This window comes from Elephantulus edwardii, unplaced genomic scaffold (assembly GCF_000299155.1).
Source record: "Elephantulus edwardii isolate Elephantulus edwardi_28Jun2011 unplaced genomic scaffold, EleEdw1.0 scaffold00054, whole genome shotgun sequence".
Lineage (NCBI taxonomy): Eukaryota > Metazoa > Chordata > Mammalia > Macroscelidea > Macroscelididae > Elephantulus > Elephantulus edwardii.
In genome coordinates, this window is record NW_006399804.1 from 3979290 (window position 1) to 4043155 (window position 63866).

The following is a 63866-nucleotide window of genomic DNA, read 5'->3' on the forward strand; positions in this document are numbered from 1 at the left end:
GATTCAGTGACTGGGGTAATCGGGATGGGTGTATCAGAGGCGGTGCGGTTGGCGCAGGATAGAGCAGGGTTTAGGGCTGTTGTGCATAGGGTCACTATGAGTCGGAAACGACTCGATGGCACATAACAACAACAACACAACAACATGTGGAGCTAATTTTCTACTTAAGAAAGATACAACACACTGACAGCTCCAGGATATCCTTTCTCAAACCAAATATTGATTTCAATACATTTTGTCGTTTTCCTGAAGCCAAGTCCTCTTAAAATGGAGGTGATACTCACTCTGCCTGCTTCACTAAGTAGATGATATGACTTCATCAAATCTCATCTATCTCAAAGATAAAAGCCAAGGCTTACAGTAGTGAAATAGATAGCTCAGAATTTTGAAAGACTAGTCTTGAGAAACTGTTTAATTTGGTCAAAATCCAGACACTTTATAAATAATAAATTCTTTTTCTTACTTTAACATTCGTGACTAAAAAAAGAGTAAATGGCTGCTATTCCAGTTACCTATTATTGTGTAACAAACCCTCAAAACTTCAGTGACTGAGCAATTTTCTGGTTTAACTGTCCTGCTGGCTGTCCAATTTTCCCACTCTATCTTACTTTTCCTTTTCTTTACCACCATGATGAACAAGGACAATGATTAAGGATAACAGAAGAAGCCTTTGAACTGTGGCTTTGAAGAAGAGTGCTGAATATCCCATGGACAGCCAAGAGAACAAATAAATATGTCTTGAAGAAAGTACGGCCAGCGCACTTTTTGGAGGCAAATATGATAAAGCTTCGCCTCACATACTTTGGACATGTTAGGAGAGGCTATTACATAGAAAAGGATGTGATGCTTGGGAAAGTAGAGAGGGTCTGTAAAGGAGAGGAAGACCCTAGACCAGGTGGATTGACACAGTGACTGCTTCAATGGGCTCTAGTGCATCAGAAGTGTGAGGATGGCACAGGATAGGGCAGGGTACATAGGGTCTCTATGGATGGCATGCAACTCCAAAGCACCTAACAGCTACAACCAATAACCAATGGCTGTAAATGGACTTTCAAAAACTTGTTTAAATTCTTTCTAAAAGTGTAACCTTCAAGAGTTTTTAGTTCAGCTGCCTTGCAAGCTGTCTGATTCTTCTACTCTTGTATCACCTTTTTCCTTTTCTATGTTGTTATTGATTGCCTTCAAGTCGAGCATGACTCATAGCGACCCTATGAACAAAAAAAAGGCCTGAAGCCCCCCTACAACTAAAGTTCATATTGTTTCTGGAGGCATGTTATTTAGGAAGTGAATGCCTCTCCTGCTTCCAAACCTGTCATAATAGATTATTGTTTTATGTGCCATTAAATTGTGATGTATAGTGACCCCTATGTACAGCAGCTCTGAACCCTTCCCTGTCCTGAGCCAGTCTCACTAATTCTGACACACCAACCTTCCATTGTCCCAGTCATTGTACCAATCCATCTCATCAGGATCTTTCTCTCCTGCACTATCCATCCATCCTTCTGACCATTATGTCCTTCTCCAAGGACTGATCTCTCCTGGCCACATGCCCAAAGTAAGTGAGGGAGAGCTTCAAAATCCTAGCCTCCAGGGAGAGATTTGGTCTAACCTTCTCCAAGATAGATCTAATTGTTTTCTTGGCAGTCCATGGTATGTTCAAGACTCTTCTCCAGCACCACAACTCGAAGGATCTATTCTTCTTTTTCTGTCATCCTTAGACATTGTCTAGCTCTCTGAAGCATAACAAGTAATTAAGAATACCATGGCCTGAATTAGGTGCATGCACCTTTGTATTTAAACTGACATCATTGCTCTTCAGCACTCTGGAGCTGTCCATGACAGCAGATTTTCCCATTGCAATTCATCTTTTATTTCCTGACTGCTGGTGTTAAGAGTGTTGAGGATCCCAACAAGCTGTAACTGTTAACAACTTCAGTCTCTTCTCCATCTAACGTGATGCTGACAATTGGCCCAGTGGTGAGAATCTTTGTCTTCTTGACATTGAGCTTTAATCCTTTTCTATAGTATGCAGAAATAAACTACCTTTTTCTCAGCAAGACAAAAAAAACCTTCAGTGACTGAAAACAACGTGTTGTATTTATTCATGACTTAAAACAATGGTTTGTTAGGGGAGCTCTGGCGGCCTAGTGGCAAGAAGCTGCACTGCAGTCCCAGAGGCGCACGGTTCAAATCCACCAGATGCTCTGCCAAGGAAGGAGGGGCAATCTCCTCCTGTACCAGTCAAATCTGATTTGACGGTACACACGCACACACACAAATAATAAAAAAAAATAAAAATAAAAAAGAAGGAATAATTAAAACAAACAAACAAACAAAAACAATAGTTTGTTGTATTCTCTTTGTGTTCTGCTAATTTTAGCTAGGATCATTCATTTAGCTCTGTTCAGCTAGAGGGGTCTGCTGCTGGCTGGGCTCTGTGGGAAGAGATGGGGTGGCTGGGCTTTTCCCTTCTCATGATCTTTCATCTCAGACTTCTTTCTGGCACAATATTTCAAGAGGGCAAAGGTGAAAGCAGTAAAACTTCTTGAGGGCTGAACTCCAGAATGTATACAAGTATTGCTTCCACTGTTGTTATGTCCCATCAAGTCAGACTCAACTGATAATTGTCCTTCCAGAGGCTGAACGGGTTTCGGAGGCTTTAAAATTACACAGAAGAAGACTGCTCATCTTTCTCCTGAGGGTTTGAAGTGCATGCCTTTGGGTTTGCAGCAGACTTCTCACCACGAGGCTACCAGAGCTCTGTCTACACTAAAATGAGTCAAAGTCAGTCACAAACCCAGCCCACTTTCAAGGGTACATTTGAGGGAGGAACAGTGAAGTCACTTGCAAAACAGTGTGCATTCCGGAGTGGAAGGAATCTATGATGATTTAAACAAGTTGTGATTGTACATTTTATTATTTTTATAGTTCTGACAAATGTTAAGTGCTACTAATAAGACCATTCTGATTCCTAAAGCATGAAAGAAACGACATTCAAAGATTTTTAAAAATCTACAAATGTTTATTGTCTGTGTCTCTCTCACATGCACATGTGAGAGAAGAGTAGTTCATACATAGATGAGTAGTTCTCCCTCAGCACTGGCCATTGGATTTCTAGTTGTTTCTATTATAGTTCTCTTTCTGCTTTCAAGTTCGCTATAGCAATACTTCCACAAGTGGTGTAGCTTGGCAGTTTTTCTTCTCTTCCCTATTCATGTTGGCCATTTGCCACCTAGAATATTAAGTCCCCTGAGACATGCTGTCAAAGTCAACACTTCTGGAACTGCCCATTGCATTTTTTTCCACGCTTGTTGGGGAGAGCAAGACTCCCACAGGGCAAAGCAATCTCCTTTGCATCTGGGAGGAGGGAAATGAGATGAGTTGAACACTGACATGTAGCTTCTAATAAAGTCTAGAGAACTACTTTTAAAGATTTAAGTAGACAGTAGCTCTTAAAAGGGCCTTTTGTGTTGTTACTTAATGACTTTTAGAGTTAACAGGTATCTTATAACAACTAAAAAACTACCTAAATTTATTCTGAAAAATATTCCTAAAAAGAGGGAAAAAACCCTTTACTTTCTGCACATACATTTTACCTGTTTCTAAAAGAAACCTGGATACTGGATAAATTGCGTTTAAGTTTCAAATTACAAAAGTTGCTAAAGATAGCATTTATTTTTATGCATTTTGAAAATACCAAAAATCCAATGACAAGATACATTTAGAATAATAGTTAACTAAAATAAGTAAGCTGAGTTGTCCATAAACACTTTTAAATTTTAATTACTACCCATGCCAAAACGTTGTTTCTGAGACTTTATGAATACTAGATTTGACACTTTTGACTTAGCTAATGATAACATTCGTTCACAAAGTAAATTAAACAAATCCTACATGGAGAAATCGGTGTAAAAATAATGTTGATAAATTTTCTGCCTTAAAGGAAATGTAACAGAAAACAGATTTTTATGTTAAATTCAGAAGATATCAAACATCTTTAAAAATTTCTTTGGTATATAGTATTCTATTTCTCATTAGTAATTTTTTCATTCTTATAATGTCTAATGGACTATTTCATGAAAGCCATCAGATATTTTCAAATGAGGAATATGCTTGTATTTACAATCAATTTATTTTATTTAATATATAAAAGTTTATTATCTTCATGTACATAAATCCACAAGTGTATTATTAATTATGTTTCTTTTAAACCCTTTTCTATTTAATAAATTATGAACTTTCAGATGGCATGCATATGTCTCTCACTCTTCTTACTTTGAGGATAATTATTTGAGGAAAAATATCTTTTCTTTTTTGTTGATGTTGTTTTTATTTATTTAGCCACTGTATAATATATCACTTCTCCCAGGGTTGCCCTCACAGAACTATAAATCTACAATTAAAAGGATGTATGGTGTATGAACAAGTGAGTAAAATAGGGAGGGGAAGCCTATTACACAACCCTTGCTAAAGATTGCACACAATTGAATATTTCACACTTTAAGTATTCCTGATGACCTTAATTAGAGTTGTTCCAGATTTACGAAGTCTGTAAAATCAGGTAACTTTGATGTAAAAAAAAAAATTAAATCTCCTTCCCCGATGATTTTCCAAAGCACATCCAGCATTACCTTAGATTTTATTATTTCAGCTAGTTGGATATATCATATCTACAGCTCTAGCCAGGTCAGTAAGAGTTCTGTGACTGACGCCTAATAGAACCAATTTTCACTCTGGCAGAACAAATTCAAGTTCTAATACTAACCTGAATTCCAGTTTCCATTGGATGCCAGGAATCAGATATTTTAAGAGAAAATTGTATCAGAGCATCTGCCTATTAAGCTATATTCTATTCATTTCCTCTAAACAGCTAGCAGGAACAATTCTTAACTAAAATACAATCTAAAATAGAAAACAAGTTGTTGTTATTTTTAATTACTAAATTTGCTTTACTTATTCATGTCAGCCTTCTTCCTCTCTTCTCCTTTATGGCTACAATTTTTTATAAACTTCAAAGGAACAAGTGCTTCAGAGCAGACGCTAACCATCATATTACAGTCACAGTCCATTGATTGCCATTCACATTTTTATTACCCTGCATCTGATGAACATGAATGCATTTGGGTAGTTTCCTCTATATTAAAAAGAAAAAGAACAATAATTTAGATAGAATTCTCAGAGTTAGCTTGTTTTGTCAATAGCTTCATTTTTTTCCTCCTGTCCATTTATCAAATCTAGTCTGCTAGTGAAACCTTTCCTTACTTTCTGACATTATCAAAATCACTCATTATTAAAGTCATCTCAACTTTAAGATATTGTCAACTTGGAATCATATTTTCAACAGCTCAAATTCTATTGTATTTTCAAGCTTCTGAAACAAATATAATATTCTTGCACATTTTCTCATATGAGCTTTGTAAAAAAAATGATATAATATGATGTAAAGATGATGCTTATCTAATGATTTTGGAATTGCCCCTCAATAACTGTGAAAGTCTGAGAAAAGGAGTGGTAGCTTTCCTATTATCAAAGAGAATTAAAGTGTATGTGCACATCTTATATTTCAGAAATAAAAATTGCTGGGCCTGGGAAAGAGGAAACTCTAGAAATAAAGATATTTGAATTAATGTCATTTCATCAAGATCTCTTTGGGGTATACATTTTTAAAAACAACAGTTACATATTTTTAAAGACAACTTAAAGCTAGGTATGTTTGTTTTATTTTATTTTGCTTTCACACGCACAATCAGATTTAATTGACACTTCATGAAAAAACCAAAACCACATTATTTCATAGTTCCTAATTTTCCAATCCCCTTAGTCAGTAGGCATGACTTAAGTAATTTGAACCAGATAGTTTAAGATGTTGGTGGTAAAGTTCATTAAGTCCCTCTACATGGAATGCATGCACTGTTTTAGTAATTTCCAATTAATTATGAAGTCGTTTCCCCAAATTTGACTGTAAAATGAAAAGCCATCATTCTAAACATTTAGAACAACTATATTTCATTTTTCATTACTTGTTGATATGGTGTCATAAAACACTATCTAAACAGTTCATTAATGTTATTTACCATTTAATCACAAAGAAATATATTCAGAGAAAAGATCAACATTTATTGGTTTACCAAAGATCCCTAACAAAATACGCACACTGAGGAACAAAAGTAGGTCCTCAACAAATGTTGTCAAGTGCATTGGAAACATAAAACATGTCATGAATTTACAAACTATATATTACAGGCAGATTAAGGGAAAGGGTTTGCATGATATCTTTGTTTTGTATATGTTCACATATGGGAAACTTCACCAGAAGCAGAGAGAACCTACAATCTAAAAATCAGAGTTCTTTTTCTAGATTTATATATAGGAATCGATGAGGTTAGGGAGGATTCGTCTCCCTTAGTATAGTACAATAATAAGAGGAGAAAACAATCACTATATATCATTAACTCTAGATTATTTTGGCAGTACACTCCAAGGATTATAAACTCTTGTATGTGCTTATATGTACAGTTATACAAATTTTCTCTTCTGAAATTTTCATTTCAAATTTACTTTAACTCAAAGTGAGTTTAGCTTTGCAAAGAAACTGAGTGAAAAAAGAACCTTCCATAAAATTATTGTTCAACCCAATAAAACTTGAAAAGTGAAGTAATGAACAGAAGCTCTCAACTGCATAAATATGCTTGAAGAATGACTGCTCCTATTTATTTCTAAAGAAAGTACTTGGGCTTTTAAGGACAAAGAAGGAAAGGTCTTATCTGTCCTTTCAGTTTGGTCCAGCAACGTTTCATTTTTATATTTAATAAAGATTGATTTCCTCTGTTATTCCGCTTTTCTTTATCTCAACCACCTCAAGTTTGACCAACATATTTCCCACGCATAAATGTTACTACATTACCGTGGGAACCTGGGATTCGGCCCACCAGACTGAGGTAGTACCCCCAACCAGCTCTTCTCCTCACTCTTTTAGGGGGTTTCTCCAGAAACTGAGCAATCAGGGGCAGAGGAGGACAGAATTGAGAGTTTGCTTCAGAGTCGCACAAGGCTTATAACAACTTCTGCATGCTTTTCCATAGAGAAAACTGTGAGACTAAAAATGCAATTGCCAGGGCTTTGTGACAGTCTGGAAAGACTCGTTGGAACGTCTCTTTTCTTTCCATTCGGGATACAGGGAAACCTGATCTACCGCTCACTCGGCGTGCTCAAAACCCCAGAACCCAAACATTCAAATCGGAAGCGGGCGAGCGCGGATGGGCTTGAAACGAGCGTGCAGGAGGTGAAAACGGACCCGGTGGAGACCCACTCAGGGAGCGGGTAGGGGGAGAGCGCAGGGGAGGGGCACAGTCCAGACTGTCCCAAGCTCCCGGACGCCACGCCGTGTGTTCTTGCACGTCCAGTCCCAGCTTTTGTAAGTCTTTTAACGAGCAAAGGAGAAATGTGGATCCGTTAGTCTCGTAATAAGAGAGGAGCCCCTTTTTTTTGTAGAGAAGGAGAAAATTAAAGTCAGCTCGTACGTTTGTTTTGGTTTTTGGTCTTTTCCCCTCCCAATTAAAAAGTGGCGGCCTGGGCGACAGTCCTGCGGTTTTCACAGTGTAAAACGGATTAGAGGAAAAGCGTCAGTCACTCTTGACTTCGTTTGTGGTTTGCAACCCGCGGGGCGGGTCTAGCCCCACGGCACCTGCCCGGCAGAGCGCACCCTGCGGCAGTCCGCCGGGCGGATTGGGATTGTCAAGGGCGGGGCGCTCCTTGCGGGGAAGCCTCAGCGCAGCGCCCGCGGGGCGGAGCCGGCCGCGCAGGGCGGGAAGGGCGGTTCCCACGATGCGGGCAGCCGAACCCCGCCATCTCGGAGTCGCCTGCACCCTCACCCCGCCGCGCGGGTGCTAGGTGTGCAGCGCCTCGGCCCCGCTCTGCCGGACCCCCTGTGCAGGACGCGGAGGAGCAAAGAGCCAAAGAAATGGAAGTTACTGAGAATGGCGCCGGAACCCAGGTCGCCTTTTTCGTTTCCTGTTCAGACAGTAAATGAGAACTTGTAGATTTTTCCCAAGATTCTTCCCTTCGTTGAAAAGGACACTTATTTACAAAAGACGATGAGTTCGCGCGGAAACACTACTAAATTAAAGAAATAATGAGGAAGGAAAAACTGCTTTTTGATTTTCCGGTTGTTTCGTGGTGACCACCAAAATAAAGTATCCCAGCGTGAGTGAGCAGAAGAGAGTGCCTCCAGGGCGCAGGAGGTGAGCAAAGTGCTACGGAACCCATCGCTCCTCCCTGGCTTCCCGCACTGGCATCTGCACTCGACCTTTTGGAATGTGTGCGACTAAGGAGATTCCCGCAACAGGCTGGTCCCATCCTGGATCACCGTAACGAAAGAGCCTTTTAAGATGTGAGCCCATGACGACCGTTTTAATGCAGGCATTCTACTTTTTTTTTTTAGGTGTCTACTTTCAATAAACTTTTTTTAAAGTTTACTTTCAGGTTAGAGAAAAGTCGTTTCAGTCAGTCAGCCCAGATATTTCCTTTATGAAACCTCGGATATCAGCCCGCAGAGAAGAATCCAACTGGATTGTCGCAATGATACCGAGGTATCCAAAGTTCCTGCAGGTAGTGAGGTCAAAGGATCTAGGAAATAGCAACAGGGACTTACAGACTCCGGCAGTCTTAGACATCAGGCAAGCTTAGCAAAGGAGACAGACCGGCAGCGAGTGGAATGAAGGCAGCTGCCTGAGAGCAGAGCAGGATGCACGCGCCTGTGGGGAACCAAGCCAGTTCCACCTTAAGAGTCAGGTTCGAGCGGCGGCTGCGGAGGCGCCTGGCACCTGCAGGGGGCGCTGCTGACCTGCGGTTCCGCCCTCGCAGTCGGTGGCCTGGCAGTTCGCGGGCCTAGGTCCACGGAGGGGGTGGGTACAATAGGGAAGGAAGAGAGTAAGTGCCACCGTTAGGTAAGGAACTCGAGCCCTACGAGATTTAGAAGCGGCCTCTAGTGAGGCTTTTGCCGGAGGGAGTTTACTCGCATTTGGCTGCGAGAGGGAACGTGCACTCCCTCACTCTTGCCTCATGCTTTCCCGCACCTCCGCTCTCCTACCCGGACCACGCTTCCCAGACCCTTTGTTCTGGTGGTTGGGAGCAGCTGGGTAGGAGCTCCTGAGAAAAGAGGTCTCCCCACACCTCTCGCGGGGGAAAGCACTCTCGACTCGCCGTCATTTCCCTACGCTTTCCAACAGGGTCTTGTGTCTCACTCTTTGACCCCTGCCTCTGCTTCATCCAGCTCCTTTTCTGACCCTGATTTCCCGAGCTCCCATTCTCAAGCTTTTAAGGTCAGGATGCCCGCCCCCTGCCCCACTCCATCACCTTCGAGGTCTCACAGAAGGTGGGGAGGCGGCGAGAGGAAGAGAAACCACGTCGCCTCCCCGGCGCCAAAGATCCCTGGGGATCGTTTTAGGCCCGACCCTTGGGAGCTGCCGCACAAGACTGGGTTTCGCTGCGCCGCCGTAGCCATGAGGCCGGCGCGCAGCCCAGGGCCCCACAAGCACAGCCTGGCTGCTGGGGCAGCGAAACGAGGCGGCTTCTCACGGTCAGAACCCAAGACCCCCAGTTGGAAAGAAGGGGACACCATAGTTCGCGTCCTACGTGCGTGCCGTCCTCTCCCCACCCCCTCACTCGCGCGCCACCCGCATCGCCGCTCACACGCGCGCGACCGGGCGGGTTCCCGCAATTGTGTCTTGAGTACAGTTACAGTTGTGTTCAGCTTAATTTCTTACTCCCGTAAAGGCGTCGCAGGGTGGGAAGGGCGAGCATCCTGGCGTTGGGGGATGGGCAGGAACGTGAGCCGGGTGGTAGGAAGGACGTGGTCGAACGTCGTGGTCTCGGAGACCCCGAGTCGAGAACTGACCGAGCAGTCTCTGCGCGGCGAAGGGACCCTCCACATCCTCAGCGCTGTGGCCAAGCATACATACGACTTCCAGGCTTGTTTGCCTTGGTGAATGGGGTCTCAGCGCACCCGGATCGCAAAGCTGGATCTTCCCTCGAGAGGCGGACTCTACCCTGGGCTGTGCGCCCGGGGCTGCCCCTCCCCCCGTGCCTCTGTGAGTGACTCAGGTCCTCACTGGCTGGTCGGGAGCTGTGCCCGAGCTTCTCTCGGCTGCGGATTCCCCGGGACACACCCCGTCCCCACCCCCAAGAGCTGGCGGCCAGCTCGGGATGCCAGGCGGCCGAGCGGGCGCCCTGCCAAATTCCGCGTTCCTCTCTTGGAAACGGAGAGTTGCGTCTCAGGCTCGGGAAAGCCCGCAGTTAGGGCTAGGGACAACCTTGCAAAGCTCCCTAAGGCGCCAGGGACGCCTCTGCAGGTTGAATTCCTACTCAGTATCACTTCAATTTTAATTAATCTTTAAAACACCGCTGTCACGTCGCTTGCAGAAAATTAATCAAACCTGAATCCTTGTTGCATAGCAAGAATTTCGATCCGAGTCTTTTAAAAAGGACTTAACTTTGCAAAGTCACGTCTTTTACAGTTCCTCATTCCTCCTTTAGCAAGGGAAATATTGCAAAAGTCAAGTCGTGTTTATTTGGCTCTTTATATCTTCAAATTGAAACTTTGCTTGTTTCTGATTCATCCTGACTTTGAACGAAAAATAACAAGATAAATTACCTACCTCTGTTAATTCAAAATATAATTGCTTCGAATGATTTTTATTTAAAAGCCCAGATAAACTAAGATAATCTTAATTTTAATATGACACGACCCCTATTTTTCCTTGTGAATAATGAGAATAAAACAGTCATTAATTAATACCTAGATAGCTCCATAGAAGATGGTATCTGGTTGAGCAGAGACACTGAAACATCAGTTGTATTAGTAATTGATACTGTATAATTGAACATGAAGATAGTCGTCTATTTTTAACCTCAAAGCTCAGAGTTTATTTGGTGATTACTGAGCTCCTAATAATTAATTTTTGTTCCTTCTTGCTGCATAAATAATTCCTGTGGCTCTCAGTTCCCATGCAACACCGAAGGTTCTCATTAAAATTTACCTTTCAAAATAGAAGACAGTAAAGCTTTTATATTGTGCAGGAACTTATTCTATTCCATTATTTGTAACGTGTTTTTGTTTGTTCCTGTTACATTCCCTTTGCTCTAAATTGCATACTTTCCAAGAAGTAGTAGACTATAATAAATACCACAGCTTTGTCTTTTCTGTGGGGTTTTTTTTGTTGTTGTTAAGTTAAAGATAATACTTAAGATTTCCAGTTGTACCTGTTTCTAAGATTAGGCTATAAATTTCTTTTTAAAAAAATTAATTTTTTATGTAATGTAGTCACCATAAATTATATTCCCACTTAATATACCATCCACATTATCTCAGTTTGGTTTTGTTAAAAATAGTTTTCTCAAACACATTCCATTTTTTCAATATGAATTGAACATCAGGTCTTGGAATTTCCAGTGTTAAGTTTACATTTTAACACTTTTGACATTCAAAAAAAGGGAAAAAATTACCCCCTGGGGGGAAAAAATAAATGTTCTAGTTAGTAATCAAAATGTAGGCCCTACATTTAAGGTATATGATTATTTTTCAACATCAATGTCCTGATGATCCTTGATTTGCATCCAGTGCAAGGGTGTTAGGATATTTTTATTGCACATGCCAAAAAAAAAAAAATAAAGCTTCCTACTTATTTCTTCAGTACAGTGTCTCTCCAAATAACTTATGAACTGTTTTATACCATGCTAATATTCTTGGTACATACCCCACGAAACCCATACATTTTATTTAATTGTCAGTGCTCCTCCTAAAGTGATAAAAGGTATATAGGTTTTCTACTTTTATTTTTCCCCTTAGAACAATTAAAACTTTAGGTCAGTATATGAAAGAATATTTTCTTCTCCTAAATTTTATATTTTCCCACTATAATTTAGACTGAAATAAGATTAAAACAGGATCTAGAGTTCTAATCTTGGTTGATGTTTTGGTGTATTCACCATAATGAGACCTATTCCCTGGGGTCATGAAGCTCCCAAATGTCAATCAAGCAAACTGATTCAGAAATGCCATTGTTCCACTCCCACGTCACTCGCCTTCCTCTCATTTTATTTAACAATACCAGAGTTCTCTGATCAGTCATTCGGAATATGAGGCATTATCTGGGGAAAATTCACAAAGTGTCCTGATCTTTCTTAGGGAGATACTATTAAGGGGTTTCCGCCAAGGAGAAAGTGCTTGTTTATATTTCTGTCTTTAGGCTGAACTTTGGATCGAAAGAACCTATGAATACTCCTTGAAAGACAATCATACCGTAAATCTGTCAAAAATTAATTCATCCAGTCGAATGTTAACATTTCTATTTTCATGTTGGAAGCACCCTGGTTTGTCATTGGGGAAATGGGCCAAAATCTAGGTACAACTTATATGTCCCCGCTCAGCCCCATCCATTTTCAAGCACATTTAATACGAATGTGTTTAGTCTGCACTTGTTAACTAAACATTTTTTTGGGGGGGGAGGGTTGGGGGGAGGGTTGAGAAAGAGCCAACCTTTGCCCTGAGAGTCTGCCCAGAGTACTCCAACGTGCCCGGGAGTCTGTGCAACGTGAGTTTCCCATTTGCAGCCCTGGGTCATCTAAGCTTGTGTCTCAACTCCCAGACAATTCCCAAAGCCAAAGGCGTTGAATGTGTAACTCGCTCCAAACAGGCCAAATTAATAATCAGCTTAACTCATGAGGCCTTTAAGCCTTTATCTTGAGTTCCCTGAAGACACCCAGCGTGGAGCCCAGCTCCTACGAGAGCTTCCCTGGAGGTGAGCAGGCTGCTGTCACGGCTTCCTGGGACGATTTGTGCCCTTCTCCTGCAAAAACAACCGTGTAGAAGAAGGCGCAAACCAATCCTTAACATAGGATTTCACATCAGGATCCACGAAGAATCTCAACAACCACTCAAGCGCTAAGTCAGTGGGTTTGACATTCATACACAAATGCCAGTGTATGCAGCACACATATCCGAAGTTGGAACCCTTGCGCCTCACGCGTTCTCCGTGCACACTTGGAGCGGAGGTGACAGGGAAAGCCACTGGGCTGTGGACAGGGGGTGGAGTTGCTCTCTGATTGGGAAAAGATCGATCACTTTAAAGAGTTCAAAAGTTCTAACCCCTTTGGAGGGAAGAGGAAAAGCTGGAGGGCCTGATTTTTCTCTGCTGGCTTTGGGTTCACAGCAAACACGTATTCACTGCAGAGGACACCTCCCGAGAACAGCCCTGTCCCGCTGACCTCATCTGGACCAGGTTTGCCTGACTACTCCGGAAGGAAGGAATCTTGCCTCTCTATGCATAAACACACCTCCAACTCGCAGGACCCGAGGCAGGCTGGGAGAGCGTACGCTTTTCCCTTTCACAGCAAGCGGGAAAGGCTGGAGATTAGAGGCCTGCCAAGCACCGTGGCCCAGAGGCCTAGGGTCTTCCACAGACTGTGCAGCTCTGCAAGAGGGGCCACCAGCAAACTAGCTTGTCAGAAGACGAGCAGTGCGAATTCCTGGGGGGGGGGGAAAAAAAAAAAAACAACACACTCTCTAGGAAACATAAACTCTTCCACAAGGCGAAGGGAACACATACAGTGTCCTTCCTGCAGCCTGTTAGTTCAGCCTGGGTGAAGCCCACTGTACCGCTGCAGCCTAACCCTCACCTGCGACTTTGCAAAGGGCCTGTCTCTTCTCACTTTCCACCCCCGTTCCTGCTCTTAAGCTCGATCCAGTTCTTGACCTTTTTGAGGCCTGGGCTAGAGTAGCCAGAGTATTTGCTGAGGAAATAAAATTGTTCTGGAGATTACAGTGATGATTTTGACTAGAAGAGAGGGATTTTTTTTTCTTCTTTTTCTCATGCTTCTGTGTAAGTGTGGACTTGTATGTCTCCTTGGCAAGAATAGACAAATTTTTTCGCTTATTTGCTGTTTTGCAAAGTTCTACACACAAATCAGTGAACCTTAAATGCCCTTATCCAGACACATGTTGTAGAAGTTTGTCAGGGTCCCTGGGCAGTAAGCATAGTGACAGGTGAATCCAGCAACCCAGGGAGGGCCCAACCTAACAGGAAAGACAAAGGCCTGAAGGTCATCTGAGCAGTTGCAAGCAACAGGTTCTCTTACACCAGGGCAGCTTTCAGAATCCCAGGAACCAAGTTCTGGACTCAGAACCTGTTCCCCATGGCCTGGGGAACAAAGAGACCCCATAAGCATCTCTCCCTGTTTCCCTCAGGAAGTTTCTTTTTCTCCAAATTACCCTTCAGACACATGTGAACTGGAATCTCTGCACTGTACCACCTGCTTAGATACAACCATCAGGCCTTCTGTCACCTTCAGCCGACTCTCTTACGAAAAGACTATCAGTGTGGGTGTTTTCAGCTTGCTTATTCTTCCTGGCATTTTAAATAATAATAAAAATGAAGGCAGGGAGATGCAGAGAGTTTTGAAGTATCAAAAGGACCAAAGCAAAACAGTGTAATTCCTTTCTTTGACAAATTTTTCCTAATCCAGCCTTCTCTACACTCGAGAGAGATAACTTGTTTCAATACTGTTAGTATCTCAAAAAGCTTTTTTAAAGTAATATTTTGCTCTTATACCTAAATGAACTTAACCCACCTCTCCTTCCAACCTAAAAAGAGGAGTTATCTAGTTTTAGGAAGATAAACGGCTTTATTTTTATGGGCAGAATACTCTCCCCATAGACAGTTAATTCATGGAAAGTCTAGGAGTTTCAGGTTGCTGGAAGTAATTATTCAACCAATCTCAGCCTCCAACCCTGGTTAGTTCAAATTAGATTCCAAAGAAATGGGGGAAGTTTAGGGTTCCTTCTCCTGTTATTCCCTGGTAAGGATATCCTCGAGTAGAAATATGACTAGTCCTTAGGACCAAACTCCAAATGGGAGTTAGATGACTAGAGAAAGCTGAAGATGAAAGACAGAAGTTAGAGAAAGAAGGGTGCTGATACAGAAACGCCTATGTGGATAATTTGCTTTTGCCTAACTCTGCAATTCCAGACAGATTCAGACCTTCTGAGTTTATTTCCACTCAGTACCACCAGAGCAAAATAAAAATTAGCTGCTGGATTAATAGAAGGAATAGGCAGGAATGTGTTTTCAAAATCCAGGCTAGTATGTGAGGAGGAATATCATGCATAGGAAAAGATCTGTTGGAGGATAAGAAAGGTCTGAGCAGTAGCCACAACCCACATTCACCCTGAGGAACTCATCCTCATTAAAGAAATTCTTTGTATAATGCTATATTTCTTTTCCAGATTTGTAGTAGTCACACAGAAAGAGGTAGCTGTGGCAGCTACTACTGCTGCATCAGCATACAGGCATCCTGCAGTGTTTCCCTAGCCACAGACTTGGTGTCCCCAGTGTGAAGAGCCCAGGCTTTGCCCATTAGCTGTGACTGAAAACAATCGCCAGCCCCCCTGCTCCACCCTGCTCCAAGCAACCTCTACAGTGACTACCCCAAATCCCTGAGCAGATTCCTGTACTGAGAGGAGCACAGTCCATAGCATAAATGCCTAAGAGCTAGGTTTAGAAGAGGTGAGGGGCCAGGAGGAATCAGAAAATCCCAAACAATTCTGAAACCATGTGCAGTAGTAGATATTTGTGTCCATATACATGACAGTTTCAGACTACAGCCCCAGAATGACATTTCAAAAATCTTTCTCTCCATTCTAATATTCAGACTAGGCTGTTTTTATGTCTTGTTATTGCAAATCAACCTTCTGCAAACCATATTGTACATTTCCCCCTGGATTTTAATGAAAGAAGAATTATACAAAACCAACTGCTTTGTCCCAGAGCTGAAACAAAGACTAACCCATAGGAAAGGAAAAGGCTCTCCAAAATGTACTTTTCTCTGATTTGGAAGGAAAGCTCCTAGAGTGACCAGCCCATAATTGTGGTTGATATTTAATCCTCCTTGGCACAAAGGCCCATCTTTTCACTACGCAGAAGCACCATCGAGATATGACTAACCTTTAGGGTTATATCTCAAACTGGGAGTCTAGGGCTTAGACGTGGATTGTCTATGCCTCTTCTAACCTGAACAAAAAGGATCTGAAGAAAATCACATTTTTCCCCCCTCACAACAAAGCATCCCTAATCACTTCAGCTTGTTGGTGAATTTTTATTCCCGTGTCCACTTGGGGTATTGAAATCGATCGCTGCAATATTTAATATATTACACTCTCAGGGTCATTGCTCTCCTAAGACCGAATTCTCTCTCCCTCGTGCCCTCAACTCAGCCTGGCTTCTACCCTCCCACTCCCATCTGTCTGGGCCCTCTGTTTATCTGTCCATATAATGCCTTTAATTCTCAGCCAGGCAACTTCACGTTTATTCTGTATTCTTCTAGGATGGCGAATACTTAAAGCTCTAGGCAGCCCTGCACTTAAAAGGGAAAATGAGGAGCTCAGTAGATTGGAGAAAATTAACCTGCCACAAACAACCTCATTAAAGAACTGCCTACCAAGAGTTAAGAATTAATAGCAAAATGGATGGGGTGGGGGTGCAGAATGAAGAGACCTTAAACCTCATTCCCTCAAAGGTGCATAATTTACAAGGCAAACCCAACATTCAGTTTTATTTCCCTTTTCTAGTGACCTGTCCCATAACCTTGTAATCCACTGTGGGGGTGTTTTCTCTCTGCTCCCTTTCTTCTTTTTACATACTCATAGGTTTGCAAGTCCAAAATGCCTTCTGATATTCTTTGTTCAAAAATACACTTAAATTGTTTGGGGCTTTTTAATTTAGAAAGATACTTTAGGAGACTCCTGGAATACCCTTTGGGAATTGTTAGATGATTTGAAGAGTGCCCTTAAAAGAATTGTGTTTGGATAGATTCGGGGTGGGGGGGGGGGGAGAATCATGCAGAAAGAAGCAGGAAAAACCCGAATGGAGAAATTTTTGTAGATTTAGTATTCTGATAGTGTTCTGGTTTATTTTGCACATGAAGTTCAAATTTAAGTAAAGACTATGTGTATGGGCTGTAAGTTGCTTTTCTAATGTTTTATTGGGCATTGTATTCTATACTGGCATTTTATATGCATAATCTCATTTCAATGCAGAGCTGCATACTAAATCCTGGAGCAAGCAGATGAGAATGCAGTATGGATATTACACTCAATTTCATTGGCTTCAATGAGACTTTGCACATCAAAATTTCTATTGTAATGGCTTATCTTTGGCTAGAATTTTATACATTGACATGCTTTTCCTTTGGCCAAGATCCTGAATGAAGAAACCAAGACACCATGTCAATAGAACAGCCATAATTATTCCATTCACATTATAGCGAGTAAGTGGGATCAATGGTCTTACCAGTATTTATTTTAAAATTCATGCTTTTCACTTTTCTTTTTAATAATAATCACCTGTGCACTTTTTTCTTGAAGTAGATCACCTTTAATATAAAACTTGAACTATGCACTAAAGTACTGGTTCAAAATAGCAAGAGATAGGAAAGTCATAATCAAGATGCTTCTAATCTATGTAAAAATCATCTTATGTATACCACATGCTAAGCAAGACCACATTTTATTCAGATAAACTAGTTAGAAACTAACACAAAGGATAAGATTTGAGGAGCTCTGGCAACCTTCTAAAGACAACAAAACAAGCTGTATTTCTCTCTCATTTAATAATAGTCTTAGGTTACAAACCACAGACTGAAATATTTAATATGAAATGTTGATATTCAAAGATGTACATTTTTTGAAGATGTCAAGAGTATTGCTAATTTCTTGCTGTACTGTCTAACTTAAAATATATAAAGATGTTAAATGTCTATTTTAAAAATTACTTTAAAATTTTTATTATTTTTCTTAAAATTAATAGATCACAAAACAATTAAACAATTCAACTATTAACCAAGCTCTTTTACTTAAAATTCTTTCTTTATTAAAAAAGTACCATCTCCAGTTCTAAACTCAGATATATTACCAGAGTTAAGCTCTTTTAACTCTCAATGTTAATGTTAGAAGTTGCTAAAGAATGTATTATAACAGAAATAGATTAAAAATTGGCTTTCTGAAGACCAATTTGCCACTTGATGTATAATACTTGGAATAAAATTAAATGTCTCTTTACATTTGCTTCTGACAGTATACTCCATGTTAGAACCATAGCCATGTGTTTATGGAGTTGAACTCTTCTGGTCTTGAGACACCCTTTGTTTTTTACAGCCTAACTGAAATAGTACAGCACATTGGGGACAAGGGCCTGGGAAGCCCTGGCCCCTCACCCAGCAAGAAAGCTCAGGGTCACTGAAGACTCCCACACCACCTCTGTCAGCATTGGTTTAAGTCCAGATCTCACCTTTTTTCCACCTCTGGTGAAAGTATTACTAAGTATTATTGGTATTTCCCCACAAAGCCTTCATATGGGTGCAAAGGTTAGATGCTGGGGGTGAGGGGTGGGGGGTGATGGCTGAGAGAGTGTGAGAAAAAGATAAAACAATAAAAAAGGAAAAAGTAAAAAAAATATGTTCATTGCAATTCCTACTGTATCAAGTAGGTTTTAGTTTTAATAGATATAATAATAACTAGGTCTCTGAAAGCTTAACAGCATCTAGTGATCTGCATATTTGCAACCAAAGTAAGGGAAGAAAACTAATCTTCCACTTAAAACATTTGCATCACTGACAATCAGAGGATTCATTTGAAGAGGGGGAGAAAAGAGAAAGAGACATGACAGAGAATGATTATAAACTGTGTCCTTATGCCTAAGAAATGCAAGAATTCTAGGTCCTTTCCTGTTATTTCAGAGACTGAAACCCCTAACCTCCTGGCCAAGTTGTATTCTTAACATCTCTTACATATATTTTTATCATAACTAACTTTCAGAGGAAAAGGTGAGAGAGGCTATGCTGAATGATTTTCCCTTCCATACTGTTTTTCTCCTCTCCTGCTCATCATCACTTAGCACAAATATTGTATTTTTCTTAGTGCTAAATGGAACTGTTCTTAAAGAGCACAAACATTAACAATGGAAATTTTATTCCAACCTTCCGGTGTGGTGTCCTATGTGTGTTTCAACAGCCCAGTTTCCAGGAGAATTCCAAGTGTGTTTATTTATTTGTTTTCTTGGTGGCTTGGGGAAGAAGTCAGGCAGCCACTCAGACAGTTTCCTTTTGGCTTCCCTCCCTTCCTTCCTTCTTTGCATCCGGACTTGGGAAAGGCTTCTGCAAACCTATGTGGGAACTGGTGCTCCCTCTTAGATTAGTAATATTTTAGGAGACTTTAGTATCTTGAAGTCTATTGACTGCCAAACCTGTTTCACCGAAGAAGGGTCAAACACAAACACATTGATGGCACTGATTAGATGAGTAACTGGATCTTCTGCAGAGCCCCTAGTCTGCCTAACATTATCTTTCTACCTCTTTCTGTCTTTCTCCACTCTTCTAACCTGAAGGAATACTCAGGAAGCAGGAACTAATAAATCAGGGATAACCTAGCACCCCAGCAACTTGGACTGTTGGACTCTGCTCACACGCAGGTATGCTGGCACCAGGGTCTCCAATTCCCCCCCCCCCAGGGGTACTGCCTCGTTCATTACTTGGCTTTACATGTCTCTTCTAAGGGGAACGACGGCCCTTCCCCCAGTAAGGCATCAGTCGACCCTGTAGCCATGGCCTCCTCTGAAAAAGAATAGAGAGCTTGCTGTGCTGCAGCCCAGACAGCCTATCTCTGGCCAAAGAAAAAGCACTAGTTGCCTAGTAGTGGCTGGGAGAGGACTGCTCCAGTAAAACATTAATGCAATTTGGTAAACCATTTCTGTGCACCCACCATGGCACTTTGAGATGCTGCTGTTAAGTCCGAAGAAAATAAATGGGAATGGCGTGAGAACGCAAGAGCAGAAACAAGCATGGAAGCCACAGACAGCGGGGTTTATCTCTACACGGTTTTTTTTTGGATCTTGTTTTTCCAAGCAAACTGGCGTGATCTTTAGGGAAAACCAAGTACAGATGATGAAAACATCCTGTTTTGAGAGGCAGAAGCAGTGGAAGTGCAATTATCGCCTCACAGTGCGTTAATCAGTCAGGAAAGGGGCTTGGAAGCCCAAGGCTTGAATTTGGTGAATTTATGCAATTTGGTGTGTTTCGACTTAGTATTGATCCCTAAACTCAATTTTGAAAACAGCCTCCATTGCAGAAGTGTAGGTTGTGTTATTCTAGCATCCACACATCGATTGAGCAAAAATTAAATGTATCATACTCTCCGTAAAGAAGGTAGAGGCATGGATAGTCAGAGGAGGAATACCAGAAAGTGCATAGTTAATATGTGTTGTAGGAGAATCCGCCAAACAAGTGCTTTAAACCCAAGGGGATTTCACGTAATAGCTAATTTGGTTAGAGAGCAAGAGTACGCAAGCAGAGGGCCATCTTAGAATGAAAGAATGATAGCTGAATATAGGTTTTTCTGATTGAAATTAACATTTCCTTGTGATTTGCATTTTCTAATGTCCACTCCTTCACACATAAGTCCACCTCACTCAGGTTTTCTTACACCAACATAAGCTCAAGAACAAATCGTCTTGCCTGGAGCAGCACTGTCAGAGCTCAGAGGCTGCAGGAAGACAGTTGCTGCTTTTCCCCCAACCACTGGGTTGGAAGTCTTAACCAAGGCCGCGTGGGTCCGAGCTTAGAAACACCCTCACTGCCCTCCCTCTTTCTGCTGGACTTGCCCAGGTCCTAGCCTCAAAGTTAAGCAAATGAACCCAGTGCCTGCCTACTTCGTCCATCCTCTTCCCAGGTCCCAACATGCTGGAAAGAACCGAAGGAGATGGGAAAAGGAGATAGGAATCCTTTATCAGAGACTAAAGTAATTACTTAAACAAAATCAAAACCTTTTCTCTTATTTCTTTTGCCTTCCAAGCCCATTTCAGGTTTCTAATGGAGTATGAGGGGGTGTGTGAGATAGAGGAAGAGAGAGATGAAAAGCTTTAAACAAAAGACAAGGAGGCACAGGCAGGGGTCTGAAGCACTCTCTGAGCCTGTTATGCTAGTAGACCCTCCAGTCCCAGGGCCCAGCATTTTAGGGTGTTTTCTAACCGGCCTGAGCCCGAGCTCCACGCAGGAGGAAAACTAGAGACAAAATCCTAGAACCCCAGCCCAGTGCAGGTCAAATGAGCGCCCAGCCCCCGCTGGCCTGTGTTGGAGGCCTCAACACCCTGAGGGCTGTGACCCTTAAGGAAGCCTGGATTCCCCTCTCCTTTCGGACCTCAATTCCCTAGCAGCACTTATGAAGCTGCGTTTTGGGGCCCGCGAGCCCAAAATCTGCTTTGTCATGTATTAAGCCCGGAAACCTTCGCCACTTTTCTTCCGAGCCCGGTTCCAGCGGTCTCCCGTCTGCGCGGCACTCGAGGCCCGCTCCTGCTTCTACACAGTCCTGCTTCTGCACTGCGCCTCGCAGGCCGAGTGGCCATTTACTGCCCTCTGATTACGCCGAGGACCAGGTTAGCTCATAAAGCCTTTCACACTCAACAATGGGGATTTTCTCAACAATTAACAAGAAACAACATAATAAAGCCATTTACAAAGACCTTGCTATTTACTATAAATTAGGCACTCTTTAAGAGACCAGTGCGTAATTTCACACACTTTACAACTGGGGCTGCATTTTAAACACCCGGGAAAAACAAGCTTGTTGCACTTTCCTGTGACCTATCTGCGGTGCACCTCTATTTCCCTTCTTTCTCAAGTAGCAGCTTTGTTTGCGTTGCTGCACTCCAATCTCACTAGCCAAGGGTGGTTTTCCAGGTCACTGTCTCACGTTTCTCATTTCCAGGTCACCATTTCCACTTTCAGATGCACTGAGAGATTCTAGGGCTGGGGATGCACCACGCCAAAGAAAGTAAGCCCCTGCCACATCATGTCTCTCCTATCTTGGGAGTTCCTCCAGCCCTGTCTGCCTGCTCTCCTCTCAGACTCTGGGCCTCTGGTCACTTCCCTGAAGGCGTTCAGGACCAAGGGTAAGAAGTCCCATCTCTTTGCCACTTGCGTTCCATGCACATATTTTGGAGGTCTTGGCCTGCCCTTCGCCAATACAAAAAAAATACACTGGCCTTAACAAGAGTAGATGAAGCCTAAACTCAGAAGGTGAGAAATGGCGAGGCGGCAGCGTGTGCTGGGGTGAGAGATTACTTCAGAACACAAAAAAGAAGCACAGAATGAGGGCAGACTTTCCAGCCACCCAGGGTTGATCAGGGGAGCAGACCATGGCAGGCCTCGCGCCCCGGCCACCCCCTTCTCCCGCGGGCCTGGCCACGAGGGCGCTTTGATGTGAGGCTGCCCCAGACGAGCAGGAGGCCGCCTGAGGGGCTTGGGCCAAAGGGTGACAACTCTTCCTCCCCAGGGGGAGTGACAGCGTCACAAATTCAGAGAAAAGCAAGAACTGGGCAGGAGGGAAAAAGTCACAAAGAAATGTTTGCCAGTGTGCAAAATGGCGATATTAAAACATCTCTCCTCTGGTGGTGGCAGTGTCCAGGCCAGAGAGCTGGCCCGGGTCATCGCAGCGCCCAGAGCTCTGGGAAAGTGAACCCGAAACCTACAAAGTTCCAGAGCCCACACATCGCCTGCAACTCCTCATTCACTCGGCGGTCCTCAGCTTTCCTTTCGAGCGCACTGGGCCCAACCGCACCAAGCAACCCCTGGACACTGACCCCTGTTTACAAACACACCCTGGGGGCGGGGTGGAGCTGTCCGGAGCGCTAGCTGGCGGGGCTGGGGGAGGCTGCTCGCTCGCGAGAACGCCACCAGCAGAGAGGAACAAGAAGTTGGTGCAAGAGAGCTGGCCCAGCAGCTGGAAAGGACTGAACGCCTTGTTTTTGAAACTGTCAATTCCCTCAACCCCTATTGTGAGGGCTTCATGCAAAACATCTCAGGCCTTTTAAAGTAGGAGCTTGTGAGGCCGCCACAATTTGAAAAGGAGCGAGAGAGGAGCGGGGCCTAGGGCATGAGCAAAGAATGATAGTTGGGTCCCCCTCATTTTTTTTTAAGCAAAAGATGGCCTGCCAAACAGGTAAAATTCAGCCCTCCCCAACCTTCTAGATCTGCCCTATGCCCTCCCACCCCTATCCCAGGGTAGTCTGCAATGTGCCCTTTGGCCTAGAGAACAAATTAAAACCAAAACTAACATTAAAAATACTTATTTTTTACAGAAAATGGAAAATTCTGGGAATAACTTGGGTGACAGAATGGACTCCCTAAGGTAGATTCCCTGTTCCTCCTGGCCAATTCCCTGAGGTTAGTTGATGAGAAGCTTTTAATCCCCCCACCCCCATTTGGAGGTAATTACATCTTAGCTCTGGGAACTCCCTCTTTCACTTCATTTTCTGCAGGAAGTTATTTTCAAGATGAAGCAAAACTCACCACATTTTCTATCTTATGTAGAAGCTATTGATATATATATATGGCATGGGAGATTTTTGTTTTGTTTTCTTTGAAAGGAAAAATAAATGCTTTTGAGGAATTAAGTCTTTACAGCTCTTCCTGAATGCAAAAAAAAAAAATATCACTCACTCTCTTCTGCAGAAACTTCCAACTCTTGTTGGCTAGAACTTTGAGGAATTCCTATACCATTCAAAGTCATCCACACAAGAATAAGACAGAAATCGACACACCAGTCCATCTAGTTTGTATTATTGCTGTTTAGTGATGGCTCTGTGCTGATTTTAAAATAAACAACCATTATTGAGATTATTCCACTGTAATCAAGCAAGCCAAGAGAAGAGAATATCCATTTTAAAAAGTGAAAGGAATAAGCTCCATTTTCTATGAACCTGACAGTGGAAGACCTAGTACAAGTATCTCTTTGAAAAAAAAAAAGAAAAATCTTCATTTCACATTCTTATCAGGAAATACCTTTTACAAAAAGCCAAAAATCTATTTCCCCAACAAATCAGAGAAAGAGCCTTTCTTCTACATCTCCTTCATATCTGTGAATGTTGAGCTTTAGACATAGGAATCATGTCTTTAGAGATATATAACCTAAAATTTTTTTAAAAATTCTATTCCCTGAAAAATTTTACATATAAAAATGCAATCTAGCAAGAGAGTTAGGTTTTCTTTTTTCCATCAGCAAGGCTTAAGTTCTTTAACAAATGGAGATTTTTATAGTAGTTTAGAAAAGCTATATATTGTCATTAATCATAAAAAAACCAAAAATATACTCTACTGCGAACAACTTCCACATCAGAATGGGAAAACAGCTAAGATACTACCAGAAATTAAGAGAATACCTTGTATTTCAAGTTACTGCATGCTATTTTGTACACTTGGCTAATAGAAGTCCCAACTCAGATTTTACTGTGGTTGGTTGACTTATAGTAGTATTGTTGGGTGAAATTTGTGTTGACTATTTAATTTCTTTTCTTTTGATGGTATCACTCTGGAATGCCTCAGCGTCCATGCTGCTCATTCTCCAGTTGCTAAACTGAAACTATTGATTCTCTGAGGTCTGGAGACCAAGTGTCAAAGCTGGAGGCCCGTATTTTACGCCAGAAATTCCATAGGGTATATTTGTTTTAAATTAGACTTCCTCTATCTCCCCAGTTCTCCCACACCCAGGATCTTCTAGATTTAAAAAATATTCCCCATTTATAATTTAAGTACAATGATAGCCAAAAAGAAAAGTTCTGGTCTAAATATGGAAGTAACCATATTTTGAACTTTCTTGACTTAGAGTAATTAAAGAGAGTAGAAATTGCAGACTTCTAAAGTATGTATGTCAAACTTTTTACAGGTTGATTTTTCAGGGCTGTTCACTCCACCCAAATTCTATATTGTCTTCCAAATAAGAAAGAATTAAGACTGAGGAACCAATTGTTCCATTTTCTGGGACTTAAACTATAACATGTACTGGTCTTTGGAATGATATTATAACATGAATTAAAGGATAACATCATTAGATTTTTTGCTTTGGCCATATCTACCAAGCCAATAAAAAAAAAGGATACAGTGAGCCTACATCTGGCAACATTCAAGAAGGAAAGGAAGGGAGGTAGTTCAAAGCATCTGTTTACTCCATCCAAATGTATTTGGATGCAGGTATTCTCAGCCTCTGTCCTTTACAATAAGAGGAAAACCACAGAGCATATACAGCAATTATGGCTGAGACCATCCAGATCTATCCGAAACATTTATAGACAAAAGAAAGTTTCAAAGGGAGTAGGAATTAAAAGGATTGGGGGGGGGGAAATATCAGACTGAATTTCTATGAGAAACAGTGACTTAAATTTACACACTAAACAGTTCATTGGTGTTTTGTTTTGTGATTTATGATCTATAGATGTAACATCTTAGGTTTAAGATGGCAAGAATCTGATATATAATTTGACAGAGTATGGGGTGGTGGAACAACAATTCTTAGGTTCAAGTATTAAAATAATAACTTATCTCTGCTTCAATTTCTTAATTCCCTCAATTTCTGAAACTTTTTGCACCTGATTTGTAGTACGTTTGTAAAGTGTTGTTGTTGTTTAGGAAGAAATTCACCAGAGTTTTGCACAGAACCTGACTGGCCTTCATCACATTGTATTACAACAAAACACTACTCCCCATAAATACATTTCTTTTAAGCAAAACATTAAAAGTGAAAATGTCAACAAAACCATTCACTCTTGTTAGTCGTTCTTCAATCTGGAATAAGTAGAAATGTATGGAACCAGAAATTTTAAACAGTGTTTTTAATTGAAAATAAAGCTAAAGCATGCTTTTCAACAGTGCACATTTTCATAATTTTGATTTACTGCTTCCATCATCACAACATAGTACACCAGCATGGCCCTTACCAAGGGCTAGACCCTAGCCATCTGCATGTTGAACTAGTTTGATTTTAAGTGCAAATATAGATAGTCACCTCTGATTGTCACTTGCAGTAGAAACTCTCCTGCTTATACACAGGATGGTCTGAAAACAGAAGTTCAGAGAGATGTAGAAAAAGTAAAAGGTAATAAAATCCAAATGCCTGAGTTGTGTTACCAAAAAGCCCTGAAATAATGGTTATCTTTATTTGGGTTAGTCTTACTATCCTGATCTCTATGTTTCTTTTCCTTGGTTATATTTACCAGTTTGTAACTATGAAGAGTTATGTCATAAAAGATCCTGCTATTAAGAGAAAATTTTTAGTTGTTTTGCAAGATTGAGGTGTCATGTCCAGACAAGGTAAGCAGGATAATAGTGAATAAAATTTACTTCATTTAATGCCTTGGGTGAAAACACAAAAAGAACTTTTCCAATGGCAAGGAGTGGCTGTGAAAGTAAAATGAATTGGGGAAAAAAGAGGGGGAAAAGTAATTCTGTATTTATTTCACTCAGTATATATGAGGCAGCTTTTATAGCACTCAAGCAGGATTCACACCCCAATCTTTCCACTCAAAAAAAAAAAAAAGTTAAGTGCAACTACTCTTGGAGAGGGGTTAAGGAGTAAAAGGGAAAAGATACCCCACAAACAAGAGCTCCAGAAAAGAACTGGGGCTTACAGAATTTCTTGTTATCTCAATGTGTAACCATGAAACTTAACAAACTTTCACTGAATTAACAGTTACACTTGCAGGTCTGAAATCTAGTGCATAAACTTAATGGCTCATTGTAATATTTATTATTCAACCTTTTGACATTTATTTGTAGCAGTTGAATTGAGGTTCAAACCAAACCCGTTGCAGTTGAGTCCATTCTGACTCATGCATTAGCATTGAAACAGTAAAGTGTTCCAGCTCTACGTAATAACTGAGTTTTACTTGAGTCTTTAGCCTGAAGTAGTCTGTGGAATGTAAACCAACCCTTCTCCCACCCCGCCCCCCACGCTACTTTAAAAAAAAACAAAACAAAACAAAAACCCAACTCAATGGAAAAAAAAATTAATCCGATTTCTGTCTTCAAAATGTGATAAACCAGGACTCCAAAAGGGGTGTAACACATTAATGGACTTGTACAAACCATCCTGTGCAGTTTACAACAAAAGGAAGGTAATATGATTCAAGAAAATATCTTCCAAAACATTTTTATGAATTAAATTTCCTGAATTTGTGACTAGGTGGAAGAGGTATTGCAGAACCGCCCAGCTGCCATTTCCATATAGGATGGGCCTTGTGAGGAGGTTGGGAGTCCTTAGTGGTGTTTAAGGAATACGCTGGCCACAAATCCCCATCCTTCCCAATAATGAGTGATGGTGGACAAGGAAAATTTGCCATGAAATTAAATGGCCTTTTCACTGCTGATGCTACATTGCTGGCTACCTTTTTGCGTCTATTTATAACTGTAAAATCATCCAGTGTTCCTTCATGTGTCTCAGTTTTACCTGTAGGACGAGGACTTCTAGCTGATTTCAAATTTGGTTTGACTGGAGGTGTCTGAAGTACAGGTCGCTTTCCCAATACAAGTGTCCGGTAATTTTTTCTCACCTTGGCACCAAATTTATATTCCCCATCCTCAGGTTTTGGAGAACCTAAAGTGCATGAAAGACCCTGACTCAGAGCCAGTTGATTTAAGGAAGGTGTTTCTTTTTCAGGGCATGCAAAACCTTCCTTGGCTGTGGTTAGCAAGGTGTCCTCCTCCTTACTTTCAGTCACACTGTAAAACTCACCCTTTGTATCATTGCACTCGCACTTTAATTTATTTGTAATAAGGTCAGGTTCATATTCTTCATTAGCACTACTGTCTTCTACTTTGATTTTAATATTGTGCAGAAATGGCAATGTCTTGTCGCAAGTGTCAGTGCACAGACTCTCGGCTTTTGTTGTTGCTATATCCACCTCAGAATCAGTTTGCAAAGAGAGCAAATCCGCAGCAAATTCATTACAATTAGAGATTTTGGAATCTTTTCCCGAGTTTGCTGTGGCTCCTGAAGAATCATTATTTAAAAACCTAGCAGCTATTGTGTCGTTATCTGCACAGTGTGTAGCAGGAGTTGCTTGTAGGCATTTTCTAGCCTCTCCGAGTATTCTTTGTTGTGGAAATGCATTGTTTGTCTTTGGGCTAGGTGAAGAGGCTCCCTCCGCCAGGCAGTTAATTGTCAGGTCAGTTCTCTTTACTGTACTGGAAATTTCAGAGTGTGGGAATGTAATCTCAGACACCCTATCGTTCCTTATCTCTGCGAAACAACTCCCCAGGCTGGCTGGGCAGCAAACCGGAGACACTTTGGAAGTCCAGCTTTGCAGATTCCACTCCTCTGGCGACTCCGCTTTGACACTGCTTTTGAGGTCGGGAAGTCTGCCGGCATCCTCGAAAGCAGAGGGTTTGGTTGCAGCGGCGGCGGAGGCCAGATGGTACAAGAAGTTGGCCTGCTGCACGCTGGAAGGCTTGCAGAAGCTGGTGCGCCTGAAGCGGATGCTCTGCACTGACACTTGGCTAGAGCCAGAGCTGGAGTCCGACTCCGAGGACGAGTCCTCCTCCTCCGAGCTGACTTCACTGGAGTCTGTGGCCCCACTGCCCCCCTCTTCCTCTTCCTCCTCCTCTTCCTCCTCCTCGATCTCCTCCTCCTCTTCCTCTTCCTCCGAGGACACAGAGTTGCTGGAACTCGACAAACTGGAGCCAAAGTCCGAGTCATTGGCGGCATGGTCCGAATAGGAGCTGGACTCAGAATCGCTGCTACAACTCTCGGGAAAGCTGCCCAGATGGGGCTGCGGCCGGTGGTGGTGAGGGGGGTGGTGATTCTGCGGCGGCTCTTGGGCCCGATGGTGGTGGTGGTGGTGATGGTGATGGTGGTGGTGGTGGTGGTGGTGGTGGGGAGGAGGGCAGAAGCCGTTCAACAAATGAAACCTCTCCAGGCAAGTGGCCCCGGCGGCTACTGCAGCCGCTGCCGCCTTGGCTTTGTAGGACCTGGGAAGCAGTAGTAGGCGCCGGGCACCGACATGGGGCGCAAGCAGGCAATCCTTGGCGCCCCCGCGCTTGCGCTTGCACCGGTAGGTCAGGCTCACCGGCGCAGCAGCGCTCGCCACTGTCTTGGGCTGGGGCCCGGCCGCAGACGCCTGGTAGTAGGCAGCGGCCGCGGCGGCGGCAGCAGCAGCAGCGGCGGCGGCGGCGGCGGCCGGGTGCTTGCTGCACAGCAGACTCCGAAAGTAAGCAGGGTCCGAGTGAAAAGCGACGTAGTTTCCCTGGAGCGGGGCAGTTTCATAGTTTAGAGGGGCTTTGCAAGGCGAGCGCACAATTTCCGGGTAGTCAGAGCCCGGGTATTTGCTAAAAATCTGAGGTAGTTGGGCGGCAGGGCGCGCGGCAGCGGCGGCGGCGGTGGGGCGCGGGGACTGCGCGCTGATTGGCAGGGGTCGCGCGGCTCCGCTCAGGCCCCGCCAAAGTTGGTGCTTGTCCTTCCAAAATGCCGGGCGGGGGCTGGCGGCGGAGGCGGCGCGCTCTGGCGGCGGCGCCTGTTCAGCCAGGGCCCGGCTGGCCCTCCTGCGCTTGGTTTTGAGCACGCGCTCGGTTTTGCAGGAGGTGTAGAGCGCTTCCACGTCTTCCCGGGAGATGAGCGTGCATTTGGCTGCGTGGAAAGCAATGCTGTTGATCGCCTTGAGTTTCCTCAACTCCTCCAGATCGCAGTGGTGCTTTTTCACTTTCAGATGATCCATGCGCTTGTGCACGGTCGTCCTCGGGATGTTTTTCAGCAGATCCGTGAAGACTTGGGAGAGGGCAAACATTTGTTTTCCTTTAATGATGAGGTAGCCGAGCCTCACGCCATCCACCTCTTCAAAACCTGACTTCAGGTCTCCCATCTCGGGCACTAAATGATCCCCACCATTTGCAGTAAATATATACGTGACGCATACATACACATGTATGTATGTTAATCCTCCGCCAGATGCTGCGTGTGTCTCAAGGCATCCTGCTAATAAAATAACAAAGACTGTTATTCCGGCGAAGGGAGTGCCAAACTCAAAGCAAAATTATTGGGAGGGGAAAATCCCCCCCATGAAATTACACTGACTTGATTCTTGCTTTTTTTGGTTTTTGTTTTCGTTTTTTTGAAAAAGAGGGAAAAAACCATCCGGCTTCTGATCTGCCAGTGTGTTGGTATAAGTCTCCGATGCAGATCAGTACCTGGGCCCCTGTATTCCTTCGTTCTCCATTGGAGCACTATGATAATGGAATGTGAAGGGAGAAAGAGAAAAGAAATGCAGCTGCTATTCCCGCCGCTGCTTTAGCTACAAATAAAATGACAGAGTGAAGTGAGCTCGTCCGGAGACACCTTCATCAATTAATTCCCCTAAAGCCGGCGCTGATTGGACACTCCTGACAGGTGATGCAATAAAAATTGATATTCCACCCCTTCCCCCCAAAATCTCCCACTAATTAGCATACCCTTATACTGCCACCTCCCCTCCCAAAGTAAATAATACAGTCGGTATATAAATCTTTCCATTAAACTATCGGAGCTCAGAAGCAGCTTGACTCACAGACTTCATCAGCAGTGTGTGTACGCTTAAAACACACACATACACACCTCCCAAACCCACACCGTATATTCGCATTTAAAGGAATATTGCTTTTTTTCTGCCCTTTTATTTGCATTTTTGCATTTTACCGATACAGCTATTGTCATTTCAATGGAAAGATATTTTAAAAACATTATCAAGCCTAAATAGATACACCCCACCCCCTTTTCCTTTGGAAAATGGAGCTTAAGGGAAAATGTGCAGAACAGCTAGATGTGCAGAATAGCTTGGTATTTCCCTTGTGGGAGTATGGGAGACCGACCGGCTGGGAGCTCCAAAGTTAAACCCGCGCAGTGAACCACCCCAGCACACACTTACGTTTTGATTTTCTCTTGATTTCCTTTTTTTTTTTTTTTCCTGAAATGCCTTTTTACAACCAAAGACAAAGTTATTTGGCCAAAGAAGCAGTTTAGGGCTCCAGCTCCAAAACAACTGTAACAATTCAACTGGTTTTCGGTTCTTTGCTATGGAAGGGAGGAGGTAGTTTTACAACAGATTCATAACAAAGCATAGATAAACCAGAAGTGTGTACATTTTTCACAATTAACTGGGCTGGATTGCAGGCAGAATCCTCCTAGAGTTCTCAGTACAGCCTCTGCCAGGGTCCTGTTCTCCACAAGTCAGAATTCCAGGGAGCAGATTGCTTCTGCAGGCAGCAAAGAAAAGAAAATGTAAAACACCCTAGGTGCTTCCAGAGGTTCTACGTAATAACGATGGGGGTGGGGGGAGTGCTAATATACGATGCAGACTCTTCAGTGGTCCATCATGCTTTTGGTTAGTAGTTTAAATGAATCTTCCATAACTCTATTTTTTTTCTCCTATGAAAGCCAAGTATCTACTTTAAAAACATCACTTGGGTTGAATATCAATATGGTTTAACCTCTTCTTTGTCAAATTAAGGCATAGTTTGGTGTTATTTCCAAGGGTATCCAAAATATTGCGAAGTGAGAGGAAAGGTCTTCCTAGTTACATTTCCAAGATCCCAAAGCAGTTTGCAAAATTCAGTAAAATCTTCTTAACTGTCCGATGCCTGCAACTACAGCATAAGTGCAGCCTAGGCATTTATACATTTCCTTGTTCCTCCAAAAATAGATACATCCGTGTGGCTAAAAGAATAAACGGATATATCTGAGGCTGCAAGAAAAAAAAAGTACAATAATTTCTTCCTTTTAATCCAGAAGTTCCTGCTTCTGCTCTTGTCTTGCTGGAAAGAGCAGAAATTGAGGGGGGAAAGATAAAAACAGTAGAATTAGACATACAGAAAGGTAGTTCGCTTGATAAAGTGAAGTGAAATCTCGGCCATAGTTCCCCACCCCCACTTCCATCCTTCTTGCAATTTCCCAGGAATTCTGAAGAGAATTGGGAATTTCAAGAAGTGTATCCGGAAATTAAGGAAGTCTATTTAAGAGAGTCTGTAACTCAGGAGTCTGGGATTTGAAAAGTCAGCCCTGGACTACTGTTGCACTCAGCACAGATGTAATCGCCGCTCTTCAACTTAATCAATGTGTGTACAAACCGCGATGTCTAGTTCTTCCCTTTGAAATCTAAGGCTAGCATTTCCATCCAAGAAATCAGAGCTACAGCAAATTACATTTTTGTCCCTTGAATGAGAGAAGGATCATTGAATGGATCTCGTGATATTTCAGGCTTTAAACGTAACCGAGAGGCAGCAATGAACAATGCCTCGTCACAGCTAATACCATCCACCGAGTTGGCTTTCTTTTGCATCTGGATGTATCACAGCGCGTTTTTCTCTTTCACTTTCACAGGACGTAAAATGCAAAAAATCTTTAAGCAGAAAGCAAAGTTTCAAGGAAAAGCAGATGCTGGTATTTGTTTTTTAAAGTAGAACGACCAGTCTTTCTATTGCCAGCGACAATAATGTTTAAAAATTCCTCCTGATGCACTTATATACTGCCAGCCCTCCTACCTCCCACCCCTTACTCCCGCCCAATTCCCCTCCCCCAGCTCTAAGATTTAGACCAAGAGTCAAACAGCCAAGAAATAGAAAACTCAGAAAAAGCCTTTGAGAAGACATTACAAAAGGTTAGGGAAATGTCCTTTTTTGCCAGGTAGTTTTACTTGTTCTTGATTCCTATTAGAGTTTACACACACAAACATAAACTCATACCCCTGCTTTTCAGTCACATGGCAACATGATTTTTAGTAATCATTTCAAAATTACCTGCTTTATTCTCCCTACCCCTTGTCTACCTTTAAAATACTGAAAGTACTTTAAAAAAAAAAACCCAAAAATACCTAGTAGAATATAAAATTTTTAAAGCTAAAGACAGACCATGTTGGGTCAAATAGAGAAAAATAAAGGCCTGGAGATTAGGGAAATGGGTCTATATATACTATATATGTGTATCTTTAGATATGCATTCAAACACCTTTACTATTTTAATACTCGGATTACACATCTTTCTTGTCGAAAACATTCTTTTGTTTCTTTAATTTACCATCGTGTGTGTGTGTGTGTGTGTGTGTGTGTGTGTGTGTGAGAGAGAGAGAAATGCATGCTGGTGCATGTGCGCGCGCGCGTGTGCACACACACACACACACACACACACACACACACACACACAATGACAGACAGCTTTCTTGTGGCCATCAGCACACACTGCATATCTGGGGTCTTCTCCAGGCACATTGGGGGTCGATCCCGATAAAAAGATCTAGCAGAGGCCCCTGAGCGCTCACACATGAAAGGCAGGGGACTTTAAGATGGATTTGCATGCACACGGGGGATTTCGATCAATAGCTACCAACATTTATGGCTTAGATTATTAATGTGAAAGCTAGCCAAAAGAATAGGGATGAAAAATTAAAGGTGTCTGTTATCAATTATGCTTAAAGTTATGCAATAATTTACTTACTCTGCCTGGATGTACAGGTCCAGATGTATAAAATACTATTGCTCAAAAGCCAAGGGGTTTCTTTGAAAAATTTGTTGACTATGTCAGCTGCCTCTATAACCAAAGATGAACACAATTCAGATGATAGACTGTATTAAAATTTTTTAAGGAAGAAACTACCAGCTTCAGCATTTCTTAAATAAATGTACATGTATGGATGAATGTGTCCAAATTAATATTTGTGTGTATATCTATCTCTGTGAGTCTAGGAATTCACATATTGTGAATTTAGGCAGATATATATGCGCTGAATTTGTTAATTAAATGTTATCATTTACTCACTGAGAAATGTATAATCTACATTTTATAGTAAAAGTATTCAAGCTATGAAAACAAAACTGCTTGCTAAAGGAAATCTAGTAAATACTGATAGAAATATATTTTTAAAGTACTTTTACTTCTCCATTTATTGTAAAAAAATCTACACTTCCAGTTTTTAAGGAGATGAGTTGTGAAGATATGAACCTATTTGTCTTTACTCATCCACCTTTAGATGTTCTATTTTGATTTATTTTTCACTGTATTTTATGTTTAAATACCATTGCAATTCTGTCTGACCTCTTTCCTCTGGAGCAAAGTAATGCATACAGCATTTACAGTCTTTTAAATGGTTAGCAGAGAAATGCAATAGCAATTTGCAGGAGTAGTTTACTAATGGGGAAAGTTCTTTTGAAAACCTGAAGGAAAACCTAAGAGTACTTTTGCATTTCTACACTACAACTGTTATATAATTAAAGTATTGAAGAGCATTAAAATAATCCTCTTCCTTCCAAGCTTTCACCCATACATACATAATTTAACTGAGGATCATTTCCCTCCCCCCAACTCTTTACCATATACATTTGTTTTAGTGATTGCTGGGCACATTTTGTTCAAAGTGAATTTAAACAGAAAAGAGTAAGAAACATTACAAAAGCCTCAACAATGTAAGTACACTGGTTAGAAGAATAAAGGAACTGCCTTGTACTGTTAGGCAAAAGTAGTTATAGTACTTGCAGCATAATAAAAATCTAAACTAATAATAATTTTAAAAGACTTATGTTTGAATCCATATTGCATTCTGAGTTCAGGACATTGGACAATAAAATCTTGTGTGACAGTCAAAAGTTTGTAAGCTAAATTAAATCTACTATTACACTTGCTCTGCTTTTTTGAATAGGAAAATGGAATGAAGGAAGGTGAGATGGCTAAATTAAGGGATAATTTAAATTATAGCAGCATATTTTCCTTAGTTTTTTCTTTCTGTCTCAGATAAACAAATCTGGGTAAGTCTCCAAAAGAACCTATCCTTCTGTTCTTAGGCTTTTTAAAATCCCGTTTTTAACAGAAGTTTGGGACACATAGTATATGCCATGTTGTCTACTGACCCATAATCAGAATGCAATGACCTTCTACCCTTTTTTTGCCCCCTGACCCATCCTGAATTCAATGCAGCCTTTATAAATTTGCAAATCCTTGGAGGTAAAGGGTTTTTGTGAAGCTTTGTTCAGAGAAAGTCCTAAGAGTGTGTTTTCTAAACTAGACAAATGTAAAGCAACAGAACATAGTGGACAAGATTTTAAACAGGTGAGCAATAGATAGATAACTCTTCATGTAGCATGAATTGCAAGCTAAAATGCAGTTATAAACATGAGATAAGTTTATATAGATTGCATCAAATGAGAATGTGATACAAATCACTTTCATGAAGTAAGAAATGGTGAGACTACAATCTATCTGCTATCCCCATTTCCAAGGGCTGTGGGATACCCTAGTGAGCAAGTAAGGCGGGGTAAGGGGGGAACAGAGAGAGGGGAAAGAAGGAATAGAAAGGGAGAAAGAAAAGAATGAGACCTGAGCTGAATCTACAGGCACATTCTCTTATCTTTCCAGCTATCAGCCAGTTTAAAGGACACCATAATTGTAATGGTGATAAAACAATGCCAGCTTATGTGTGCTGAATAAATAAAGAATGTTTACAGCTCAAGAATCTTTTAATTCCAATTAAATGCTATCAAAGAAAAGCCACTTTTCTTACTGCAACCGCCTTTCCCCTCAATTATCTTGTTTTGTTTCAGTATTTTCCTATGAGACACTAGGGCCTTTCACAATTGATCCTGAATATAAAATATCTGAAAAATTAGGGTCCAAAGTTGATATATTAAATAATACACAAATACCCAGAAACAGAATTTATTTGGGTTGCCCAAGTTTTTGTTTATTTTACACAAGAGTCAACTGTGTAGAAACTGAAGTGATGACACCAAGTGTTGAGGCCTACCTAGGAACTGCAGAAGCCATAGTGAAATTCTGTGCACTCATGAAGGGAGAATGGAAAGACAAAACATGAGGGGTCTGGTGGTCTCTGGAAAGGGAATCCTCTGGTTCTGTTCTCCTGGCCTCAACCCAAATCCTTCTAGGAGCACTGGAGCCAATCACTGTCTTCCATGGCTGCTGCTACTGGCAGTCCACAGAAAAAGCGGGAGAAAAAAAAATCCTAAATTCGCATGTATGGGTATACAGTACCATTTCATATTCATGACTTCAGCAATCACATCATAATCAGATTTAAACAAGGTTTAGGTAGTAATGCCCATCAGGTTAGTTACAAAATACAGATAGTATCACACACTAACTAGAAAAATCACTTTAATTTTGGAATCATAGTGTGAAAATGAAATCTTTTAATGTGGAAAAACTTACTTTTCCCTTCTGCGGTCAAATTTTACATTAGCAAATTCTAAATGAACACTTCTCTTTAAGTTGTTCCACATAAAAATTCAAACTTCTATTTCTTGTCTTTCTCAGTTCTAGTAGTGTTTTGTTTGGGTTTTTTTAAGAAACACAGGACACAACAAATGCTATGTAAAGCACACCCATTCAGTTAAATGCCAGTACAAACCTGTCTTTCACGCCATCTGTCTGAAGATCATCGCTAACTATAAACTTTAAAAAAAGACTTTCGAGGAAGAAATATTTAACATTTTTTTGCAAATTTCATTTGGTCGATGTGGTGCAAAAATACTTTGATAAAAAATGTGACATTTGTTAAGTTTTTTTGATAGTTGCAAACCCCCTTCCTTTTGAAAGTTTTGAGCTCCAATACCCTCAATTCTACTGGCAGAATTAGGATGGACTTAGAGGGTCCTAAACGTGACCGATTCACTAAGGCGGGGGGCTACAGCTTGCAGCAACGTGCTCAGCAACTTAATCCTACGCTAAAAGAGGGCAGAGAACGAAAAAGAATGGAATACAAACTCTTCCGACTTTCGTAGTTACTTCCAAGGTGGACTGTGTATTTTAAGGCTGATGGGAACCTCTGGTTTTTGGAGCAAAAAGAAGAGAAGGTAAGTGTTTGTCCTTGTAGCCGCCAGTTCTAGAGAAACAATGAAAGAACAAAGGGAACCACTTCTCCATCTGAACATTTTCTGCATCTCCCTTGCTTCAAGCCAAAAGCTTGTTCGAGGATTCGCTTTACTCTATCTTAAGTTGTTGTTGACCCAAGAATGAGAAAAAAGTTGAGAAACAGTATAAATATTTAATAAATAATATTAAACGCTTGCTGTGGTGTATCTCCACAACGTCAAAAGCAGCAACTTACAGCATAAGTTGCTAAATACGTTAAGATAAAGCCCAGGAAACAACCTTTAAATACCAGATATCTAACTTAGTCATTTAAATGGCTTTTCTTGTTGCTTATAGCCGCGTTTCTACCCATACAACGTGTAGGTACTGTGTATAAAAACGAAGGGTGTATTACTTAGGTCCCAAAAAGGATCGCTATTGCTGCCTGGGAAAGAATCTTTAAAAGGGAAAGGGGACTCAAGTATTGATGCTACTGGGTTGAGGAGAGATGACAGAAGTAGATAGAAAAAGAGTGGGATTCGTTTTTAAATGTATTAGCTTTTGGGTACTCTGTTTAACTGCAAAGTCAGTCTTTGTGGGTCTGTGTGGCTGAATGAGTGACTGAATGCTGTCGGCATTATATAAATGGATCCGGTGTAGGGGAGCCCCCAGAGCCATCGCGTACACGAAACACGAGTTTTTACTGCCTCCCCCAGCGGCGATCAAGCCCCCCCCATCCCCACCCCAAATCCGTATATTACCTGCCCTGTTACAGTGACACATGTTTATGTTTATAGTCCTGGTTTGTAGTAGTGTCAAGAGCCGCAGCAAGAGGAGGGGGAGGAGGGTAGAGAGGGAGGAGTAAATGCAACCACCCCCACTTGTTGTTAAAGCAAATTTACTGCGTTATTGCTAGCTGTGTAAGGAAGGGGGGCTGGGAGGAGAGTTGAGAGGAAGGGTAGAGTTGGTAAGAGTGTTGTTGGTGGAAGGGGGTGGGGTTAGGACGCCCGAGAATGAGCTACTCTCATCTGTAGCCCGGGAATGGCATCTCGGCAATAGATGAGTGTGCTAGTGCTTTGGAGGGAAAAAAGGTTCCTCCTGCTCGTTATGTTCACGTGGGGGGGCTCGGCACGCCAGGTCCAGGGCCCTGACCTATGACCCCGGCTTCTTTCCGCGCTCTCCCGGTGCCGCGCGGCCACTTTTTACCCAGGATCCCTCGCGCGGGCCGCGCTCGTGCCGTGCTCGAGTCTTTCCTAATCCTCCATTCCCGGGTTTCCATCCCCTCCCCCCCCACCGCCAACCCCAGGGGAGGATTCTCCAGCAGGGAACCCCCGCCCCACCCCCACCCTGAGAGCCTGACTGAGTAGCCAGAGTGAGGCGGAGCGGGGCGGGGAGTGCGGAACAGGGCCTCCCCTGCTGTGCCGGGCCTTCGGGGGAGGGAAGGAGAGGGAGAGGCGGGGGCCTGGCTTCCCAGCTGCTGGGCCATCTTCTCCAGCCCAAGGCCTGGACCTGTTGACTGCTTTTGGCTCGCCACGTCCTGCGCCCTTTCCTTGCCAACTTTAGTTGTACCCCCCCAATAGCTCTTCGTCTAATCCCCCCCAAAGACGGATGATAAAATTAATTTCATTCAACTGTATATCCTTTTTTAAAGTATGCAGTACCCATCGCTTTACTAATCCCTTTAAAAAAAAAAAAATCGTTCTATCCAGTTCTCCTGTCCACAACCTAGGGGCCCTCTGTATCTTCTGCTCCAACTGCAACCTAGAGGCCCTCTGTATCTTCTGCTCCAACTGCCTCGCTTGGCCAGCTCTGCGCCCAAGCGAATTGCGTTCTCTTCCTCAGTAGCTCCCTAGGCCACCGTCCACATTTTCGTGTGCCCTAAAAGGCTTAAAATAAACCCGATTTGCTGCGTGCTGCTGGACACATTCTTTGCCCTCTCATCAAAATATATTTGATAGAGAGTTTAACAGCACTTAAAGAAATAGAAGGTAGTTATCTTGCTGGTTGTAGACGAAATAAATACATTTTAAAATCTGAAATATGTATCTTGGGTGAAGGTTTTGTATTGATTGGATTTGCTTGTAAGAATTCGGGTTTCCTGGGGAATATTTTCCTTAGGGAAATAAATCAGCATTAAAATGAAAGTTGAGACTTCTCAAGCACTTCTTACAGGACACAATTTAAAAATAAGGTGACAGAATAGAAGGAAGGCTGCCATAGGAGAGCTAGAGGAAGCACCTCTGCGTCACCGTCTGAACATGGAGGGAAAGGGGGCGGGAGGCGAGGCGAACACTGCGCCTGGGCCGTGCCGCTCCGGAAGAAGGCGGGCGGCGGGCCGTGGCGGGCTGTGCGGGCGCGAAAACGCCGACGGGGAGGGCCGCGGTGGGGCGGGGGCTGGGCGCGCTGCCGGCTCAACGGAGGAAGCGGGAGCTGCCTTCCTCTCGTTTGGTCATCCTCTTTGTTCGGCTCTCACGCTGCTGCGTCCTTCACGAGGGAGGGGTCCAGCGGCCCAACTCCCACCTACCCGAACTCTAAAGCTCTGGACGGGTCGGTGAGGCGAGTTTTATTATCTGACTCGTCAGGTCTGAGACTTCAAACCTTGCAGAAAGGACGCTTTTAAAAGGCCGCGAAATTGAAGGAAGCTGGGCACACATTAAAGAAAAGGAAAAGCAGCATAAGATGTTTTAAAAGATAAATAAGTGGGCAACTTTTTTCAGGATCCAAGAAAATTAGAGCATATTGTATTATATTTTAAACATCTTTAAAGGTATGGATTCCAAAATAAATTCCTGAGTTAAGAGGACCCCAGAGAAAAACAAGTTTTGCTGTCCTACTACTCAGCTGTTCGTTGCATACAAGAAACCTAATTTTAAAAGGGAAGACTGAGCTAATCCTAACAAAACCAGGCTTGATTTCTTAGTAACATATGCATTTTCAAAATTACAGTGATTTTTCAAAAGGGAAAAGCATTTAATTTGCTTTTAAGGCACGTTTTTAAAACAAATAATTGCAGCCCACCTACGAACCCATGCTTTGTGAGGCATATAGGAAAAAAAATATTTCCAACAAGTGCTCGCGAGTCTAAGTCATTGTTCATGAACGTATACCAAGACAATTCCAATCCTATAGCCCAAATCTTACTAAGACTAGAGATAATTTTGATTTAGGTTTATAATTTGTGGAAATTTCTTTGTAAAATACTCCTTTTAGTTTGTGTACTGTTCTACGCAGCACCGTTTACCAAAGTGGATCTTTAAAAACCAATTAGAATTGATCCATAATGGAATATTGTATTTACACGTCATCATGAAAACATCATTTGGCGAGCGTTTTGAATTACAAGGAAGAGGTTAATAGATGATTTTCATAAATAGCATTTGTTTGAAAAGACCCTTGAAGATAGTATTGCTTGGGATTTTTTAATTTTTTTATTAGAAAGGCTGTGTAAGTTGTTTGCGTTTCTAACATTTTAATTTTGTGGGCCCTTTTTAAAGCGTGTATTTCCTCATAGAAATAAGTTCTTTTTAATATTGTAGAAATTCTTACACAAGAAATCATTTGAGGTGTAACCTTGGGGAAAAATGGCGTTGAAAGTTAAGATTCTCAATCTCTTCGTTCTTTTCCACACTCATCCTCCTATACTTCCCCTCCCCCTCAATCTACTTGATTCAATTTTTTACTTACAAGCTTTTAATAGTACAAATAGCTTTACAAGTTTATCTACTGTGTAGTTTTTAGAAGGATAATCTTTTTACATGTTATTGTTTTATGTTGGGTTTTTCCATTTAAAGTAAAAAGTATTACAACTCATGATACACTGGGAGAAAAAAAACTGGAAGAGAGTATGAATGGGAGTGAGGATTGAGGGGAACATAAAGGATTCCTTGGTTAATCTTTATGATGATACCTTTAATATTATGTTACTATATTTTCCACTTATACTTGCCCCTTTAAAAATTGGGGTAAAGTACCACTATGTAAAAATGACTTACCATTCTTGAAGTGCCATACGAAATGGTCCAGGGATTGTATGTTTAATTCTTCAGGAATGTTAAGCTTCCTAAGATTGACCCAATTAGGGTCATGTTGGTCCTTGGTACTATACTGTATAATTTCCATGGATAAATATAAACATTATAGATTTTTAAAATATAACATGTACTAGATAGTTTATTAATGAAAGGAATAGAAAAACAGGGAATTTATCAGCCTCTTTCTTTCTGCGACACAATGCAGTTAATTAACATATGCTTGGGCTTGCTTCTGGATTTGGTAACCAATGACTCTTTTCAGAAAGGAAAACATTTAAATTTTTAAAAGTGACCTTTTTATTCCAAGTAGTCTTTCACAACTCAGTTTAATTCCTTTTTTTTGTCCTTTGTTTTCCTTTATTCCAAGATATATATCATAGTTCATTTGAAAAACTGATTTTCCTCTTTTTAATGCCCAGAATCTTTTTCCTTAGATAAGGTTATTTTATTTATACATAAAGACACTTAAACATATTATTTTATTTATGCTTTAATTATAACAAATGCAATCTCAAGTATTAGTAAAAAATTAGAAGTTGAATGTTAAAATTAATGTTACATTATATCAATGATTTTCTGAAAAGTCTCACACCTATAAGTCCTGTTGCATCATAGAAAAAAACCAACCTAACCCTGGGATGTTCATGAGATTTATATATCATCCAAAAGATCTGAAAGTAGTTTTTAAAAATTATTTTTCTATCGGTTATTACATGGTATTTTACCTGAAAATATAAATATTGCCAATAAATGTCAATTTAATTGCAAAAGGAATTACTCTGAAGGCAAACACAGTATTAATCAAACCAATCCTCTAAAATAAATATTAGATCTTTATTCTTAAAGACTTATTTAGATTACATAGAGTTTAAATTTTAGAATTATCTAACTAAACTTTTCAAAAGTTAAGTGTATCTTGCAACAGTATTAATTATGATTGATTATATGTTACTGTCTGCTCTGGAATGAAATTACTTTTGTATGATTAACATTTGAGGATTATTTAGATATAGACAATTCTAAACTACTTGATTAATAAGTATGTATATTAACATTAGCTATTGAAAAATCTGTAAAGAAACCAGTTTCTTAGCTGAAAATCTGTCAGTTATTGATTGTTTATTTAGAAAATCTAATCAACTGTATTATGCAAGGTAGATTTTTCTTTAGTCTGCAGAATAAAGCTCAGCCTGTAATTAGCTTCTAAACACTAAAACACATTAAACAAGCATTTAATGAGGACCTACTATGTGCAAGACACTTGCTAAGACTGCATGAGTTAATAAAACCCCTCACTACCTCAAAAGGTTCATTGCTTTATGATATGGAATTTTCCAAAAGTTATTCAGAAAAAAAATGCTTTTAAGAACTTTTTAAGTGGTACTTGAAAATAAAGGGACAGCACTCATTTATGTTGAGCTAGATAACAAACTAGATTCAGAAATAACTAAGTTTTTTAATGAGAATAACATAGATATAACGCTCATAATAAACTTGGTAGATAAAAGAATTTTTGGCTGCCAGATAAGAAAAACAATATTTTATCCAGCGATTCTTTCATGTAAAAAAGGAAAGTGTTTTCTAGGACATAAAGGGTTTTTTTTTTTTAATTTTTTGAACTAATTTATTTAGAAACAGGATTATAAACAAGTTTAATGGATGCACTTAACCATAATAATTATTTTCTGTAAAAATTTAGGATCAGACCCAATATGAAATTTTAAATATTTAGGGAAGTAATGAATCTGAGTTAGGGAAAATGTATCTATTCTTAGCATTATACAAATATACCTTAACAATGGGTATGGTGTACTAAGTATAATATACATAAAAAGAAGAGAAAAAGTTCATATTAAGAAAAGGTAAATAATACTTAGAATGCAAATATCATTTTGAATATTTCTTTCATAGTATCTACCTATGTAAATGACTATATATATAGAAAAGCAAATAAAAAGACTTTGTGCTGAAGTTAAGGAAAAAAAGGAAAATCATAGGAAAACAGATTACTTAAAATACAGTTTCCCACTAGAGTCAGTTTGGAAGTTATATCACAAAATATTGTGGTTTGCCTCAGTTCTGGGAAATAGATGACCCCGTATTTTTAGTTGATATATATGTGAATGAGAGTATTAGATACAATTTTGTTTTGTTCTGCAGGTGCTAGATGTACTTTTTAGAAGGATATTTTGAGATGTGGGACCAGATTTAACGGGTGGAATTATTTTAGGAGATTGAGATTTTCCTTTTAAATTATTCTAAAAATTCCATGGCAATTTTTTTTATCTGGTTATGTACTTAAGAAAAACAAACTTGTCAACAAGACTAGAAATTTAAAGTTTTATCCATTATGAAATATAGACTTAGTATAGTACAGAAAAATAAATAGACCAATTCTGTACTGTTTACACACAGATATGTTTTTATACACACACACACACACACACACACACACACACTGACACACGTATGTTATTCCCTTCTTTTCCTGCATCCAAACTACAGGCTAGTATGCAGTAAATTATCAATAAAGACTGAATGATTATATAATTGGATATATGAATTAGTTTATGATGTTTGCTACTATTGCTTTCCACCATATTTTATAAATATACTAAATATTATACCTCTATTATATAACTTACGAATAGTTTTATATTTAGTACATGAGTTAAAATGAAAATTACTTATGTAGACCCATTTGTCTTATAATTTTTTAAGTTGTTTTTCAATATGTAAAAACCATTTCAAAGAATTAAAAATTTCACTTGTTATCACTATCTCCCTCATATAAAATTATTTATATACAGCTTTGTTATGAAGTATATTCTTTTAAATTTTAAGTATGTCTTCCAAATTATGATTTAAAGAACATTGGAAATAATGTTTACTGCATTTCTTTTATTAAATGTTATGGCACCCAACCTTCTTTCCATATAAATTAATTCCATTGGAAGAACTAAGTTCTAATACATTAAAAATATTTATTTTCTGATAATATAGTAATTAATGTTTAAGCAAAATTCTCGGGGAAAGAAGTTTGACACTGATTTTAAATGAAGATGATTCTACCTGAGGAGTCTGCTGGTTGGCAGTCTTTGTAGAAGAGTTAAGATAAAATACAGTTAAGAAATGTGAAAACAGGATAGCTTTACCTGAAGGCAGTTTTTAATTTTAGAAGTATCAGTAACATTTTAAAGAATGTTATTATTATATATTCAGAAGCCAATTATTACCATCTCCTAAAAAATTCCTACATTTTTTAAGTGTGAATAGTAACCTTTTAAAAACGCATTATTATAGTTGACTCATTTTTTTAAATATAGTTTTTTCCTATCAATACTTGAGATTGCCATTAATGTAGATCTCTTAGCTTTCAATGTATTTCAATATATTTGATGCTTTTATATACTTGTATTCTGTAATAGCTCTCTTTCCCCTCCTTTATGAAAACATTTGGAATGCAAAAACGTTTCTCTTTTGATGATTGACTAGAAGAACTTGGGTGTCTTCATTCATGCATCCTACAATTGCATATTCTAAATCACGTTTCGTATTTTTAATTTTTGGTGAACTTCCATTTTGAAAGATACAAAAGCTATGGCTTCACCTTATCATGCTGACCATTTAAACACGGTACTTATAGCCATATTAAGTATTATGCTTTTATTAGACATTTTTTTAAATTTAAATAAACACTGGGCAAAGGCATGGCAGAAGATTTTACAAATTTGCTTAGCACCCAGGTATGCTAATCTGTTTTTTCAAACAGGCCTAATCCATTTTCTATTTGTAATTGATGGAGTTCTATTTTTTTTCCTTCAGCCACTAAAATGACCCCAAAGTTTCAAGAGTAAATTTGGACAGCTTAGTCAAATCTGAGAAATCCTCAGTAAAAATTCCGACTTGTGGTGTTAATTATATTTTGCTGGCTGAACAGGAGAAATTGAATTCTTTTTCAAATTCCTCATAAACAACTATGTGTACTAAGCTCTTAGCAGCCTTGTTTTTATTGGTCCATCTCGCAGCGTAACTCAGGGTTTTGACCTTCAGTGTGTAATATGCTTTCATTAGTCACTGGAGCCAATGTGGTGTGTAAATGTGTGCTGAATCTAGTTGCATTTCCATTTTGGTAAACTTTGGGATGTGAAGTTTTATGGGTGGAGAGGTTGTGGCAGGACTGAAGTTAGCATGGCCAACTGCAGGAAGCCATGCTACCTTACAGCCCTCTGGGAAGCTGGCATAAATGTTCCACCCTTAACCCACAGGCCAGTTCTGGAGGAAAATGCCATCAGGTAGGTAGGTTCCTTGTGGAGGAAGATTTCCACACAATTGCCCGCCAGCTACTGACTAAGCCCAAAATAAGCCCTGGGAATGTTCTCCACTTCCGTCCTCTAAAGACCTCTCAGTCGTGCCGCGGGAAGATGCCCCCCAGAGCCCCTACTCCCGCGTGCGCGCCCCCGTTGGCTCCTTCAGCTCCCCCCTCCACCCCGCGCGCCGCCGCACTAGTGGGTCCCACCCTCAGCACACCTCGGTGGCTGTGACCGGCGCCAGAGAGGGAGAGGGGCCCAGGTGGAAGGCCGAGGCTGCAGGACGGGCGCGGCGGCGCGCACGCAGACCTCGCCCGGCCCCAGCCTCCTTCCTTACGCAGGGCGCGCACGCCGAGTGACGCTCAGAGGAGGAAGCGCAGTTCCTTTTCCCCTCCCTCGCTGCCCCTGGCCCAGCGGGAGCCCCCCCCAGTGCGCCTGTGCGGAGGCCTAGTTGATTATGTGTGCCCTCTCCGGGCCTCAGCGCTAGCGGCCGGGTGGAGGTGGGGAGGGAAGAAGACGAGGAGGAGGAGGAGGCGGTGGAAGGGAGGTGGGGGGAGTCAGCAAGGACATGGCTCCTGACTCCTGTGCGGAACGTGAGTGACTGAGCGGCAAAGCCCGAGTGAGCGAATGGCCGAACGGCGGGTGGGGGCCGGGACCCGGGAAGGGAGCGGGGCTGTCGGTGGCTGTTCGGGAAATCACTAACTGGTTTGCATGTGTTTTTTAATGGTACCCCCCAACTCCCTCTTAGATGGTCTCTAGCGACCGGCCCGTGTCACTGGAGGACGAGGTCTCCCATAGTATGAAGGAGATGATTGGAGGCTGTTGCGTTTGCTCAGACGAGAGAGGCTGGGCCGAGAACCCGCTGGTTTATTGCGACGGGCACGGCTGCAGCGTCGCGGTGCATCAAGGTAAACACCCAAACGCCCGTTCGCCGTGCCGAACCCGGCCTGCTTCCAACCGTCACTGCTGCCCCCACCGTGGCATCAACTGCCAGTTCCCTTTCTGTCCCTCCCCCCGTCCCGCCCCACCCCCGTCCCGTTCAGAGGCCCTGGGATGGCTCGGAGGGTTAGCAGAGGGGTAGAAGGGGGTGTGAGCTGTGCATGTGGGAGAAAGTGCGTGTGGCCTGGACTGTCATGTGATTCTGCTCTCACTCTCTCAAGTGTCATTTGGCCGCCGCCTACACCGGCATCCTTGGGTCTGGAGACTTTCTGCGGAAGGAGTGGTGTGGGTTCGTGGCCTGTGCCCAGGGGTAGTGAGAGTGGGCCCAGAGCAAGCGCCCCTCCTTCCTGTCACGGTGACGGTGGGCTCCAGTTTGGGAATGTGAGACCCCTCCCCCTTCACCACCTCTCCAGTCTGCCGCAGTGTGTCTGGAGACTTCTGTGGTATGGAGTCGGAGTCTGGAACGCGACTCCTTGCGTTGGGGAGGGAAGGAGGATTGCCTTGCCTCTTTAGTGAGGAAAAGAGGACACTGCAGCACCCTAAGCCTTCAGGTGGAGGCCCTGATGCTGACAGGGAACTCCTGCAGAGAAGACGGCCTCCAGCCGCCACCCCCAGCCTGCAAGATTATCTTGGTTGAACTACCTTGGCTGGTGGATAAGGTAGCTGCATCTAGCCACTTGTTTAGTTTATGTTACTGTAAAGAAGAGGAGGTGGTGGTGTCGCAAGTGATTTGAGAAGCATGTTCGTAGTAGTTACTTTTGTTTTTTCCGTCTGGTGGATTGTTGAGGAAACTTTGTAAGATATGTTTTGGCCATTGAAGTTTATGATGGAAACAAGCTTGTGGGTTTTTTTTTTTTTTTGGTCTCATTTGTTTCACCACTTTGAATCTGACATTGAGCAATGCATATATTGTTTAGGATATTGGAACGATAATGGGGGGTGGAGGAAAATCATAACATAAGGTGCTGAAATACAGTGTGATCGGAAATTTCAGAAATGTGCAGCAAGACTTACGTCCAGTGTAGTAATGATTCTGAAATATTGAGTTTACCTGAAAATGTAGTTATTTCCGTTAAGGGAACGCAAAATTGCACACTTTTTAAGGAGTGAAGACATTTTATATCAATATTGGCTATTATTAAACAAAGGCATTTATAATTTAAACTTGTGGAATGAAACGTGTAAGGTTTCTATTTTTTAACATTTACAATCTCATTAGTAGGCACTGGGAGTATTTTTTATGACTTGCATAAACTATCACATGTTATTAAGTAGTTTGGTTTCCTCATACATTAGATGTCAATGCTAACATTTCTAGAATTATTTATAAGTAAAATGTAAATGCTTCTTTTAATATTAAAGAGAAATAAAATTAGGCTTTTAGGAGTGAAGTTTTTAAGCACTGAATTCTGTGTATCAATAGGACATTTTAACTTTGGTTTGCAAATATCTTAAAAGGAATAGAAAATTAGTTTTTGGAGTTATGAAAATTTCTTCTGATTTTATGTTTCTCATAGTTAAGGTTTAATATTTTAAAAATCTCTGCACAAAGTAATGTCAGAAATTAATTGTTAATGTTTTTAAATTTTTGCAAAAAATTCCATTTTGAACTAATTACATGTTGATACTAAGTTACTAAACCAGGCTGTGATGTAGATAAGTATGATATATATATTCAGATCAGTTGTTTGATTAATGGCAATATTTAGCAGTAAACATACATTTTACTTTTGATTACATACGTACTGTATAATCATTTAAAGTTTACAATCCAGTGATTTTCTGGACTGGTATATTTGGTATATTTATAGAGTTGTGTAGGCATCACTGCAATCATCTTCATCATTCTAACAAATCTTATAACCTTTAAAGTCACTCTTCACCTTACCTTGCAAAGTCCTGGGTAACCAACCACTAATCTACTTTTTGTCTTTAGGCATTTGTCTATTATAGAAATTTTATATGATTGGAAGCATTTTACTTTAAACACTACATTTTGTTTTCTACAGTGTCAGTTGCTCGTTCTTTAAGGTGTTTAGAAATGTTTTTGTTAGACTTAAAGTACTTGTTCTATACACTGAAAGATACAGGAATGAAAGATCTTTCTGTGCATTATATTTTACCTAAAAGTAAGTCGTAAGAAGTAATTAGAAATTGTAGAAAGTTTGAAACTTATGTAAAGCAACAAAAGACTTGGTTTAAATTTTTATTATTGAAATATCACACAATTTTACTTTTTTCTTAAGTAAGCTGTATATGTGGTAAAAAAGCCTTGATAGTGTAAGGTGTCATGTCCTGTGCTACTGTGACTGGATGGTTAGCATTTTGAAGGGAGAAAGATGGGCAGTTTCCTCCTGTAAGGAGGCTTCATTGAAAATCCAGTAGAAGATTGCGATGATTTAAAATATACTTGATGGCAGTAATTTTGGGTATGGATGTTTGTGATAAGTAGGATATAAAAAGTTCTAATTCTTTGTAAAGCAAGTAGTTTACTTGAATAGTTTGAGAAGCAGTTTATTAGAATCTTGAAAGGGTACTTGATTTTCCTAAGTCTTAAAATCTTAACACTTTAAAACATCTTATTTCCTAACAGCTTGTTATGGCATTGTTCAAGTACCCACTGGACCATGGTTTTGCAGGAAATGTGAATCTCAAGAGAGAGCAGCCAGAGTGGTAAGGATTATTTGTCATAAACCTTGAAATATTTAATGAGTAGCGATAAACATTTTAGGATATTACATTCATTGTAATTTGAAGAAATGTCAATTTTTTGCTAAAATACTGTTATTGGAGAGAATTTTGGACAAATAATGACTTAAAAAATTGCAAACAAGTTTTGTAAAATCTGAAACTTGGTTTTTTGGTTTTGCTCTTTTTTGTTTTGTTTTTGAAAAGATATAAGATAGAGAGTAAAATCTGGACTTTTCCTAACTTACAAAGAGTGTAGACAGCATGAGAATGGCAGCTTCTGACTTCTGTTAACTCTGCGAGGGGATACTGTCCCCGTCAACATCTGTGGTATAAAACTAATTCTTAAAAAGTGAAACATGGTCTCTGTGTTCTCACACTTGTGCTAATTCCAACACCAATCTATTTGTTCTACTGAGTCCAAAGTCTGTTGAATTGGCCACAAAGATCTCATAGAACTATACATCTATGCCATTTGTTGCCTTGTGCTGTCAAGTTGCTAGTGGCTGACTCATAGCAACCCTATATACAATAGTTCAGAAACCTGTCCTGTGCCAGTCTCACTCACTCCGACTACCCCCATTGCCCCAGTTACTGTGTCAATCCATCTCATCCTATTCTTCCTCTCCTGTGCTATTCCTCCATCCTTCGAAGCATGATGTCCTTCTTCAAGGACCCATCACTCCTGGACACATGCCTAGGTTATGTGAGGTGGAGTTTCAAAATCCTAGCCCCAAGGAGAAACTTGGTTTCACCCTCTCTAAGACAGACATGTTTGTTCTCTTGGTGGTCAGTGTATGTTCAATACTCCACAACACAACTCACCATCACAAAGAGATCAATTCTGTCTTCCTTGGTCATTGTCTAGCTCTCTGATGCATAGCAAGTAATTGCAAAGACCATGGCCTGCATCAGGTGGACCCTAGTCTCTAGACTTGACCTCATTGCTTCTCAGTACTCTGGAGAGGTCACTGACAGCAGATTTTCCCAGTATAATTAGTCTTGATTTCCTGACTGCTTGTGCTACGAGTGTTGATTGTGGAGCTGAGCAAGCTGAAATTGTTAACAACCTCAATCACTATCTTGGTGCTGACATCTGGTCCAATGGTGAGGATTTTTGTCTTCTTTTTCCCCCCCTTGTATACTGTTGAATCGGATCCAACTGACACAGAAGATTGTCCCTTCTTCTCCAGCAGAGCATCTGGTGGATTTGAACCATGCTCCTTTGGGATTACAGTGTAGCTTCTTGCGAGTAGGACACCAGAACTCCTTAATTTTTGTCTTCTTTATGTTGAGCTTCAATCCATATTGAAGAGTATATAGTCCTTGACTTTCTGCAGCAACTACTTCAGGTCCTCCTCAGTTTTGGCAAGCAAGATTCTGCCGGTTTACAGATAAACCATAAGTTGGTAGCAGGATAACAATATCTCAATGAGGATAGCTTTTCAAATATGGTTGCAGATCTTTTGATCTTCAGCTGCATGGCCTAGTCAGTGTTATGAAGTTATTTTGTTATTGTGTACCGTTCAGTTGGAACCAATGCATAACTGACCCTCCAGGTTTTCAAAAGCAATTTTAATTCACATAGGAGGAGACTGCCCATTCTTTTTCCTCAGAGCAGCTGGTGGATTTGAACTATTTTCACTCGGGATTACAGTGCAGCTCCTAGGGCACCAGACCTCTATAAAAGTTCTCTTAGACTTGCCAGTTACGGTATCGCCCCTCGTTCCTCTAGCAAGATTGGATCAAGGCCCCTGCCTCTTGCTTCATGAGGGCAGCAGTCCCATATCAGATCTGTGGCGTGGCGGTCTGGTTCTCACTTGTGTATTCAAGATTACAGTGCAGCTTCTCACTACTAATCCACCAGAATTCTTTTCTTAGTTGAGTTCTCAGTTGAGTCTTCTGGTATTATCCTCTGGTTCTTGGTCTGACTGGTGCAGTCTCTGGTCCCAAGGATGCACAGATATTCTCTGCTGCTTCTTCCTGGTAGTGGGATTCTCCCTGCTAAATGGTTTTCTTTTCTTTTTATTTTATTTTATTTAATAATTTTAATGAACATTTACAGAGAATTTGGATTTCCATTCATTCATTGCTGCACTTCTCTCCCCGCCCAGCCCTCTCCCCCTGCCCCCCCAAATGGTTTTCTTTTTTATAAATTTTCTTGTTTTTCTCTTTCCTGTGCTTCTCCTCTCCTTCTCCCTTAGATCCTCATACACGTTTCACTAGTTATCTGTTTATACAATAATGATCTTAAACACAATATTTTTCCTTATGAGACTGAGTTTGTGCAGTTTATCATAATGCTCTCCAGTCCCTCCGAAGTGAAATAATGATTTACAAAATCATTGTTTCTGTGTGCTGTGTAGTATTCCACCATGTGAATTTCTCAATCCATTCAATTGTGGTGGGATATTTGGGCTGTTTCCACATTCTTGCAGTGGTGAATAATGCTGCTATGAACATTGATGTACAAATATCCTTTTGTACCTCATTTCTCATTTTTTAAGAGGCTGCTAAATTTTAGTATAAACTTGATAGAATGAAAGACCTGATATTGTTCAGTTTATATACCCCTTATTTTGGTAGTACCCAGTCATGTGATGAAAGTCAATGCTGAAGACTGGGAAACTCATTTTGACCCCATGACTAGCTTTTCTGGGTAGTCAGGAAAACCTGAAACGAGTTTGAAGGTTAAATTGGCAAATCATAATTAGAATATAATTGAATATAATTACAGTAGAACAAAAGGAAAACTGCTATTTTTCTAAGTTCTTTTTGATTAGAGAAAAAAGATGGAAAAGTAATGACAGTATACTCTTACTGTATCTATGCATGTGTAGTTTACAGACAAATTTCAGTCTTTTGGGCAAGGAACATAAATATGTTTTGCTCTTGGCTGACAACCATAATGAAAATTTTATAAAATTTTTGTTAAGAGTAAGGAAATATGGTACGACCATTATGGAAGGCTGTACAGCACTTTCTCAAAAAGTTGAAAATAGAAATACCATTTGACCCAGCAGTTCCATTTACTGGGAATATATCCTAAAGAAACCAGATGTGCTACCCAAGCAGATATATGCACACCCATGTTTATTACTACTTTGTTCACAATAGCAAAGAGTTGGAAACAACATAAAGGCCCATCAACAAAAGATTGGATAGAGAAGCTGTGCTGTATTCACACAGTGGAATAATATGCTGCATTGAAAAACAAGGATCTCAGGGAGCTCTAGTGGCCTAGTGCCAAGAAGCTGCACTGGTATGGAGTTCGAATCCACCAGATGCTCAGCTGGAGAAGGAGGGGCAGTTTCTTTCCTGTACCATTCAGATCTGATTTGATGGTACACACACACACACACACACACACACACACACACACACACACTATTTAAAAAAAAGAAAAACAAGGAACTCATGAAATATGCAAAATGGATGACCCTGGAGGACATTATGCTGAGTGAAATAGCTCAGTCACAAAAAGACAAATATTGCATAGGGTCACTGTGAAGTGGGACTGACATTGGGGTTGAGGGGAAACTAAGGGGACAAATAATGTCATTGAAACAGATGAGGGGGAGAATGATTTAGGAGGAATATATGATTAGGTATTGTCATGACAAGAGTCCAGAATGAAAGCTGCATAGTGGAGTGGACTGGGGCGAGGGTGAGGCAGGGAGGAATTGTATAACAATGAAAGGTTTTTTAATTTTATTTTTTTTTTTTACTTTCCAAAGAGAAGAGCAAACTGGGGGGAGGGGTGGGCAGGGAGGAAAGTGTATAACAATAAATGAATGCAAAAAAAAGTAAGGGAAAAAGTTTGTCCATTAGTTGCCAAAAGCCTTTTTCACAGTTGAATTTCAGATGATATCAAGGAGAAAATGATTTAACCTTCATTAGTTCTGCAAAAATATTAGCACTTGTGGTATTTTCTTTCATGTTGATTATAGAGATTTTAGACAGAGACTAGAAGGTTTTAACTTATTTATCAGCTGTGTAACAAAAGCAGATGCGTTACTTATTTTTTTTTTCTTTTTCCCCTGGGCAGTTTTTGATTAGTAGAATAATGACTAACCTTTTTAGGATTAGGAATCTTTGAGCAATATTTTTGTAGTTATTTGATACATTTTGTTTGTGTATGAGAATGCACTGTAGTGGAATTAAAGCTAATGTTCTAGTGTTCAGATAATAAATACCAATATTAGGTAATTTTAACACTTAAACTCTCTTTGGAACATGTTATAATTTGGGTGGTTGGATCACCAAGCAAAGGTAGTTATGCTTTTCATTTATCAGAAAATACTAGCAATGTGGTGAAGTTGTACCTGGATATGTCACTAGCAAATTCAAGCCCAGAAAATAATGAAATAAAAGGATGGGTAACAAGTGAGCAAGGATAAAGAGATCATGAATGGGGAGCAGTAGAGTATTTGCCTCAAATACCCATTATTGCCTAGCTTTTTCCTTTATTAATCTTAGCTTAATATTCTCCTAGTTTAGTCTCATTTCACCTTTATTCTGTGTACTTGCTCATTGTTTTTCTGTACTAATTTAGTAATCAGTAACTTTCTGAGAGCTCATACTTTTCCAGATACGGTTCTAATTGCTTTATGGTAGTTACCTCATTTTAGTCATTCCTTTAGACATTAGAGATAGTCTGTTCTTCTCACTTTATGGATAAAGATAGTATAGGGTTTTTAAAAAAATTATTAATTTTAATAAACATTTACAGAGGTTTTGGATTTCTATTCATTCATTGCCACACTTTTCTCCCTGCCCACCCCTCCCTACCAGTTCACTCCCCTCTCCGAAAAGAAAAAGAAAAAAATTCCTTCATTAGTATACAATTTTCCCATTCCTTCCCCCCTACCCCCACCCCGAGTCCACTTCTCTACGCAACCTTAATTCTGGATTCCTGTGCTAACCATAATACTCAATCATATATCGCCTCTAATCTGGTCTTTCCCTCATCTGTTTCAATACAGTATACATAATTTATCCAGCTTTTTCTGTCTTACCCCAACCCTGATGTCAGACCCATTCTACGACAGTGGCACTATGCAGGATTTGTCCCTTTGTGACTGAGATATTTCACTCAGCATAATGTCCTCCAGGGTCACCCATTTTGAATAATATTGTATGAATTCTTTGTTTTTCAATGCGGCATAGTATTCCATTGTGTGAATATACCACAGCTTCTCTATCCATTCGTTTGTTGATGGGCACTTAGGTTGCTTCCAACTCTTTGCTATTGTAAACAAAGCAGTGATAAACATCGGTGTGCATAGATGTGCTTGCATGGTAGTCATGGTCTCTCTGGGGTATATTCCCAGTAATGGGATTGCTGGGTCAAATGGTATCTGTTTGCAATTTTTTGAGAAAAAACTGCTTTCCACAATGGTTGCACCATCTTACATTCCCACCAATTTTGAATAAGAGTTCCAGTTTCTCCACATCCTCACCAGCATTTGTTGCTTGCTGTTCTGTTAAATTTTGCTATTCTTACTGGGGTGAGATGATATCTCATAGTTGTTTTGATTTGCATCTCTCTTAGAGCTAGGGACTTTGGACATTTCTTCATGTGCTTGCTGGCCATCTGAATGTCTTCTTCGGTGAAGTGTCTGTTCATATCCTGTGCCCATTTCTCAATTGGATTATTTCCCTTTATCTTATTGTGGTGTTCAAGTATTTTATAAATTCTGGATATAAGTCCCTTATTTGACATGTTATTACCAAATTCTTTTTCCCGGTATTGGGAAATTCCCAGTATGGCTTCCCTTTTTACTCTATTGGAGAAGTTTTTGGATGTGCGTAAGATAGTATAGTTTTAAGATAAATGCATATCTACTTGAAGTCTGGGGTATGATTAGAATCCAGATTCTTGTATACAGAGCACAAACATCTTATTATATACTGCCTTCTAAGGTGAAATTGTTTGGTAGTTTCAAATCGACTACAACTCATAGCAACCCTGTGAACAATAAATCTAAGCATAGTCTTCCATCATGTTCATGATACCCGTTGTTCTCAGGCCTGTTGTTAGAGTCATTGCTGTGTCAATATGTCTCATTCAGAATCTGTCTTTTGCAGACCCTCTGCTTTTATCACCGTGATGTCATTTCCTAAGAACTGTGGGCTCTAAAGTATGAATTTTCACCATCCTTGCCTCTAGGGAGCACCCTCATTACACTTCCCATAAGACAGATTTGTTAGTTCTCTTCGCAGTCCCATGGTACTTTCAGTACTCTTTGCTAATACCACAGTTCAAAGACATCACTTCCTTGATTTTCCTTATTCATTTCTCCACTTTCAGATTCTTAGGAAGCAACTGAAAATAACATAAGCTTGGATCAGGCAACACCCTAATCTTCAAGTGGACATCCTTGCTCTTTAGCACATTGGAGAGTTCCTGACAGCAGATTTTCCCTGTGCAACACATCTTTTGAGTTTGTTTGCTGCTACCAAGGGTGTTAATTGTGAATCCTAGTAAAATGAAGTCTTGCAAACTTTAGTCTTTATCATGACGTTACTAGTGGTAAGGATTTTAATTTTCTTAATGTTGACATATAATCCATATTGAAGCCTGCAGTCTTTGAACTTCAGCAGGTGCTTCAAATCTTTTTCACATTCTGCCATCCAGGTTGTGCCATTTGCACAATCTGGGTGGTTAAAGAGTCTTCTTCAGTACTGTTCCCGTATTCTTAGTATAGTCTGTCTTCTCGAATTATTTGCCCAGAATACAGTTTGAATAGGTAATGAAGAAAGGATAAACATATGTGACACACACCTTTCCTGATTTTAAACCCTGTATTGTCTCTGTTTGATTCAAATGACTGTTTATAATGGACACATTTTGTTTTATAATGGACATAATTTATTATTGTTCACTATTAAGGTGTACCTGATCCAGGCCAGGATCCTCACAATTAATTGTTATGTATCAGAGAGCTGGACAATGACTAAGGATGACAGAAGAAGAATTGATGGTGCTGGAGAAGAGTCTTGAACCATCATGGATCATCAAGAAAACAAATAGGTCTGTCTTGGAGAGAGTGAAACCATATTTCTCCTAGGAAATTAGGATTTTGAAGCTCCGTCTCACATACGTTAGCCACGTGGCCACGGAAGGACTGGTCCTTGGAGAAGGGTGGAGGGATAGCACAGGAGATGTAGACCTCTGATGGAATGGATTGATATAGTAACTAAGGCAGTGGGGGTAGGTGTGTTGATAGCATAGGAGAGGTAGACCTCTGATGAAATGGATTGATAGAGTAACTAGGACAGTGGGGGTAGGTTTGTTGGAGTCAGTGAGATTGGCTTAGGACAGGGCAGGCTTCAGAGCTGTTGTACATAGGGTCACTCTGAGTCACAGGTGAATAGATGACATAACAGCAATAACAAGAAGTTGAACATATTTGGATAGTCAGTAAAATAAAAGTAAATATCTTTCTGGCATTCTGTTTTCAGCTGAGGTCTGTCAGATGTTAGCAGTGATAATCCTCATTCCACATCCTATTCAGTTTTCATTTCTGACATTTTTCTGTCTTTATACTGCTTTGACCATTTAAAAATTATCTTTAGCAAAAATTTTGCTTATGTGTGGTAGTAGCGATATTGTTTGATAATTTCTACATTCTGTTGGATCACTTTTTCACTAATGGGAAAAAATAGCAATCTCTTTCAGTCAGTTGGTTAGGTAACAGTCTTCCAAATTTTTTAGAATAGGCTAGTGAGTACATCTAGGACTGTATCTCTGTTGAAACACCTCAATTGGGGCCTTTTTATTTTTGGACAGTGCCTTCGGTTAATTTGAACTGCTCCTTTCATTACTATTGGTTCTTGATCATATGCTACTTCTAGAAGTGGTATAATACTGACCAATTTGTGTGTGTGTGTATGTGGGGGGGGGGTAACTGTACGTCCATCTTCTTTACATACTTTCTGCATCTTTGAATTTTTCACCCATAGAATCCTTCATTATTGCAACTCAAGTCTTGAATTTGTTATTCAATTCTTTCAGCTTGAGAAATGCCAAGCATGTTCTTCTCTTGATTTTCTAGCTCTCTAGGTCTTTACAAAACTTTGTTTTTGTCTTTTTGAGCTGCTCTTGAAAAATCTTACGTTTAGCTCTTTTATCTCTTTGTTTTGGTTTCTCTGTGTGAAGAGCACATTTGAGAGTCTCTTGTGACATTAATTTTAGTGTTTATTGTATTTTTCAAAATTTTGATTTTTTAAATACTTATTTTCTTTTTAATAACCTTTAAAACTTTATCCATGGATGAAATCTTTAATGTGTGTTTTCCAGTAATTAGTATTCAATGCATCAAACCTATTCTTTTTTTTAAATAATTTTAATGAGCATTTACAGAGATTTTGGATTTCCATTCATTCATTGCTGCACTTCTCTCTCCCCCCAGCTCGCCCCCACCCCCAAGTTCGCTCCTCTCTTTGAAAAGTAAAAGAAACACTCCTTCCCTGGTACACAATCCCCCCGTACCTCTCCCACCGCCCCAGGTTACACTATGCAACCTTAATTGTGGACTCTTGTGATAACCATAATACCCTATCATGCATCGCTTTTAAATTATTCACTCATCTGTTTCAGTGCAGTATTATCCACAATTTATCCAGTTTTTCTTAGTCTTACCCCAACCCTGATACCAATCCCATTTTACAACAGTGGCATCATGCAGTATTTGTCCTTTTGCGACTGAGATATTTCATTCAGCATAATGTCTTCCAGGCTCACCCATTTTGAATAATATTGCATGAGTTCCTTGTTTTTCAATGCAGTGCGAATATACCACAGCTTCTCTATCGATTAATTTGTTGATGGGCACCTGGGTTGTTTCTAACTCCTTGCTGTTATGAACAGAGCCATGATAAACATGGATGTGCATATATCTGCTTGGATGTCAGTTATGGTCACTTTGGGATATATTCCGAGTAGTGGAATTGCTGGTTCAAATGGTATCTCTATTTGCAACTTTTTGAGAAAGCTCCATACCACCTTCCACAGTGGTTGCACCATTTTAAACTCCCACCAACAGTGAATAAGGGTTCCAGTTTCTCCACAACCTCGCCAGCATTTGTTGCTTGCTGTTCTGTTAAATTTTGCTATTCTGACTGGGTTGAGATGCTATTTCTTAGTTGTCATGATTTGCATCTCTCTTAGAGCTAGGGATTTTGAACATTTCTTCATGTGCTTGTTGGCCATCTGAATGTCTTCTTTGGGGAAGTGTCTGTTCATATCCTGTGCCCATTTTTCTATTGGATTATTCACCTTTATCTTGTGGTGCTCAAGTATTTTATAAATTCTAGATATAAGTCCCTTATCTGACATGTCATTACCAAATACTTTTTCCCAGTCTGTGGCTTCCCTTTTTACCCTGTTGGAGAAGTTTTTGGATGTGCATAGGGATTTGATTCGTAGAAGGTCCCATTCATCTATTTTATCTTCTCCTGGTTGTAGAAAACCTATTCTTGAAATAGTTTTTAAATTCATATGGAATATATTCAAGGTTGTTTTTGTTTTTGTGGATTTGTTTTAATTTTTACTAACTTTATTGTGAACTTGCGTATGAGTAATTGATGTTCTGTTGCATGGTTGGCTTTGCTACTGTTTTCACTGATACTCAGCTTGTTTAATGTCTCTTTCCATAGATGTAGATATTATGGTCTTGTGTATTCTACCTGGTGAGGTCTGTGTGTAGGATCTATTTTTTTCCACAGCTATCAGTTCCAACTAACATTTATGTTCTAGTCACCAATTATTGGTAATGCATCTTGTTTGTATGTTTCGTCAGTTTCATACTGCAAAGGTCAGTAGCAATTCTTAGTATCTTCATCGTTGGCTTTGGTGGTATTGTGTTAAGGGTTTATTCAAAATGGCTTCCCGAGCTGTTGACTGACTTTTCCATATGGATGGGAGGGAATATGTGAGTAGGGTATGTTAGCTTAGCCTCAAGGGGATCATCATTAAATTGAGCAGATTAAGCCGCAGAATAGAATCTCACCACCAGTAAAGAAGTAAAAGAATGCAGCATGCCTTTCAGGATAAGAGATTCTTGTGCCAGCCAGGCCAGCACCTACAGGACAGCAACGAAAGCAGCTACAGCAAAGAACCATAGAACTGATGTGAGATAGAGCAGACCTTAGGATTGCTGTGCTACTGAATCGAAGCTAAGAGCCTTTGTCCATGTTTGTTCGATGACTTGTTGGGGATGGGGGTGGGAAGAGCCATAATTGGCCCGACTAAGCTGTGCATCAGAAAACTGGACAATAACTAGGGATGGTAGAAGGAGAATTGATAACTTTGAGTTGTGAGACTGGAGAAGAATATTGAATATACCATAGACTACTAGGAGAACAAAGAGGTTCGTCCTAGAAAGGGTGAGACCAGGCTGCTCATTGGAGGCAAGGATTCTGACATATTTTGGACATGTTACAAGGAGGGACCAGTGTTTGGAGAGGGACCTCATGCTTGGGGGGGTGTAGGGATGGTACAAGAGAGGAAGACCCTTGAGGAGATGGATTGATTCAGTTGAGGTAATGGGAGTAGACATGTCAGAGACAATTAGACTGGCACAGGATAGAGCAGGGTTTAGGGCTGTTGTACATAGGCTCACTATGAGTTGCAGGCAACTCGATGGTGCACAACAACAACAAGCTTTGTAACATTGGCCTAAAGCCATAGTAAGGTGCCTGCAGTCACTTATCAGCAGCTGTCCTGGGTGATTGTTTTCTGCTACTAACCTGAATTATAGCCTTTTAATTTCCCTAAATATGGTTCTGTTTGGTTTGTGAGATACTGCCTTGGATTTTGGACCATAAAGCAGTAAGATTGGTATTGAGATGAGTATAAAGAGGTGCAGGAGCATAGGGGACTTGTCTTACGTCATGGAAACTGGTTTTGTATTGTTGATGTTCTTGACAGGGTCAGATCCCCATGTGTCCTTTGCTCTTTTTATAGGTGATTGTTGGGTGTATTTAAGTAATAGTTAAGTGTATAGATATTATCCTTTCATTCATGGCGTTGTACTTCAAGTTAGATCTTGTAATGCTCTTTTTGACAGTGATAGAAATACCATTCCTCTTCAGTTTTGTTATTCCTGGCATAGTAGTAGATCATATTATTGTGTGATTCAGAATGCTCACTGCCAGGTTACTGGCAGTATCAGCTCACTGATACTGAGATACAATCCATACTTAAGGCTCTTGTCCTTCATTTTCTTCAGCAGTTACCTCAAGTCTGTCTCACTTTCAGCAAGCAAGATTGTGTTACCTGCGTAACATAGGTTGTTGACGAATCTTCCTCCTACCTTAATGCCACATTTTTATTGAAGTCCAGTTTTTCTAATGATTTGCTTAGGTGATTAGATAAGGAGAAAGGATATAGTCTTGATACTCATCTTTCTTGATCTTAATCCATGCAGTGTTCCTTTGCTTTATTTGGTCAACAGCTTCTTGGTCTGGGTGTATATATCATAGAAGAATAGTTAATTCCCATCTTCTCAGTGTTAGTCTTAGTTTGCTGTGCAGACATACTTCTGGTAGTCTGTCAATTCTCTTTATGTATATATTGTTTTAGGATGATCTTACAATATTTTGCTAGATAATGTTTGAAGATTTCCATATTCTTTTGGATCATACTATCTGGGAATGGGAACAAGTATGGATCTCTCCCAGTCAATTGGCCAACCCAGCTGCCCTCTTGAGTTTCCTGACATAGACCGATGAGTGTGTCCAGGGCTGCATCTTTTAGTTGAAACATACCAGCTGGTAGTCCGTTGATTCCTGGGGCCTTGTTTTTTGCTAGTGCCTTTAATGTGGCTTCAACTTCTTCCTCTATTACCACTGGCTTTTTTTTTTTTTTTTGGTTCCTGTTGTATACTGTCAAATCAGATCTGACTGGCACAAGAGGAGATTGCCCCTCCTTCTCCAGCACTAGGCTACCAGAAATCCTTTACCATTTACTCTTGTTCATTGAAACTTCCTGAAATTTTTCAGTGTCAACCAATTCTTTTTGGTACAATGACTCTGTATTCTTCTTGTCTTATTTTGATGCTTTTCAAGTCATTCAAGATATTGCCCACAGTATTTCTCAGTATTGCAGCTTATGAGTTGAATTTGTTTTTTATTCTCTCAAACGTAGAAATGCTGAATTTCTGCAGTGTGTCATATACTGTTAAGTTGATGTCAACTCCGACTTACAGTGACCCAATGTATAGCAGTTCTGAATCCTGCTCTGTCCTGAGCCAATTTCATCATCTCTAACACACCTGCTCCCATAACCCTAGTCACTGAGTCAATCCATCCTATCTAGGGTCTTCTTCTCTTGTGTTGTCCCTCCACCCTTCCAAGCATGGTGTCCCTCTCCAAAGACCCTCCTTGAAACACGCCCAGAGTAATTCATATGGAGCTTCAGAATCCTTGCTTCCAAGGAGCAGCCTGGTTTCTCCCTCTCCAAGAAGGACCTGTTTGTTCTCTTAACAGTTCATGCTCTTCTCCAGCACCACAACTCAAAGACATCAATGATTCTTCTATTACTTTTAGTAATTGTTCAGCTCTTTGATGCATAGCAAGTAATTGCAAAGACCATGGCCTACATCAGGTGTATCTTGGTCTCTAGACTGACATCATAGCTCTTCAGTACTCTGGAAAGGGCCAATAGTGCAATAATATTTTACACTGTCTTACCAAGGATCCCTGGTAGTACTATAGATTGAGCATTGGTGTGCCAACCAAAAAGTTAGGGATTCAAAACCATCAGCTGCTACAAAGGAGAAAGTTGAGGAAGTCAGCTTCTGTAAAGATGTGCAGAGTCCATTCAGTGGCAGTGGGCTTGTTTTTTGGGTTTTGAGTTTTATTACTTATTACATATGCTAGGGAGCTCTTGTGGCCTAGTTTTGAGGCAGCACTACAATCTCCAAGGCACAGGGTTTAAATTTATCAGCTGCATCATTAGGAGAAAGATGGGCAGTCTCCTCCCATGTGCTTTACTGACTCTGAATACCTGTTGTAGGTTTATTTACATGTTAGTTCCTATAGTTCCTGTTTGTTGGCACATAATAACAACAGCTTCCTGAAGTATTCCTTGTTGTTTTTTGTTGTGTGGTTTTTGTTTTTTGTTTTTTTTTTTATAGTGACTCTCTAGTCCCTGCCATTTTACAGCCTTGGAAACTCAGGGGAGGGTTGCCATGAGTAGGTTCTAACTCTGCAGTCAAGGGAGAGAAAGGTCATGCTGCAACTCCTGTTAATTATTTCCTGTTTTCTGTCTTGACTAGTCTAGAGGGAGAGCTGAAATCTCTATCTCAGTCTAAATTTAATTTTCCTTTGTGGAGATAGAAACTTGGCTTGGTTTGGAGTACTAATCCTTGGACCAGTTAACCATTACCAGGCAGTATTGGTTGGATCTTATATTAGAGTGTTCCCTGTGGATTTGGGGATAGCTTTATTTTCAGGGGAAGGACAGTTATGAGCTGATGTTACCTTAAAAGATAATGAAGTATAAAGATACAGACTATATAAAGTAGTATTTTTGTAAAATAAACACCCAGCTCTATTCCTGTGTCTTCAAGAATTTGTACGTAAGTTGACACAGGTGTGTGGTGTTTTACTTAGCCCTACTTCAGTATAGCAAGGGAGCCCTAGTGGTGTAGTCTGTAAGGACTTGTGCTGCAAACTCAAAGGTAACACTTGTTGTGGCTTGAATTCACCAGCTTCTCTGTGGTAGAAAGATGAGCAGTCACTTCCTGTGTCATTTATAACCTAGGAAAACTTGCTGGAGGGTTAGGCAAGAATCAGTTCTGACTTGATTGCAGTGAGTTTGAGATAGTACAAGAAAGAGTGCTGATGGCAAAATTGATAGGGATGCTAACTCAGAGTTACTTGCCTCTCTGGTGGTTTTAGCCCGTCAGCAGCTCCCCTGGAGAAATATTGAGTCTTGTCCTATGAGGTGTATAACCTCTGAAACCCAATGGAATGTCACTGTGAGTTGACTTAGACTTGAGGCAGTGAGTGAGTGACTGTTTACTTAGTGGAAGAAAAGGGTTGATGACTTTAAAATTATTTTAAAGCTGCATGAAGAATTAGTGAAGGTGCTTGTCATGAATTTGTTTTGAATCTGAGCTCATTTAGTAATTTGAAACTGAGGACAAGTTTACATAACATCAAAGGGAAAGTAGGACTTTCCTGTAAGTCTGAGTTAGATGTTTGTAGCCCGGTGATGGCTTATGTATGAAATGGATATTTTCTTTCCCCTCTCTCATTTCTGTTAACCCTCCAAGAATAAGTCTTACTGTGTGTAAACAGTTGTCTTAGCCTTTTGTATTAATGGTCTTACACTATAATTGACTTACGTTACTCAGAACTTATTTATTCTAGTTTCACCCATATTGTTCAGTATTTAAAAAACTATGATTGTTTTTTAGTGATGCATAAAACTCCACAGTTTCTTAAGCCATTCATCTTGTCTATAGGCACTTCAGTTGTTTCCCTTTCTGCTTTTTCTCAGTAGTGCTGCAGTAAATATGCACGTGTGTAGAATAAACATGTTAGTGTTGCAGTTTTTTTTTTTTTTTTTTTGCAGTTTATTTGTTTAGGATATATACGCAGTATTGAGATTGCTTGATCAAGTGGTGTTTCTATCCCCAACTTTGTAAGAAAGCACCAAACTGCTGCACCTGGTAGTTACACTGTTTTTCATTTTCACTTGTGATGTTTTGAGAGTTGCACTCTCTTCGTAGACCTTTTTGGGTGGCTTATTGAACATTGCTATTTCTGCTCTTGCTATCTTAATTATTGTTTTAATTTGCCTATCTCTGATAGCTTATGATGATGTGTTTCTTTGCCATCTGAATGTGTTTGGTGCCGTGTTTGTATGTCCTCTGCCTATTTTGTAATTGGAAGCGTTCTCTTTTTAAAGGGGTTGGGAGTTTTCTGCAAATTTTAGAAATAAGTACCCTGTTGTATCTTTGCAAATAGTTTTTTTTATTTCATCTTTATTAATCTTAAGTGTTTTATGCATTCCCCCCTAGTTTATTTACAAAACTCGAATACAAATTCAAACAAATTTTTTAAATTTCCCTCACCCCCCCCATCAAAGTGTACAACCCAATGATTAGTCCTCCCCTTCCCCTGCACATCCACATCCCTCAGCTTCCAGCCTCTCCCACCCTTCCTGAATCCTTATACTCATTCTACAATAAC

General features: G+C 40.6%; 2 protein-coding genes and 1 pseudogene across 3 annotated transcripts in view; 1 reads left to right on the top strand and 2 right to left on the bottom strand.

The window, feature by feature from the left end:
* Positions 1-8681: 8681 nt before the first annotated feature.
* On the bottom strand, positions 8682-9207 carry LOC102856439 (annotated as a pseudogene).
* Positions 9208-26943: 17736 nt separating this feature from the next.
* SKIDA1 (SKI/DACH domain containing 1) lies at positions 26944-29817 on the bottom strand. 2 transcript variants are annotated; one of them, XM_006887054.1, is made up of 2 exons: positions 29031-29817; positions 26944-28823 (listed from the first exon to the last, which is right to left on the bottom strand). In XM_006887054.1, the coding sequence occupies exons 1-2, from the start codon at positions 29724-29726 to the stop codon at positions 27024-27026; spliced, it is 2496 nt and encodes an 831-aa protein (XP_006887116.1). In that variant the 5' UTR covers positions 29727-29817; the 3' UTR covers positions 26944-27023. The 2 variants fall into 2 exon arrangements, with proteins under 2 accessions (XP_006887116.1, XP_006887115.1); XM_006887053.1 differs by having other exon boundaries at positions 27024-29726.
* Positions 29818-45324: 15507 nt separating this feature from the next.
* Positions 45325-63866, top strand: part of MLLT10 (myeloid/lymphoid or mixed-lineage leukemia (trithorax homolog, Drosophila); translocated to, 10) — a 318731-nt gene continuing 300189 nt past the window's right edge. The window contains exons 1-3 of the mRNA XM_006887056.1: positions 45325-45622; positions 45778-45937; positions 48562-48641. Of these exons, the coding sequence (XP_006887118.1) occupies positions 45778-45937; positions 48562-48641 (240 nt within the window). The 5' untranslated portion in view covers positions 45325-45622. The remainder of the gene's footprint in view (positions 45623-45777; positions 45938-48561; positions 48642-63866) is intronic.

Coding starts and splice junctions, on each gene's coding strand:
- SKIDA1 (XM_006887053.1), bottom strand. CDS start 29,726: ATGGGAGACCTGAAGTCAGGTTTTGAAGAGGTGGATGGCGTGAGGCTC.